General features: G+C 43.0%; 2 protein-coding genes across 2 annotated transcripts; one reads left to right on the top strand and one right to left on the bottom strand.

Moving 5' to 3' along the window:
• Positions 1–2,968: 2,968 nt before the first annotated feature.
• LOC147618920 (RHOMBOID-like protein 9, chloroplastic) lies at positions 2,969–6,719 on the bottom strand. The gene is made up of 7 exons (XM_086774054.1): positions 6,485–6,719; positions 5,838–6,350; positions 4,897–5,080; positions 4,553–4,718; positions 4,267–4,437; positions 3,997–4,151; positions 2,969–3,868 (listed from the first exon to the last, which is right to left on the bottom strand). The coding sequence occupies exons 1-7, from the start codon at positions 6,513–6,515 to the stop codon at positions 3,610–3,612; spliced, it is 1,479 nt and encodes a 492-aa protein (XP_086630180.1). The 5' UTR covers positions 6,516–6,719; the 3' UTR covers positions 2,969–3,609.
• A 33,070-nt stretch (positions 6,720–39,789) lies between these two features.
• LOC147618919 (inorganic phosphate transporter 2-1, chloroplastic-like) lies at positions 39,790–65,602 on the top strand. The gene is made up of 3 exons (XM_086774053.1): positions 39,790–41,212; positions 64,172–64,363; positions 64,449–65,602. The coding sequence occupies exons 1-3, from the start codon at positions 40,316–40,318 to the stop codon at positions 65,262–65,264; spliced, it is 1,905 nt and encodes a 634-aa protein (XP_086630179.1). The 5' UTR covers positions 39,790–40,315; the 3' UTR covers positions 65,265–65,602.
• The last annotated feature ends 6,487 nt before the right edge of the window (positions 65,603–72,089 follow it).

Raw genomic sequence — 72,089 nt, 5'->3', positions numbered from 1 at the left:
ATGATATTGTTGCCCTTGACAAATAATCATGCATTTCTTGTGCATACTCGCATATAAAGTAGCCTAGCCACATGAAAGGCTATGAATGATCAATAAAATTCTAATACATTATTAGCAAATGATCTCCATCTTCACACCAGCGCTCAATTCACCATCCATTCGACACCTCAATCGGTACCGTCGTATGGTGCAACACCTCAATTGATACCCTCGCACATCTCATTCCATACATACGACACCTCACAATCAGTATCCTCGTATAGTGCAACACCTAAATCGGTACCCTCGCACATCTCGGTACCTATACTCATAGACACAATCCACGTTAGTTAAACAATCAATTGAACACATCAATTAATCCCAAAGTTGTCATAAGATATAGGCAGCCATAATATCAAATTACATGGACCAGCAGGTACGGCACACATGGGCTTCCTCGATATAAAACAAGAAATATAATTCCCAATAAACAAGAGTAATTCTCATAACAATTAGCCTTTTGTGGTAGCATGGGCCTCAACCCATTTGGTACACCAGTTAATAGCAATGATAAATCATGCCTTGAGTACTTCGAGCATCTACTAATTGGTCCGAGAAAGTCAATACCCCATTCTCAAATGGGTATAGATACTAAAGGATGCAAGGGCATCTTGTCATGGTTGTGATAATTCCCAACAAACAAGAGTACTTCTCATAACAATTAGCCTTTTGTGGTAGCATGGGCCTCAACCCATTTGGTACGCCAGTTAACAGCAATGATATATATGCCTTGAGTACCTCGAGCATCTACTAATTGGTCAAAGAAAGTCAATACCCCATTCTCAAATGGTTATAGATACTAAAGGATGCAAGGGCATCTTGTCATGGTTGTGAACCACAATTAACATTCATCGTAGCCTTTTACAAATTCAACTACATCTCCAAAGAAAGGAGGCTGACCACAAGCTTGCTAATAAGACCTTCTTTGTGTGGTATCAACTGAGAAATGTCCTCTAGCCACGCCAAAGTGGGCTTGCTCAAGGACATCGACATATTCAAATTCCTGAGAACATTACCTCATGATTTCATCTTCACGTAGCTTGTTCAATTGTCTCTAATCAACTAGTAGGGGCTGCCTTTTTAACAAGGCGTTATGCTTTGCCTCTATTAAGGGGTTGCTCCTAGCAAAGACCGTTAGCAAATAATGGAAGATCTCTTAAGTCCATTCTATAACAATGCAAAGTTTGAATAGTGGGGCATCTGGTAATTCATCCTCCACTCTGATCGGCAGTTCACCATTAGGAATGTGCGACAAGTGGTCAACATGTACACGCTGTATCTTTGCGGGGATTCTCTCTCTCAAAAGGTGGTAAAAGAAGAAGCTTATGGAAGAGGAAAACCTACAAGCCTAATTCAAGCAAGCATCCATCTAGCATGCATGAATCCATCTTACTTACTTGTATACATAAATCCAATAGCATACAAGTAAACAAGAGTAGAGAAGATAAAAGCTCACGAGTATTCTATTGCAAGGGAATGATTGTGTATTGCTTATTGTCAAGAATGACTCATATATAAGTGACTAGTTTTTATACCAAGGCCCATTACACATCGCCATACCCCTACCTACCCATGCTAATGTGGTGGGAGTATCCACCGCCCATAATTCATGGACATGCCGCCCATACATGGGCGGTGGGGTATGCGCTCGAGTTTTTCTCAAAAAGGTGTTCTATTAAGGCAAGAATGAGGATTTTGAAACCCACCTCTTATTCAATCTCTTAACCTTACATTCATAATTTCATGACAACAAACATCAAAATTTAAGTATCATCATCATATTTGGTGATCCCTTTTAACTTGATGTTTCTAAACAAGACAAGCATGGTCATTGAAAACTTTTCAATCTACTACGTTATCTGTTAACATCCTCTTCCCTTCATATAAGTGTAAGGGCTACAATGTAGTCTATTGCATTCTCTATTAACATCCTCTTCCCTTCACATAAAGCACTATCATTATCATATTTAGTGATCCTTTTAAAGCAAGATTGCAAGATCAGCAAGAACATCGAAAACTTTTCAATCTATTGCATTATCTATTAACATCCTCTTCCCTTCATATAAGTGCAATGGCTACAATGCAGGTGAGTCTAGTGCAAGGGCTACAATGCAGTTGAGTCTATTGCATTATCTATTAACATCCTCTTCCCTTCATATTAGTGCAAGAGATACAATGCAATTCACTCTATTGCATTATCTATTGACATCCTCTTCCCTTCATATAAGAGCAAGGGCTACTATTCAATCACTTGCACTATCTATTGACATCCTCTTCCCTTCCATACACGAGAAAGCCCTAGTAGCCCAACATCGAGAGCTTTTAACCCCAAGAGAGGAAGTCCCAAGTTCAAATCCCGGGTTCCAACCGGTATCAAACCTCACAATTACAGAAGGATGTACTCATGGAATAAAAAGCCTTAAATTTTGCTTAGACCAGCTTATAAAATGTATAGCTTTCAGGCAAGGCCCATTAAAAGAGTGTATTATTTTCTTTCAAAATGAGAGACATGACCTGTTGAAGTACATGACCACCAACTGCCTAGCAGAGGCACATAACACTGAAGAATTGCTACCACTAAATACCTAGGAACGTTTAAACCTCATCCCACATGAAGAGAAGGCAAAGAAATAGATTCCAATCTCCATACTTTCAAGATAAAGTGCCACAACACACCACAGTTGGAACGGTGCTGCCAAGTTTTGCGTCCATCAAACATGCAGAACCGTTATACAAAGAAATGATGATTGCCTAAACCCAGATTTGGACTTGATAAGCACGAAAGGAAAATCAGAAAACAATGACAAGATAATCCCATACATCATATGATGATGTGCCATTAAAACTTATTGCATTCAGTCTGCTTCAAAGTTTAAATAAAGCTTGAGACGCACAAACATTCAAGACTGCATAAGTCACACTTGACAGACCTGTAATCACATTTTCATTTAACAAGATTATAGAAATTACCAACGAAGTGGACCTAATTCAATCCTCTTGCAGGAGGGTTGATAAAGTGATCACCTCTACATGGCTGGAAGTTCGTATAGAAGACTTGTGTATACTCATCCCTTCCATATGCTGACCACCTTGACTTCACTCCATTCAATGCCGAAGATAGTACCCAATACAGCAAAATTCTATTTACAAGTTTGCAAGCTTTTCTCTGCCATTTTTGTAACTGGGCAGTATCGAATTGATTCATATTTCCATGCATTTTTCTGTTAGATGGTAGTGTGCTCCAGCACTCTCTAAGAACTCTCGAGACCAATAGATCCACTGCTACCAAAGAGAGCACCACAGCATTTTCAGTCCAAGCATTGCCCCTACTTTCAGAACTGAAATTTCCCTCAAGAGTAAGTGCCTGGGTCTTATGTTGAGGCACCCTATACTAGTGTATGGCACCTTATACTGATCCTGACGTGATCGACTGAAAGCCTCTTCCAAGGGATTGTTTGGATACCTTAGGAGAGACTCAAAATACCATCATAGGAACCTACAAGTGATTTGTGTTTGTACATAAAATATACCCTTTTTTGCCTGCCTTGTAGACACGCTAAAGAACGGTGGTCAGAAGGAGATGTTCTTGAGGAGCTGAGACTCTGCTACCATAGGCGCAAACAGGTTAAATACACCAAAACACAGAGCTGTACAGATGACAAACGCTACAGTTAGACTCAGAATTGAAGGGCTATCATACATGGCATAGACCCCCTCTCTATTTTCTCTGTTCTTTGAATGTGTATCATTGGCATGCACTGCAACTTGCAGCAAAGGACATGATAAAGCACCAAACAAAGCTCCAGGGAAAATGGCTCCCAGATGGATCCTGCAGCATGCAATTCCATATCAAAAGTACATTTGGCATATGAGAAACTATCAAAAGTATCTAGCAATAGTAACAAATGCATGACCATGCTCTATAAAGGCGCTAATGTGATCAAATGGAGTACGCACCATTCATCTATCGGGAGTAGACAGCTCAAGCAAAGAATCAGCACACCCATTAGCGTGGTTGCTTTCATCCCATAATCTGCTAATTCCTCACCAAGCATCTTCCTATTTTGCCACAAATAAGCCACCCATGCACTGAAAAGTGCAAAGATAGGACCCTGCAATGACGACCAATTAAGCTTCAAGAAACATTGGCTAGCACAAACAAAAACCACAAGCAGTAAGGTTTCTCTCGTTAAGGAGTTGAAAGAACATTACTGGACAAAACCTCACCGTTCCACCGACGGTGGCAGCAGGTGTGTAGAAAAAGCTGCAGGTGTTTCCACAAAGCCCACCTAGAAAATATATCATGCAGAAGGCTAGTGGTCCAAAAACATTTTCTACATGTGGCCCAAAAAACAGCAGCGCCCAAGAGCTAAGTGCAACATGAAGAAATCCAGAGTGCTGCAAATTGCCACAAAAATACGTAGTCCCATAAGAATGCCAATAACTCATGACATAGATAAGCATTTCCTCAGGCAAGACCTTTGTATGGATACCTAGATGCAAGTTTACTTACAAGAAACATAGGGGTGATCAGCCTCCACCACTGGCCGTCTAGAATAAGCTCATTCACTTTAGCTCCATAAAGAAGAGGCAAAGTTGAGGTCCCCATCCCTGCTGTATCAACAGGACTTGCAAGACCAAAGAGGTACACAGCTATGTTAATGGCTGCAAGAACATACCTGTATAGAACAAATATTAGACTCACTTGAGACTCCAGTAACTTCAGAAGTCCACAGTTCTTCACCCTCGCGGCGACAAAACTTTGCTTCCAAGAGACCAAAACAAAACATTATGCTGTTCCAAAAACCATTGCCTTAGAAATGCCCAAGAGGCAAATCTACCCTTTTCAGTACTTACACAGCATAAGACTCTGAGCCGGCCGAGTCTGTGGGATCTTCAGATTCAAACTCAGAATCTCCATCCAATGCTTCTTGAAACGAAACCAAATGCAAACTCGGGCCAATCTCTTTGACCAAATTTTCAAGCTCGCTCTCAGACTCCTGAGCATCAGTCGGGCTGGATGGCTGCTTGATACTTGACCCTGATGAGCACAAAACAAGCTTCAACAACCGTATGAATACAAGCCCTAACAAAAAGAAAAGATACATGCACACCCATCTAAGAGAACTCTGATATGAACAGATGGAAGCTGCTGATGGCCCAACTTGAGAAGATGAAACAAAAGAGAAGGCTGCTGGTCCTACTACAGAAATGACATGCAAGCCGTAGCAGAAGAGTGAGCCTTGGTTGGTCATTCTAAGAGCAACTAGCTGCACATCATAGCAAAAGATGGGAAGTTATGGTAAACAACAGAGAACAACCTAACACAACATGCATACCCTACACGGTAAACGTCTTCAAGGACTATCCACAAGCCTGGTACAGATCATACTAAGAATACTGGACCAGCCTTAAAAGAGTGGTTGACACCTGATAACCTGGAATTACCTTGATCATGGCACTCTAACGGACAACCTTGGCCATGGCATCCTTGCTGATGACATTGACCATGGCATCCTCGTTGATGACCTTGACCATGGCATCTTTCCAGGTGATTTCAGTTATGAGTATCTTTGCAATGACATGAATCATGAAAAGAATCATCATAGCATCCTTGCCAATAATAGGGATCGTGACAAGAATCATTATACGTTGATATGAATCATTGAGAAAACCAGATTCTTTCTGATAATTTCAATCATGGCAAGAATCTTCATAACATCCCTTGAGGGGCGTAACACTGCTGGTGAAGCTGCATCAAAAGAAGGTTAGCGTGCATAGAACACAGAGAACCGTACCTTGAGCCAGTTTCTCCAGGTAGACTTCAATACTTCTCAGGTCATCTTCTGGTGTCCTTGACAAGCCATTGATCGTACTGCTGGCTTCAGCTGCAGAGAGAGCTTTGCTGCCTGAAACCTCCTCCTTAGAGTTTGCATTTAGTGAAACCTCCTGTTTCACTGGAGTTTTCCCTTGAAGCTTGTTGAAGTAAGCATCCAAGGCACTCAATTCACTGTTTACAAGACCCTGAGAGCCATTGGTTTCGAAGCTTGGAGATTCCGCGTCTACTGTCTCTCTAAACGCAGCACGACGGAAGAGGCCCTTGTTTTTCCTGATGTTAATACGGTGATTATGGTAGCTTCGCCTCTGATACAGACGGCCGTGAACCCTAACATCACAGTCAAAGCTTGCACCTAATGATGTCCTCCTACTGTCTAATGGAAGCTTTCCAAAGAGCTGAGAACAGCAGAAGAACGGTGTTGAGCTGCTCTGCAGATTAACCCCAGGCGAGACCCTGACGCAGAAGCGCCCACCTGCAGACAAACCAAGCAAACAAAGTTTAAGCCATTCCATATATGTCGTAATGTGCGGTGGATAAGCGGCAGAAACAGTAGCGGAAGCCAGAACCATGACAATGAGGAAATCTCAGGAATGAGAAGGGAAGAACCTGCAGGCATAAAGCCTAAATCTGAGCTCATTAGAGACCAATACAGAGAAGAAAGTGCGATCGGTTACAAGCAGGAGAGCGGCGAGGTCTGGAGAGAAAGCAAGGGATGGCTAGAGAAAGCCTTTCGCAGGACAAGGTCTGGCTATGGCGGGCGCAGATACTATGGATTGTGCCCTGATACCACACACAAACACGCGGGCGCGTAGTTGGGTAGGTTTTTACACCGGACAAGACTGCATAAGAATCTCTTTTTCCTAATCCTTTCATAATCCATTGTTAAGTTAATTAGCTTTACATCCGTGCCAAAAACGTGGGTGTTTCCCAATTGTGCCAAAAAAATGGGCACAATTTGGAAACCATTTTTTTTTCTCTACTCACATAAACTAGATGCCTATAATTAAATGCCACTAGGGAGAGGGGAGCCGAAGAGGGTAGGTATAGGGTTGTATTAATTAAATGCCACTTACATGGCATTTAATTAATACAACCCTATACCTACCCTCTTCGGCTCCCCTCTCCCTCTCGCTCTGCCTTACCCACGCCTCCTACTCCCATCTTCCTCTCCCCTCCACTCCTCCTCACCGTCTCCTCCGAGAGAGAGAGAGAGAGAGAGAGAGAGAGAGAGAGTAATTGAACGACAGTATTATGCACCTGCAACTACACTTTGACGGCATATTACGTCTCTAACCAACAGTAGCAGCCCCACTCAGCGAACCGGCGGCTCCATGTCTGCAAGTTCAATATGAGAGAGAGACCTGCATGTGTAATGGACGACTGCCAGAGAAAGAGAGAGAGATAGGGCGTCCCGGTGCTGATATTGGGGCGCCATCAAAGAATGTAGACGAGAAGAATTGTCAGAAAATGCTTTTTAAAGAAGATATCCAAATTGATTCCATCCCCACAAATTTTGGTGCCCTATTACAAAACCTTTTAACTCTTACTAATTAATTAATTAATATGCACCAAAAAAACGTTTTGGATGCATATTAGATGCGATCGCTTTGCAAAGGGGGAGATTTGACCTAGGGACTCTCAAACTCCTCCTTTACCCCACTGCACGAGAGTGCGCAATTGACACAATTGGGAAATCACTCACTAAGTGTGCCCTCGACTAGGGAGATGTGTGTTAAAGAGAGAGAGAGAGAGAGAGAGAGAGAGAGAGAGAGAGAGAGTGTGTGTGTGTGTTAGAAAGTGTTAGAGAGAGTAAGAGTGTGTGTGTGTGTGTGTGTGTGTGTGTTAGAAAGTGTTAGAGAGAGTAAGAGAGATTAATAGAGTTAAAGAGAGAGAGAGAGAGAGAGAGAGAGTGAGTGAGAGTTACAAAGAGTTAGAGAGAGAGAGAGAGAGAGAGAGAGAGAGAGAGAGAGAGTGAGGTATAGAGAAAGAAAGAGAGAGTTAGAGAAAGGTAAAGAAGTGAGTTAGAGAGAGAAAGAAAGAGAGGGAGTGTATGTAGCAGGAGAGAGTTGGCCATTTCGAGAGAAATAGAGAGAGTAAGAGAGATTGAGAGAGTTAAAGAGAGAGAGAGAGAGAGAGAGAGAGAGAGAGTTAGAGAGTGAGGTATAGAGAAAGATAGAAAGAGAGAGTTAGAGAAAGGTAAAGAAGTGAGTTAGAGAGAGAAAGAAAGAGAGGGAGTGTATGTAGCAGGAGAGAGTTGGCCATTTCGAGAGAAATAGAGAGAGTAAGAGAGATTGAGAGAGAGAGCTAGAGAGAGAGTTGGCCAGCTCATTGTTTTTTGGCTTTTTGTTATGTTTTATGTTGTTTGTGTTAATGTTTTGGTTAGATTTGTGTTTTTATTAGATGTAGGTGGATTTTTTAGTCGAAAGCTTCATTTTGGCTCTCTCTAAAGAAATGTACAATAAACTAGTTTTCTTTAATTAAGCTTCATTTTGGCTCTCTCTAAAGAAATTAAGCACCTACATTGCATTATTAGCAATGTAAGGAGCATATAATTATTTGATTAATCCAAATTTTTTAAAAATTATGCACTTACATTGCTTTATTAGCAAAATAAGGAGCATGTTGTTTCATTTAATTAGTTGTTCAAGATTTAATTTCCCCAGTGCTGCCGATAAAATGTTTGTAAACCACTCCGAACTCCCAATGTGATCACTTTCCAAGTTGAGATAGGGGATCTACATTGCAAAAGAAAAAGGTGAATTAGGAAGTGATGCGCGGATATATAGAAAGTGTACATACATTTGAATAGTGCATGCATCCAACTATTTGTTCTTTGGAATTTTCCCACTGTCGATAAAATGCCACTAAAGCATCGTTAAGCGTATAACCATCACTTATAGCAGCACTCAGGATAAAATCTTTTTTGCAACCCATGGTGGTGCCGCCTTCTTTTCAAAAGGTCTTTTCTCCTAAAATCCCCTCACTCCTTTGCACCATTAATCTCATCCCAAATCTAGCTCCCACACATGAGTGCTAGATTCTTTATCTTCTTTTACCCCTTCTCCTTGGTGATAACAACATAGTCCTTCACAACTACAAGCGCTCTTTGAAGCACTAATCAAATCATTAGTATTTTGACATTGTTCTAGCAGGTACTAAAATTTTCACGACTCTTGATTCCAGACTCGGAATCAAGAACCGAGACCACCATTGGAATCATGAGATGGAGCTCTACAATGTTATGGATTTAGTTTGAGGTAAATGGGCTATAAAAATAAAAATAAAAAATAAAAAAATCAATCAATTTTTAGATCCCTAATGAGGATTAGTGCAGTTTTAGCTTAAGCATTTGCATTATAGTTACATTCTCATTAAACTGTTATATTATGCATAGTTGTTAAGGGTAATAGAGTGTTCATTTCCTCTTAATTTTACTTAATGCTACCACTTGCTTGGAATTGGTCTTACTTTGCATGGTTGTGCGTTCCTTGCTCGTCATGTGCTACTATTGTTGGATCAATTTCTTCCTTTTTACATTCATGCATAATCGTTGGCCATTCCTTATTGACAATTGAGATTAAGTGTGAAGGTTGATTCGGCCAAGAGGATATGTCAGTGTGGTAAAAGGTAATAGAGAGGTAAATTTATTCTCCTCTTCATTACATCTTATTTAAGCAGTTAAGGTGGCTGAATGACCCTTTGGGAAAGTCAGCCCAATATGTGCATGGAAACATGTGGCATAATCTTTGAGCATACCTTTGTTATGATGGATTTTCCTAGGCCCATGAACTCTTATGTTATCCTAGGAAGGTTGTTCACAAGGCCATTGTCGATAATCCATGATTGGGAAGCCAACAACATTTGTCTCAAAAAGAACGAGTAGATGATTAAAGTCAATCTGGCTAATCACGGTGCTCATCCTGTGCAAGAAGGAGGCCCACTCATTACATGGAATAAACAACAAAGGTGTAGGTCACCATCCTAGAATATCATGAAGGGAGAAGCTCACCATGGATGCTTGTGCCATAGGCATCAAGGTAATGTGTATTCATAAAAGATATCAAAGATTGGTGTACAAACTATCCCATAAGTGACTTATATAGTCACTTACTCCTAGGACCATTCTCACATGGGCTACCCATAAACCTAAGTCCTATGCCCCATATTATGCGATTAGGCCCTCATCCCACATGTGCATGTGTAGTACAAGCAAGCACATAATTTCCTACATTATAAACCATCCCCTCTTACAATGATTTTGTCCTTGAAATCGAAGGGTGGTAGTGCAAAATAAACCAAAACCATGACCCACAACATGTGGAGTCATAGACCATAGTAAGTGTCAATATTCCATGATCATGTATAATAAGCTGAGTCACCACGCCAGCATCAAATGGAAACCCTCGAATGTCGATGCACAAACAACATCAACATCAAAAGGTCCTCGTAGCCTCCTGGACCGAATGGAAAACTCCATGGACCAACTCCCAAGTTATAGAACATAATGCCGCCCGGATTAAAAAAATGATGTAGCCATGCATCCTCAATCATCACACAATCTCATGGGTGAAATGGAAGTCAAGAACTAGTGGTCCATATGCACACATGCATAAACACATATATTGAAGGAAGCTCCATCCAATAATCTACCAAAATGATGATCCACATGACCACCGGGATCAAATGGAAAATGTAAATGGCCGTCATCTATGATGATGACTCTTTACATGACCACCAGGTGTTATGGTTCACCATAACCCCCCTTGAAACACATCCAACAAGAGATTACCTGGTGAACCGCAATTGTCGTGTGAGGATCTTTCCAATGGCCGAGCTCGTAACCCTTGAGGTCTCCAAGCTCTACAACTCCTTGAGAAGCAATTCCGTCGAACATTGTCACACCGTCGGGTTGCACTACATGTAGTCGTCCCTCCTCTCACCTCACTTCCCTCACACACACTCACTAGCATGAATTAGAGAGAGAGATTAGCAAGAGCAAGACTCTATTGCACAATGGGAGAGTTGTTTGTATTATGAGAGATTTTCACTTATATACATGGCCACCCATAAGTCTTCACACTCACTTAAACTGTGGCCGGCCGGGCACTTTAAGCTCATAAGAGGCCTATTGCAATTACAATGACTACTCTCATAATATATCAACGAAGTACATCACTTGGGACTTCATCCTAACTTACTACCACACGCTCTTGAAGTGGTAATCACCATAAATACTCCGTTAGACCATTAACGGGCGCTTGTCCAAGTTGTAGATTTGGACACCATTACTTCGTATCTTGAATGTATGACCTTTTGGTGTATCCACCTTGACTCCTTGATGTAAGATAATGGTGGTAACTCTTGTTAACCCTAAAATGGGTTAACATTCCCCCCTTCTTGATGCCGATCACATCCTCGTGATCGCGTAGAAGACCTTTGTATGGGGAGAGTTGATAAGCTTTGTTGATGGCTTCTGATGTTGATTGACGTTCAATGGTCCTTGATCCTCCGGAAGGAATAAGAAAGGGTAATAGTAAATGAAAAGGTTAGAGATTAGCAGGAATTTTGAACACGATGGGTGTGGTGGGTTTGTTTGCGAATGATTGCATTGTTATAATTTTGTGAGTATATTTTTTTTATTTTTTGGGTTTATATTTTTTACTCACTTTGTTTGTTGTGGCAATCATAAGCAGATTTACACATGGGATTTGTGTTAGATGGGAAACTAAGAGATGTTAATAATGGGAAAGAAGAGAAGAAAAGATCTAGAGGAACATAGACATAATCATTAGAACGAGATTGTGTTTCTCAGTTCCTTATCTGATTCATTGAAGTGACATTCAGGTACTTTTGATGTTTTTATGTATATTTAAGTGCTCTTATGAAGCAGATATACATGATGGACAAGAATTGAGTCACATAGACTCTTAACAAGATGTTGCTTTTTGTTGAAGTAGCCACTTATTAGCGAAACTTGAAAGAATTACGTCAACTTGCAAGGCTTAGATAGATATCTTCACGAAGGATTAGAGATCCATGTGTTGTGAAGATTTGTGTTTGGAGAGGTTTGCAATTTGAAGGAAAGTTCCAAGCGATGGGTTGTACCATTGACCAGGTACCATGGGCTTGTTGATGGTGAGGCTTTGGTGCAAATGTCCTCCAGTGCATGAGTATGGATATGTACTCATGGAGCAGCTGCTATATTAACTTAGCCAAAATAATAATAAGCTATAAGCTTAACAAAAATGTAATGGCTATTGAAAATCGTTGTGAGTTGCTTGTGATATTCTACCATTTTTAGGTAGGCCATTTGTGTGACTCCCTTATGTTTGTGTCTTTTTTTTTTTTTTCTTTTTGGGCTACCACCTTTTGCGAGCACATGTTCTTACGTCTACTCTCCTTTTTGAGAGAATAGGTTCTTATGTCTACCACGTAGCTTTTGCACTCATGCTTCTCATCCAAAGAGGGGTGACAAGAGCATTGTGAACTTGTCTTTGATATACTCATAAGTCTTCGTTTGTAGGCGTGGAAATTGAATCTTGAATTTGTGACTCAAGTGTTATCTAAGCGGTAGTTACAGCTTCTAGTTGGTTGCCATTGGGTTTGAATGAACATGCAAGCTCCTGTGTATTTGTTGAGTGGCTTGCTTGGTGTTGCTTGGGTTTCCATTCTTGTTGAACTTTAGGTGAAGCTATTGGGGCTTGCTTGGTGTTGCTTGGGTTTCCATTCTTGTTGAACTTTAGGTGAAGCTATTGGGGTTGAAGGTGTTGGCGAAGCTTTCCTTCCTTTGTTCGATCTTGGTAACCATATGATGGGATTACTATCATAGTATCCTTATTGTTGAAGCATGTGCACAGGCACCCATCTTTGATGAACATTATAAATTGGTGGTGGGCTGATGCTTTTGGTGAGGTTTCTTTCTTTGTGTAGGCTTAGGGGACTTTTTGATGTACCCATCATAGTATCCTTATTGTTGAAGCACATGCACATACACCTATCTTTGATGAACTTTATAAATTGGTGGCTAATGCTTTTGGTGCTGAGGTTTATTTCTTTGTGCCGACTTAAGGGACTTTTTGATGCGCTTTGGGAATCCAAGCTTTACCCTTGTGCTTGAAGTAATCTTTTTGGTACCCACACTTGTTGAGATGTTGGAGTTCTTTGAGGAACTCACATAGGCTTTTGTGGACGGTATTGTGGAGTACTTTTATTTTTCCTTGGCCTCTAAGTGATGTGTTGAGGAAGAGGCTTTGATGATCGAGGCAGCCAAATTGGATTGGTGCCTTCGTAGTAGCCTTGGGCTACAAGTAGCTGCTTTTCCACCCACATTTTGATACCATTAAGATACCTTGATTTTGGTTGTTTTGGTGGAGTTTTCTTTTTGGTTGCAGCAGTGAAAGATTTGGGACCCTCCGTCACGTTGGTTGGCACTGAGATTGTGGGTTTGAGACTCATGGGTGTTGTTGACAATAAGGCTTGAGTCTCTTATGGAGTGGTTGTTGAGAGATGTAATTGTGGTGTTGTGTGTATGTGGGAAAGCACCCTAGAGGTGCAAGATATTGTGGCAAGATAAGAATGACACATGTAATATTGTATGGTGTGTGAGTGTTGACCAAAAGAAGTGGAAAAGGAAGTGCCACATGGATGATGACATGTAAAGCGGGATAAGGCTAGAAAGACTACATCATTGCATGGTTCATTGGTGATATGCAATAGAATTGAGTGTTGAGTGTGCAATCCCTCTCTCTCTCTCTTATGGAGTTCTTAGTGTGGCTTAATCCACCTTAGTTATGTTGCTTAATCTATGTCTATCACCATGATCAATCCCATTTTATGATTGTTTAACCGTGGTGTTGGCTGATGATGTTGAGGCTTTTGAGCATGCAACCTTTTCCTGTGAGATGAGAGTTTTGGTTGAAGAGGTGTGGGATCCAGGGCTTTTCCTATGAGTTCTTTTTTAGAGGTAGATGGTTGCGCTCGGGGAACTTTTTCTGGAATAGCTGCTGATAACGAGGTTTTGGCATTGGACATAGAAGCTCTTTCTCTTGTTGGTGAAGATGGAGTCGGAGGAGTAGATGCTTTATCGGAGTCGGTCATTGATGCATATGGTAGGTCTTTGTGTAGAGGGGTTTCTGAGGAAGAGGCTTGTCACTTTTTGCATTCAACATCATAGAAATCCATTAGGGTTGGATCCTTTTCCGTGTAGTATGGTATTGTCAACTTTGTGTTGTTGACCATCATGATGACTCTATCACTAGCAAAGCACAATGGTGCTTGGGCAACAATCCCCAAGATCAAATCTGCCTCCAACACATACTCAACCACAAAAAACTTGCAAGTAAGGGGGTTAGTTTCAATATACATTGTATGTTCAAAGTACCCCAAACATGGCATGTCCAAGTCTTGTGTAAATGGAATTCTTTCAGGATGCACCATGAGTGTTGGTTGACCTAACAAATCCCATAACTCGAGGGTCATGAAATTCTACTCTCGTGTTGGATAAAGTTGTGCTTGAATTGTGGTGAGTCTATTGGAAAGTTCTAATCTAATCCAACCATAATTCTCAATAAGATATGTTGGAAGTTCCAGCTCCTCCAAGGTGTCTTCCTCCCATAAATAACACTTACACACTGCCTGCTAGAGTGTTCAAAGTGACTGTTTGCATGGAGTCATTAATTGAATACATTAAGTCACGTATCCAAGTTCCACCAAAAGGATAGCATCATACTCAAGAGAATCTGGGGTAACATGGAATCTAAATTCCACATTTCCACCGATTGATTGAGTAGCATAGCTAAAGTAACTTGGAACTTCAATGTTTTGTTTATTAGCACCTCTTGCATGACCATTGTCTCTAGGGATAATTTTAGGTTATCCCAATGACACCTAAGTCTCTATTGTCATGATGTTATGACTAGCTCAAGGGCTAATCAATGCGCGTTTGCGCTTAACATCATTGCCCATAGGGAAATCTAACCATACCATGATAGAATCTTCAAGAGGAACCATGGATGTTTCGGTTTTTGTTTCAGCTTCAGATCCCGTTTTCAGTTTCATATTCCCATTCACTTTCATCCTCTTTTTGGCTCTCAGCTTTACCCAATGTGTACAATGGCATACTCGGTCCTCTGATTCACAGTCCCGTTCTATATGTAGCTCTCAGCTTTTTTAAGAGTACCCAATGTGTACAATGGCACACTCGGTCCTCTGATTCACAGTCCTGTTCTATATGTAGCTCTTAATGTCTTGGTATAAGTCATGTTTAGCCTTTAAAGGTGCAAGTGCTGATGCTATGCAGGCTTCGCCCATGAGAGAAGAGCACTCCTCCAAATGAGAATTTGAGAGACTGCTTTAATTTTGTAAGGGATTCATCGAATTCCTCACGTGATTTTTCAATCACATAGTTCGTGCAATATGCCTCTAATGACTCTTCTATAGATGGTACATCTTCCTCTTGAAAGGGGATTCGATACTCCTCCGATTCTTGTATTTTGTTTACTTTTTTAGGTTTGACATTATGAGGTTCAATCATAACCGGTGATCCATTATGACACTCAACAATGTTAAGCATGCTCTCCTGAGCTTGCTTTTTGCATTCCGCATATGTCATGTGATCATGATTTTCAATTTGGGGTGGTTGGGCAGGGGGTTCTAGTTTGATTGGTCTATGAGGTGCACTGAGTGACGAATTAGAACTTGTTTCATCCTCACTTAGCGACATACTAGCGACATACTAGAACTTGTTTCATCTTAGCGACATACTAGAGCTTGTTTCATCTTTTGACTTTCTTTGGATCGTCAGGTTTTCATTACGTTTACCCATGCAACGAGAACGAATTTTCTTTCGGGCTTTTGTATCTTGTGTCGTACATATGGGTGTTGTGGTTTGTGTGGTAGCCTTGGAGGTGGATGCTTCCGCATCATGTGTAGCTTTTGGCTCTTTTGGGTTTATGTCCTCCACCACAGGCTCTTCTTCCCTGTCCTTTATTTCAGCTTTGGTTTTGATAGTTTGTTGCTCCTTGTTTTTCTTAGGTTTAGAAGGTTTTGCTTTCTCTTTTGGTTTCTTATTTAAAGCATGTTCTTCTACCCATTTTGAAGTTTTTTCTTTTGCATTCTTTTTTACTGTTTCTTATGCCTTGGCTTATAATCCTGTAAGCACATTCAAGGGTACCGTGGACAATTGCCCTTTTTGCACACTTAAGATGTTAAGAGTTGTATTTTGTGAGATAGGTTGAAGCAACTCGCCCCTTGGGCAATCTTGGAATAGGTGATCGATGCCACATCGTTCACATATGGGTTACAAGGTATCAGTGATAGTGGGCATGGAAGTATTCCAAACTGTGCATTCTGCCACCTCGTGCGGTCCACGATAATAGAAACACTAAAGTGTTTGCTTAACTGCCTCCTGAGCAGTTTTTACCCTTTGGATTGTTTTTTCTTGGGGCACGAAAGATGGAGGTTTTGAGTTAATTGTAGATGCATTGGGACATTGGGGTGTGTCGCGTGACTAAAGGTTTTGCAATATATGCAATACAGAAAAATAGGCACCGTGTATGCACAATGGGGATTGGGATGGACATAGTGATTGCACTGAACACAAGACATTTCGTCCATCACTTAGAGAGGCATTAAGGATGTTTGGTTTTGAAGGAACTCGTCCTCTCTTGGAGATTCTAGTTTAAGCCTTTTAAGCAAGGCTACATAGAACTCAGGGAATGACAATTCCGAGATTAAGTTTCCTTTAGCCATTGCTTCACTTGGTTTAGATGAGGAACATCTCCTATCGTGATCGTCTTCTATCATGGTATCATCTAAACGTATTGCTTCTTTACAGCATTGATCGAATGTTTCTGGATTGGATACAATGATCAAGTTGTGTAAGCTATTATTCTTTAAGTCCATCATGAAACATCTCTTCAATTGAGCATCATTTAGTTTCTCCCATGGCTCACATCGTGAGTCCAAGATTTATCCAAAGGATAAAATCTCTAATGGTTTCGTTTTGTTTCCCTCAATTGAATAGATTTCTTTCATTGCACTCCACCGATCCCCTTGTCTTGAAAAGCCGTGGATAAAGGCTATTTTCAAGGCCTTGAAGTTTGTTTTGATCGCCGGCATCAATGTGATAAACCATCGACTAGCCTTTCACACTAAGCATAGGTTCAACGCATGTACCTTGGTGGGGCAGTTTGGATTTCCAAAGGATTCGCATCATTGTTTAAACATTTGTATGAATTGAACAGGATCAGTCGTTCCATCGTATTTACCTATGATTTCGGAATCTATATGGTCGTATTTTTGTATGAGTCACTGAGGCCGTGTGTGAGTGCTCTTGTGGGTAGGGACTCATTGAGTCCTTGGGCAACCCCCCTTCCTAGACTAGACAATATATCTAAGGTGTGGGCATATAGGGGTTGCAAAGGGTTGGTACCCAACGTTTCTAAGGTTGAGGACTTGTAAAGTGCTAGGCAAGGGACCAAATCTCGGTGGGATTGAGGTGACAGGGGGTGTAAACCCGATGACACGCTTGTTGTCGGCATGGCAAATGGTATTGGGAGGTGCATTTGGGTCATGGATCTCAATGGCTCGAAGATGTCAGCCATTGGGTTCAGTGAGGGTATCAGCCCACGTAGTCCCTCTACATTGCCATGTCTTAACGTTGCCAATTTCTCCCTAATGAGCAAGCACACGTGTTTTTTTTTTGTTGCTTTTTATGTTTTATAATAGCATGGTACAACCAAGGAGGCCTGACGTACCCTTCGTTGGGTCAAATGAGTGTCCATTTGCCCTAATTAGCTTTGGCGCTACACGCATGTGAACGACCTCTTAGAGATATTTTTCTGCAAAAAGTGCATGCTAGGAGCATCCCAGATGAAAGAGAAGGTCTCAAAACCTATTTTCCATAACTATCTCAAGATGAATTTTTTTTTTGGAAGGATTTTCTTTGTTTCGCAACCTGTTTTTGAATGTGTTCTAAAAGGAATTTGAAAAAACTTTATATGAGAGTTGTAGTATTTTTGAAATACTACAACTTTGTTGCTTTAAGTTTTTCGTGATTTTGTCGTTTAGACACTCAAAAAGTAGCCCGAATATTGTTTATAGAAGGGCTATTTTTTGCCTCAATTTTTGGGTCGAATTTTGAGGCTGCTGGTCGGAGGGCCAAAACGATCGATTTTACCTTCGGACACTTAAGACCAATTTCGAAGAGCTTGATGTCAGCTTTCCAATGAGCACTAGAATGCATTATCGGACTCATGGTTTAGAAGATACGGGCTTCCGAATAGGGCTGATTTTCAGACTCTTTTTTTTTTGGGGCTGACGGACTCCCTTTCACGACGTGAAACAGTAGGGTGCAGTTCACGGCGTGAAATAGACTTCACGAAAAAAATATTATTTTAATTTGGTTAAAGATAATTACAACAATAATCAACCTTAAATCATGTATCTATCGACACCCAAAGTTGAGTCTCACAAAATATATTCCTGCCCACCACCACTCGCTTCCATTACCAGCATAGGAAAAAGATTTATGCATGCCGGAACACAATCGACACATGAGATAATGTCCAAAACTTCTCACATTTGAGTGTTAACCCTAAGGATACCCTCAATGAACTCATAAAGACCCACATAATCATAGTCCATGCAATGACCAAAAGGTTGAGTGAGTGGGTAACCTCTTTTATCATTTTTGATATCCAAATCTTTCAACATGAGTTGAAGCGTTCCATCCCCATTCAAGCATGAAGTATAGCCAAGAATGGATACTACCAACTCATTCATTTCCATCTTGCTTAGCTCAACAAACTTGCCCTTGTAATTGACCCTTTGGGTATGCATGTAGACAAGTCTCATCAAGACCAATGTCCTCATCAATTTGCACAATCCTTTGAGATCCTTGCATGAAGTATTTGTCTAATCTTTGTACAAAACCCTCTACCCTTTCCTTCTCTTTGATGTCGGGAACAAAGAAGGAAAGGTACCAATATCTCTCCATATATATAGATAAAAAGTCCTCATGTGAGAATACCATGCATCGATCTTTAAAGAACTTTTACTCTTGGGTGGTCACAAAGTATTGCACAACATCATATGCTAAATTATGCCAATCCCAATTATACTTGTGCATTTCCTTCAACCACCAAGATCTAGCTCTTCCCTTGAAATGAGAAGTCACTTTTTTCAATGTGTCAGGCTCGCCACAAGGAAAGGCATGAAAATAGGCATCCCAATTATGAATCCAATCCTTGAGTCCCATGCAAGTCACTCCCACACCATCGAATGCAAACAATCTTTGTGCAAATGGTTCTCCTCTTTTGAACCATAGACTACAAACTTGAGTAGACACCATATACTCAAGAAAATCTTGCACTTTCATTGGTTTCAAAAACCTTGTATGCATAAGTTCATACATCAAGGAATACCTTAATCTTGCTTTTACACCATTACCTTTTGAATCTGAACATTACCATCATAATGTTTCATAATCCTTATGTCTTCAAAAGCATATTGTCCTTTGTCTTGACTTTCAATTGATAAAGGGCTTTGATAGGCATTTCCATCCATTACCTTTGAAAATGAAAAGTCCCCAGTTGGGCTTGCTTGAGAGAAACCTTGTCCTTGTATACCAAATATGCTCAAAGGAGGTTGTTGGTAAAAACATTGCTTCTTGCTTACATGTCCTCAAAATTCTCTTCTCATCACTATCCTCATCAATTGAGTTTGTAAGATCACTCTCAATTGGGTTCCAATCACCATTGTTAAGAGTGACCTCATAGGAAGAAGGTTGCTTGGTAAAAACATTACTTCTTGCTTGCATGTTATTAAAATCCTCTTCTCGTCACTATCCTCATCAATTATCACTCTCAACTGGGTTCCCTAAGAGTGACCTCATAGGAAGAATTGTAGCCATATTGATTGAGTTGAGATTCAATCAATCAATTGGGTTCCCTAAGAGTGACCTCATAGGAAGAATTGTAGCCATCTTGATTGTGTTGAGATTCAACTTCACTTTCATGGATCCAATCATCATTTCCATGAGTGACCTCATATGAAGATCATAGCCAACTCGATTCTTGTAGGAAAAAGCATCAAAATCCACATCAAAATCCATACCTCTTGTCTGCCCTTGATGATCATACTCATAGTCTTCATCACATTGATCAATGTTAAATCTTCATGATTGTCTCGATCCCCATCGGAAGTATTCTCTTCAATGTAATATTCCCCATCCGTGGTACAACTTCCATTTCAAATATTGTCATCGGTACTATAATCATCTTCATCCCCATAATATCTTTCATCATCCTCATTCTCATAGTCATCCATGACTCCCAAATAGTGTACCAAACCCAAAATTGGTCAACTATGCCCCCGGTATAAGATTTGATCTAACTTGTGATTGCGAAATCCGATTGATGAGATTGAAAGCTTGTTGTGAAGCTTATGGGATAAGGATTGAAGCCCAATGATTGCTTTCAAAACAACCCTAAACCCTCTGAACTAAATTAGGGTTTAGCGCTCTGCTCAATGCGATAAAAAACTACCAAAACATCAAATAGGTTGTATTTTGCTCAAACGAACTCCAAATTTGATGATCTCTAGTTTGTCGCATCCGCAATGGAGAGAAGAAAGCGTATACCACCTTGGATCCCACTTTGGATATGCATTATACCTCTCTATTTTAAGATTTGTGCCGCATGTCAGTCTTCTACTACACCACTTGATTTGCACTATCTTTGGGTCATTAGAAAGCTCTTGATGAGTAGATGAAGGATGTGTGAAAACAGATCTGAAAAGTCAACTATCCCTGTTGACCAAAGTTTACCAGTGGAAAAGTCAACAACTTTGAGTTAATCGGTCAAATGGTCTCCGAACCGGGCTTTCTTGGGCTTTATGGAAAGCTCTTAATATGTACTTTCATGCTATATGATCAGTTTTCCACCAGCTCAAAGCATTTATGACCGAGCCAAGGTTTTGTACAATCTGCCAAAGTTCACTACCTTTGCAAATTCCAATTCAAAAGTTCTAAGGCTTGTTAGGAAGCAATTTAGTGAGGCTATCCAACACTCCAAATGCCTTCAAAACTCTCCACACCATTTGTGATTGAATTGCACTTCTTGAAGACCTGGTCACCGAACTCATGTCGGTAAAAATTCCTTCTCGATTGGAGCTTTTTAAGTGTTCATCTGAAGGTTGAATGGGATCTCCAAAATCTAGTATCCACCATATCTTCAAATGTGATGTGCATGTATCCTAGAAGACAACAAAGACGGTGGTAATAAAGCATGATCCCTCGATCTGATGGACCTTGGTTCATGTGTCGAACCTTAAGTTGTCTGCTTCATGACCGTCATAATGTTCCTTTGGTTGGTCTATGAGAGGACCACCACTAGCTTCAAAAATCTGACATTGGCTACAATGATAGGGTCGGGAATGCTACGCCACGCCTGGATCCATGTCAATAACTATTGTCTTTGTTCCTGTATGTGGCCAAAAGTTGCTGGTAAAGATTGGAAAATTGTAGCACACATGAGAGTCACGTCTTTTGGCTTCGTGAAACTCTAGCGGAGTCCATCTTCTTTTGATTGGCATATACAATGGATCGACCTGCAATGTGGGTGGTGCGGTCATGCACACCTGGTTGTATTTTGGAATCACAAGGTACTCCTTTCTCCATTCAGCTTGAAGTCCAAAATCCTCCAAGCGGGGATGCTCTTCAGTAGTGGTGATGGTAACGTAGCCACCTCTGGTGTGTAGTACAAGGTTTGCTTTTTGTCACCTACGAAAACAGTATCATAAAAGTGATTATTAGGATCTCTAGTAAGTCCGCTAATTGTGGGTTGGTGAGCTTTGTGTGCCTGGCCATATTTGCCCATAAAGTACCCTCTCCCGCCAATGGAAGCAGTTCCTCAAGATCAGGTCACGGTGCACGGAGAGGGTATGGTACATTATGTTGCCTTGTTGGAGTGACCTCTGAGTATGCTTCTGGCATGATCCGTCAGGTAGGCTCAAAAGGAATAATCTACATTAGTGCTTTGAACATCAGTTTGGGCTTCAAAAGCAGATTGCCTGCTTTGATAAGTCCCTCGTATTCTGCAGCCAGCTGTCAAATCATCCAAGACTGTGTCATCAGTAAATGGTTGAAGATTATCTTTTGGTGTAGTATGTCTTACCTCTTGAGCGTGCCATGGTGGAGATGGGGTAGTTGCCCGTACCTCCTCGGGAGCGAGAGTGTTAGTGGGAAAATCAGTCTCAGGAGGATAAAAAGATAAGAAGATGCATTCTGCCTGAGAGGTGTGTTGGTAGGTTGCAAGGTAGGAAAAGGGTTAAATAGTTTACTAGCGACATTAGCGTAGACAGGGTAAGTGGATTTAAAAAAAAACAGGTTTCTTCTTGACCCTGTTCTGTGCTAAGTAGTGGGTGACTAGGCTTATGAGTCTTGATAAATTCCCTTAAGTCTAGAAAAAATTCAATCTAATAGACCATTATTGTGATAAGGATTTGAATGTTATGATCTGAGTGAATTGTTATTTGATGATAAGTTTTATACAAGGGATCTTTATCCCAGGTTGTGTTGGGTTCACCATACTATAAGGAACCCCAGAATCAGTTGGATCTTAAAGAAAAGAGTATGTTGCAAGATGAGGACATCTCGTGTTTTTTAAGTGGGGTAGGATGTAAGATTCCTCCCTCCATCTTTTGTGAAGAAGGATTTTATAGAACAGTATGAGCGCTCACTTTTTCCTCACTTGGGAACTTCTGTAGCTCAGACCAAATGGCGGACCTATCAAGACATAACTAGGGTAACACCCTGGGGTCAGCAGCACTTTCGTAACAATGTCCGCTTAAGAATCGAGTTATGGGCCATGAACGTGATTGAAGACAAAGACAATAGTGACAAACCAAATTAAGAGGGTACTCCAAATCATGACTTCTATGACTAGCAAGGTAAGCCTAAAACTCATTCTTATACATTGTTCAATATGTTAAGAAATTAGAGTCCATAGGTGACCTTTTTTGCCAAATAAGAGGGAAAATTTTCTTCTAGGGTATGTTTATTGATTTTCTAAATAGTCAAAGAATAGTGCCTAGTTTCAATGGACTGATATGTACTTTCCAAATGCCAAAGAAATATATTAGACCATTCATTATTAAGATCTCAATGAACTAACAATGATGCACATATGTTTTTTGATTGATCACTCACCAAAGGATATAAATCACTTATTGTCATGATATATACAAATAGAAAACAAAAGTTCTTTTATGATTTTTGGGCCATGAAGGAAAACCTTTTGAGATCAAATGAAGAAGGTTTAGAGTGGATGTAGAAAGCTAAGAAAAGCATAGCTATGCTATGTATATAGGGTGCCCAAAAACCCAAAACATGCCCAAAAGGTATGTAAGCTTGAACCATCAAGGAAGAATTGAGGGTGCCAAAGAGCCTATGAAAAAAAATAAAAATAAAATGAAGTAAGAAGAATCCAAGGAACCTAGGAAATGCTTGAAAGAAGCATGTGTGGGTATATACAAATAGAAAACAAAAGTTCTTTTATGATTTTTGGGCCATGAAGGAAAACCTTTTGAGATCAAACTTTTGGCTCAAACTTTGGCCATAAAAAGCTTCTTTGAAGAAGGTTTACACAAATCACCTTGAGAACCAATATTGCTATAACCTTATTTATAGAAAAAAACAATCTCAATCAAACACTAAATATACCTAGGTCCTAGGTAGTACGAGATGCTGGTTTATTATTGGCATTATTACAAATTTATATCTTTCTAAGAGAAAAAAAGAAAATCTCTAAAAGATATACATACCTAGGTAAAATAATGACACACACATCTAAGCATGATATGGCTTCTATGGGTATGCGTTTTGTGATGACGCGATGCACAATATGCAGATGATGATCATGAGAATGATAATCGTAAGGATGAGGTGGTGTAGTACCTGCCTTTTGGCCGCATCCTTCTCTTTTTGTTGATGTTCCCTTTACTTTGCAGCCCAATACTGGCTAATTTTCTCAGTGCCTTCCTGACTAACAATAACCCTACCTCCCTTTGCTTGCGCTTCTACATTGTACAAAAACTGATCTTGTCCCATTTATGCCCATCAGTATTCATCCTAAAATGAGGTGAAAGTACTATTGGACCATTCTGACCCTGACCAACCATACTCTGCAAGTTTCATCGACCTGAAAACATTAGGAGAGCACCAGGAGATAAGTGGAGGGAGACACACTTTGTGTGTGTGTAGTAGAGAAAAACAAAGAGGAAATTACTAAACATTGCGTTGCAGGAACATTCTCTCTCTCTCTCTCTCTCTCTCTGGAGATCTATGGAGATGACAGGTGAGCTCTTGTTTCTCTTGTGCTCGGCTTCTTCATTTCTATCCTTGTGGTTCACAAGAGCTGTGCTACATTCATGAGCTCTTTCTATCTCTCTACTACACACACACAAAGTGTGTCTCCCTCCACTTATCTCCTGGTGCTCTTCTCACAGAGGTTTAGATGTTGGTGAGTATTATAGACCTCTAACCAGTTGTTGCTGCTGTGAGAGTTATGACCCCCACTGGTAACTTTGTGTTATGACTTCGTAGTTGGCGGGTGTCTCTGGGATGTCATTTGGGACAAACAAGTCTAATTTTTTGACACTGTTGTCCAGTATTTCTTAGGTATGGAGCACGCGACACCAACTACAAAGGTTTAAAACGATAGGGTGGAGGGGATAGAAAAAGATATCTTGAGGGTTAGTCAATACTAAGTCACCTCTCAAAACTCCCATGATTATTATGGGGTTAGCATCTCTCGATTTCGCTGAACCCCTTCAAGTGTCAGTTTTGGGTCAAGCATGGTGTGATATTGGGATACATTATCTCAAAGCATGGTATATCCACTGACGAAAGTAAGGTCAAACTAATATTGGAGCTACCACCACCTACCAATTAAAAAGGAGTGCAAAGGTTTATGGGTCATGTGGGGTATTATCGACACTTCATAATTTTTTATGCTGAAATAGCTAAACCTTTATAAATTCTAAATGGGGAACCAACACTGGTGTTGATGATGATCTTCCTGATGCTTATTTATTTAAGTTAGACATGGTACCCGAATGGAGTGAAGAAATCTCGGAGTATCTAGCTTATGGGTTTCCGCAAGAAATACCCTTGAATAAAGACAAAATGCAGCGGCTTATCAAGCTTGTTGCACCTTATCATCACAACTAATTGTAGGAGAGCTATATAAGCTAGGAAAAGATAACGTACTCAGAAGATGCATTAGAGAGGATGAGTTCATCCACCATATTGGAAGAAGCTCATTCAGGGATAGCTGGCGGGCATTTTGCTGGAGAAATCACAGCTCAAAAAGTACTTCAAGCAGGACTATGGTGGTCTACGTTATTCAGAGACGCCATAGAATTTGTTAAAAGATGCGAAGAATGTCAATGTTTCGCTATCCCACAACAAAGGAATGCCACTAACCCCCTTCATTTGTAAGACAACCATTTGAGAAATGGGGGATAGATTTTGTGGGACCTATTAGTCCAGTGGTACATCCATATCGTAGTAGCCACTGACTATTTCACAAAATGGGTAGAAGCCAGAGCCTCTAAGAGAGCTGATGCTTGCATGAACAACAGCGAGATTTATATACGAGCAAATCATCTCGAGGTTCGGATGTCCGTTAGAATTAGAACAGTTCCTATTTCCTTCTTCTCAGCTCTTGATCTACGAGTGTCGAGCTCTTATTTTCCTTAAGCTCAACTCTTGTAGTTGTCATTCCACCTCACTTCGTTTGAGGTCTAACTCTACTTCCTCAGTACTGGGGAAGAATATTTGACCCGTCCTAGCCGCACTTTCCATGTCTCGTCTTATTCGAGGGGTGCTGATATTCGACAGCCTATAATTCGATAGTTGGAATGGCACTCCTTGTCGTGGACCGAGTCTAGCGCTGGTTGACGGACCCATGCCCACAGATTGCACTTCTTCCTCATGGTTGGATTCACTCACAATCAAACTCACACATTCCTTGCATGCATCACACATGTCACAGGGCAGACTCACTCACAACCAACTTGGGTCACCCTCTAAAGAATTAATCAGACTCGCTCTTAATTCTTATACCACACATGTCACAGGGCAGACTCACTCACTCAATCAAACTCACACATTCCTTGCATGCATCACACATGTCATAGGGCAGACTCACTCACTCACAACCAACTTGGGTCACCCTCTAAAGAATTAATCAGACTCGCTCTTAATTCTTATACCACACTTGGGTCACCCTCTCAAGAATTAATCAGATTCACACTTACAACTTATTCTTAAACCACACTTGGGTCACCTAAGATAAATAGTCAATTTTATTATTCGTAAGAAAGAAAAACAATGAGCTAATTTTGCAAAACATGAAAAAGCAGGACGTGTAAAGAGAGGTGGGCAGATATTTGAATAAACAAGAGAAAAGGGGGATTTTTGCCCACCCCAAAGCAGTCTCTCTATTGCTGCCCTTATCTTCTTCTCCTTAGCCATGGCTATGGTGAGGAGGCCCTACACAAGCCTGGCCCAAGGATGGGATGTTATAGAGCATACCTGGCTTTTTCAATGGAGCTGTGTAATAGATCTGGAATCAGGGTCGATGACTAGAGTGCTACTAATAGGAGGGTTGACGACAATGATGCTTTAATCTCTCTGTGAGAAGGAGTCGGTGAAGATTATGCGAGGAAGAAGAGGTGGAGAAGAAGAGTGATGCATAAGAGGTGGAGAAGAAGAGTGATAATATTTTTAGAAGATGAGTGAATGTTAGGTTTTCATACATTTCATTGAGGTAAAAATCATGTAGGAATTTCTCTAATCTATTAGAATATGCTCAGAGCAAAAAATAATTATTTTTTGGTTGTTCGTCAGAATCTAATATATTCAAATATTCTAGATTTGCTAGTGATCTGGACATTTATTAAGATGGCCCGATTGTTTAAAAATATTTGATTTCTTTGAGGAGCGTTCTTTATTCATAGTAATTATTCGAAGTACCTAAGAATTACGTATATTGTGAATGATTTAAAGGACGTTCAGTATTGTAAATAATTTAAAGGACGTCCTTTAAAATTATTCTTTTTAGTGTTTTTTATTAATAAAGTAGATGAAAATGACTACGACTTTAATATGAGGAAAAAAATATTGACAACTCATCACGGATTTAGAGATATTACGTATTATGGTAATTTTTAAATTGTCATGTATCATAGGCTATAAAAGATATGGCCGTTAATGGTTATTCCTAGATGACAATATTCCCCTTCCATTCATTAATTAAAATTTCATGTGTGGCATAATGATGAAATTGTCTACATTCAATGCATTACTAAATTATTTTAAAGATACTAAAATTAAATAATTTTGGATTTCTAGATTACACATTGGAATACTCTCTGATTCTTTAGCTTGTCTAAGCATTATGCTCTTTTCATTTCATTGTGGGTGCCTTAGCTTGTCTAAGCATTATGCTCTTTTCATTTCATTGTGGGTGCCTTTCTTTCTTCTACTCTTTCCTCTATTGCCAGGTAAAATGACTATGGGTATCACCATCTCAAAAATGGTAGTCACACGTGATTCAAGATACTAAGAGGTTTCCAAGCAAGATATTCTTTATCTCTTTGGCTTGGAAGGGCAGAGAATTGTCTTTCGTCCACTAACATTGGGGTGTGAGGGAGTGAAGGTTGAAGTGTAGATTCTCTCGTGGGGACTAGGGAGTGAAGGTTGAAGTGTAGATTCTTTCTAGTGGGGACTAGGGTTTCATATTGGATTCTCACATGAATACATGAATACATGAATACAAGGTTTGTTTTGAGGAAGGGAGAAATGCATGTCCATTTGTTGTTGTGAGAGACGAGATTGAAGATAGTAAGAGCAAGTTGTGTAGTTTCATTGACATTATTAAAAGCCTTCCCTTGAACAATAGTCTACACATAGCTCTAGCAAATAACACACAATAAAGGTTGCTAAGCTGCCTATGACATATGATGGTTATGTTGCTTTCAAACTTCCTCCTTGTAAAGGAGAACCCATAATAGCGAGAATGGAGCACAAGAGGGCCAAGTATGGGTAGACTATGTAACTTGCTTCTCATATTGTTTTCCAAGAATAGTACGTCTGAGTAGAGATGTGGTGGACATTTAGGATGTTATAATCTTGAATGCCCTTACTTTGGTTGTGTATCCTTGGTTAGCGAGAAGCAATGGATTGGAATACTAAGGAAGCAATGGATTGGTTAGCGAGAAGCAATGGATTGGAATACTAAGGAAGCAACCACCTGTTGCAAGGAGTAATTGGTTTTAAAATGAGAACCATCTATTGTAGGAGTAATTGGTTTTAAAATGGGAACCCTTTTGTGCATGCATTGCAAACAAACACCAGAGTGTGTGACTCCATGCCTAGCAGTTATGTATTATTGCATTCCACGAGACCACAACTCCACTACTACTAGATGTGTGGAGCTATGATCACCTTGTTGGAGAGGGAACATGTAGGGAAGCCAAAAGAATGGTGGAGGATAAGATAATGTCTCATGCTAGAGCTACACCCTTTGCAACACCAAAATAGGTTGAGGTGTCGTGGCCTAGGAGATGGTAAACATGCTACTTAAAGAATCAAAGAAATATGACTAACTTTGGAGACTTGGAGATATTGGATCTTCTATAGTTATTCACGCCCTTTTCTAATAGAAGAAGAAGAATCCAGAGATGTATAGAGGAGGCAAGAGATTTCCACAATATAGTGCAAAAGGTCTAGAGGCCATTTTAGATCTAAAGAATAAATTGAAATACCCATTTGTTCATAGTATACTTCAGGTGGAGGTTAAGCATCAACTTCATGTGTTTAAGATGTTTGTTTTGGGACCCAGAAGTGGTTTAGATTTAGTGAACAAGATGAGGCCGAAAGGAGAGTGGGAGAGAATGTGGGTCCACTTTGATCATAAGCATAGAGTGCCTGGTTGATCGACTATATGGGTGCTCATGTGTATGACCCTTTCATTAGAGAGCTATTGACTATAGCAACCTGTGAGTTTAAAGTTAAAGATAGATATGGATAGATGGAGTTTTAGATGATGATTAATTCTGTTGTTATGCAATATGCGCAAGGCTGCCAGAGTTTTGTGGTTTCATGCCAAATGAGGCTAGTGCTGATTGGCGTGTAGTCCAGAAAGTCTATAATAAAGGGAAGCCAATGCCTAAAAAAGAATGATCTTGTGCTAGCATAGTATGATTAAGCACATAAAGAAATTTATACGAGCTCCATATCATGAAGAGCACAAGGTTTTGTGGTAGACAGTGGAAAGATGCACTAACAGATATGTCAGCAGAAGCTAAACATCATAGGAAAGAATTACAACAATGGTGGAGAAAGGGACATCCTTTTTTAGATGAGATACCACTCCTTGAGACATGGCTTGCATGGTGGGATGTGTGCGCATCACATTGGGGTGCTTGGGTCTATGAAGCACAAGTCTCATTGCAACAACTCTGAAGTAGTCAAGCCAACACGTGAAGAAGCTTCTATCAACATATCTACATGTAGAGCAGCAAGTGCGCGGCATCTAATTGTAGCTTGCACATAGAGCATCTCATTTATCAACGTCGCAACACTTGCTCGCAAGAGGTGGTGATATTACTAATTTGAGTAATACCTCACTTAAAGGGTCACCACAACTTCTAAGGTTAAATTACATCATGCACATAGAGCATCTCGTTCATTGGCATCCCCAGCTTACTGGCAAAAGGTGGTGATATTACTTATTTAAGTAATACCTTACTTAAAGGGTCACCACAACATTTAGTTCTAAGGTTGAACAATAAAATTAAAAAATATATAAAAAATGGGAGAAAAACTAAGGTTGCTTTGTATGCACTAAAATTGGTTGTCAAAAGGGCATCCATCAATAGATTCATACGATCAATTGGTGTGAAGAGGACTTGTACTTTGCAAATGGCTAGGAGAAGGATGACAAAGTCAGCATCTTCATGTGAATCAACTAACATTAAGTACAAAACAAAAATCAAACAATCAAAACTTTCCCACTATTACTTAAAAGCAAAAAGCTTCAGTTTCTCAGAATTTTTTAAGTAAAAATCCTCATTTATACGCGAAAGGAAGTTTTTAGGCTAGATCAATAGTGGGTGGCATTCACATTTATCATCATACTCTCCTTATACAAGACCTAATTTATAAAGGGTTCTTCTTTAACGTCACACAAGCACTATGGGTGGTTTCTTTGATAAAGCTAATAGGTTTGATGGATCCAAGTACCACACTTGGGCTATTAAAATGCAATGGCACTAGTTGATTATTGGGAACTATGAGCATTGTAATTAGAGAAAATAACCTTCAAGTATAAATCTAGAATTGAGGAGTAAGTGGGAGACAAGTGACTCAAAAGCACTTTGTTACATAATCAGTGATCTTAGTGATAACCAAATTCATCAAGTAAGTTCCTCGTCTAGTTCAAATGAAGCATGGATTTGTCTCAAAGCAATTTTTGGTCAAACAAATTCAGCCACACAATTGTTTCTAGGGTAAAAAATTATACAGGTTAGAAAAAGATGAGAAGACACCTATAGCTTCTCATATAAATGATGTTAAGTGCTCAATTGACCAACTTAGTGGAGCAAGAGTCATTATTTTGGAAGAGGAAGCAGCCTTTGTTCTTCTTTGTAGTATGCCTACATCATTTTAAAAGTGTGTGTATGTCATCATTTTAAAAGTGTGTGTATGTCATCTGAAACCAACCAAGTCTAACTCTTGTGTCAGTTGTGCCCTATCCCTTATTTTGGAAGAAACAAGATTAGAAGCAGCAAAGTCTTCCACTCTAGTAGCCACTTCTCCAGCACCACCAACACCACATCTAAGTGAACAAGCCCTTGTCATGGTGCAGAAGAAGAAGACCAAGACTCCAAGGTCTTACTACTATTGTAAAAAGAAGGGACACTACATCAAGGAAAACGGAACAAGGATGAAGAAGAGAAGGTGAAATCCAACAAAGATGACTCTTCTTCTAAACATGAAGCAAAGAGAGATGAAATATTATTTCAGTAACAATCAACAAGCGTTTGTGGCTCACTGTAACTTTGTGGCTTCTAGGCGACTATGCAAATTTGTTTTGTGCTTTATGACAATACTCTGATCTACACACCATGTTGGTATGTATGTAGATCAAGAAAGGTTGTTGAAAATGTGATCTATATGAGTTTTATGGTCACATAAATCTTTTGTGGTAGGTTACATCAAAATCTAGGCTAAAGTCTAAGGTTTAAATTTCTATGGTCACTTCGTGGTACCATGGTTAGTTAGGTTAACGCTAGCATTGGTGACACCTCTTTAGGGTAGAGGGAACATGGCCAAGTGGGTTTTGGTGACTCATTCATAAGAGCCTGTATAATTGAGGTACTCACACTACATTGGGCATGTGTGAGAACTCTAGCTTTTGTAATCTCTCTTTGTGAGCAATAATAAGTGGTCTTTTATGGAGATCTTAGTGTTTGCATTGTGATTAGCTTTGAGTATTTCTTTGTGTAATGCTTAGTATTAATCATTTGCTTTTGCTTGATTATACAAGTCCTTTAGTAGATGTATCTCATTAACAAAGTTTATCAAAGATTGTTAAATGACTCAAGATAAATATATGATTGAGTCATCTAACATATGTTAATCTTGGTGATTTTATTTTAATACAAAGTGCATGATAGAGGGGCCAAGAGAGATTCAAACTGAAGAAGCTGAAGGAAGAAGTGGCCTAGCACAAGGAATTGTGACTACAGATTATAGGCCTACAAGAGGAAAATAAAAGAATGGAAAATAGAAGTCAACGAGTTGAAAGGTATTGTGTCCAAACAAGAGAAAGAAGGTTTGAAGATGAAACATGATCTAAACATATCCCTTCTCCGACTAGAAAGTGCATAGAGGCCAAAACGAACGAGATTATCAAGGAACATCATGAAGTTATATAGAAAAACTGTGCAGTAGAGAGCACACGGAGACAAAGTGGAGTTAATGAAATCTGAAGCATGATTGATGATACTAGATGTAGAAAAGTGCCCAAAAGTATTTGAGCCGACGAATGCTGAGAAGATGGATCAACGGGAGGAACAAACTATTAACGAGCTACAAGGGGGTGTGGGAAGAGTATCTATAGAGGTTGAAAGTTTTCATGGAGCTAAGTAGTCCCCCCATAGAAAAGGGGACCAAAATGTGGACGGAGGGAAGGAATAATAAGGGATAATTTCCAAAACAAGAAATATGGCCTAAGGGTAGGAAAAGAACGAGACTGGATTGGAAGGGCGATGGTAGTAGTGGAAGTGCTAGAAAGGGAGCTCCAAACATAGAATGTAAAGTTGATATAGGCGTTGGAAGCTTAGAAAAAGAAATTTGCAAAAATTGAAAGTTGAAGGGAAGAAAGCAATAATAGAGCTAGAACCAGTAAAGCGTGGGAAGGAAATACTCCTATGGACCAGCTCCACCATAGACAACACTAAATGAGCTCAAGGAACATGTGCTCACTACCACCAAGCAACTTGAAGAAGAGAAAGTAAATAATGAATTTGCACTTAAGGTGCAAGTGGAGGAGCTAGAAGGGCTGGTTCAAGAATTCAAAGAACAACAGAAATAGGATGGAAAAATAATACAAGCACTAAAGAAGGAGCTGCAACAAGCATGCACAATTTTGAGGAAGATGTGGAAGGCTACTCTACCCCATTTGGACTAAACTCTTAACTATCCCTAGCTCATGCAGACCAGTGTTGGGCATGATTTTGCCCACTTTTGGTGTTAGGCATAGTCGTACAACTCGGCTTGAAGAGGAAGATCTGGCTAGGTGGTCTGGAACCACTGAAACATATTGGTCTAGATCAGACAACATCGACAATATTCTTATCTCAAAGTTGGTGCGAATGTAACTTGTGCTTTAATGCAACATAGTAAGATAAGCGATGACCATAAATATGTCCTTAGGTGGAATGTCAAGTTGGTGAGTTGATGGGCAATGGTCATTATGCACTTAATTTCCTTGTGCAGGCTGTAAGGAGCACCACAATTGCATTAATAAAAGTTATAGGCATGACTTAGATTAGATTAATATTCAAAGAACAACAGAAATAGGATGGAAAAATAATACAAGCACTAAAGAAGGAGCTGCAACAAGCATGCACAATTCTGAGGAAGATGTGGAAGGCTACTCTACCCCATTTGGACTAAACTCTTAACTATCCCTAGCTCATGCAGACCAGTGTTGGGCATGATTTTGCCCACTTATGGTGTTAGGCATAGTTGTACAACTCGGCTTGAAGAGGAAGATCTGGCTAGGTGGTCTGGAACCACTGAAACATATTGGTCTAGATCAGACATCATCGACAATATTCTTATCTCAAAGTTGGTGCGAATGTAACTTGTGCTTTAATGCAACATAGTAAGATAAGCGATGACCATAAATATGTCCTTAGGTGGAATGTCAAGTTGGTGAGTTGATGGTGGGCAGTGGTCATTATGCACTTAATTTCCTTGTGCAGGCTGTAAGGAGCACCACAATTGCATTAATAAAAGTTATAGGCATGACTTAGATTAGATTAATATTCAAAGAACAACAGAAATAGGATGGAAAAATAATACAAGCACTAAAGAAGGAGCTGCAACAAGCATGCACAATTCTGAGGAAGATGTGGAAGGCTACTCTACCCCATTTGGACTAAACTCTTAACTATCCCTAGCTCATGCAGACCAGTGTTGGGCATGATTTTGCCCACTTATGGTGTTAGGCATAGTCGTACAACTCGGCTTGAAGAGGAAGATCTGGCTAGGTGGTCTGGAACCACTGAAACATATTGGTCTAGATCAGACAACATCGACAATATTCTTATCTCAAAGTTGGTGCGAATGTAACTTGTGCTTTAATGCAACATAGTAAGATAAGCGATGACCATACATATGTCCTTAGGTGGAATGTCAAGTTGGTGAGTTGATGGGCAGTGGTCATTATGCACTTAATTTCCTTGTGCAGGCTGTAAGGAGCACCACAATTGTATTAATAAAAGTTATAGGCATGACTTAGATTAGATTAATATTCAAAGAACAACGGAAATAGGATGGAAAAATAATACAAGCACTAAAGAAGGAGCTGCAACAAGCATGCACAATTCTGAGGAAGATGTGGAAGGCTACTCTACCCCATTTGGACTAAACTCTTAACTATCCCTAGCTCATGCAGGCCAGTGTTGGGCATGATTTTGCCCACTTATGGTGTTAGGCATAGTCGTACAACTCGGCTTGAAGAGGAAGATCTGGCTAGGTGGTCTGGAACCACTGAAACATATTGGTCTAGATCAGACAACATCGACAATATTCTTATCTCAAAGTTGGTGCGAATGTAACTTGTGCTTTAATGCAACATAGTAAGATAAGCGATGACCATAAATATGTCCTTAGGTGGAATGTCAAGTTGGTGAGTTGATGGGCAATGGTCATTATGCACTTAATTTCCTTGTGCAGGCTGTAAGGAGCACCACAATTGCATTAATAAAAGTTATAGGCATGACTTAGATTAGATTAATATTCATATCTCCAAAAAATGATGAATCATCACTTAATTGAGAGTCACAAAAACATCTTATCAAAATAACTTGCTGATATCTAACCAATGAACTAATTGACTTTGCCTTGTTGATGTTCATAACCAGGGTCCTTTAATGCTCAAGGCTTGAATGGAACGATGAGGGTCCTTTAATGGTAAAAATTAAGGCTTGAATGGAACACCATTAGTGGGTTAGTAAGCCATAATTCATACCAATTAGAAGGACACGACATTAAAGCTCAAGCTCAACTAAAGTCTCATTTGCCTCCAATTCGCAAGGAACTTGATGGACCATACTTTAGCACAAACTTGAGCTTCAATTAACACCAGTTTCAATTGTGATCTTTTCCCATTTGTTAATTATGATCTTGATCAACCAATTAACACTTAATGAAGGTCTTAATTAATAACTAACTTTAAGTTCACTTATCAATTAGCACTCAATTTAGGTTCTAATTAATAGATGAATTTAGGTTCAATCAGCATTCAATTTAAGTTCTAATTATTAACATATGAGTTTAGTTTCAATCATAAGGGTATTATGGGTCTAGTTTCTATTTTGTTCTATTTGATTTTATGCCTTAAATAGGGCTAAATATCAGAGGCACAATTTGGGATTAATTTTGGAATCATAGCTAAAAAATGAATCTTTTCTCCAAGTATTTACTTAAGCTTTGAATTTCAAATAAACAAGGGTGCACACATTAAATCAACACACTATAGTATATCGTAACATAAGAAAATACTCAATAACACATGAACAAGAGCATTGGGTGCAATCTCCCCCCTGACATGTGTGGCTCCTTCTCCCACACACACGGTATTTATGTCATATTCATATTTTTAGCCCTTGGAGCCAATAATAACACCTTCTCCTTCTCCCACACATAGTATTTATGTCATATTCATATTTTTAGCCCTTGGAGCTAGTAATAATACATTTTTCACTTTTGGGCTTTTTATTTACTTATAAATGATCTTGCTAAAAGTTTCAAAGGTTTACACATGCTAAAACTTTTGCCCAATAATAAATCAAATGGACTTATTATACATACACAACTACTTGTGTGCACACATATTAAATAATCTTGTGCACATACACACATAAAATAATCTTGTACACATATGCACATAAACTCTAGCCACATGATAGGCTACAAATGATTAATTATCACTCTAAGAATTCTAATAGATACTAATAGCATCATTGTCTGCATATCTTATTATTCTTGAAATTCTAACAATTACACTTCTAATGGTATTCTTGTTTTTCTATTTGATGGATAATCACAATCTAAGTTTCTTATTGTAGTCTTATGTCGCTTCATAAAGTCATCTATGTCTCTTTATAGCAACACTAACAATGAATTGTCGTCATGTTAGTGTTGTGTGAACATGGATTGATTAATGAAAGCTTCTACAATTCCCATTCCCAAACGTAATAAACACCAAAGCCTTATTTCTTTAATATGTGATTTTTTTGAATGTGCTATCCATGTTGCTAAACATGTTAATGTACTCTCAAATCTTAGCATCTCCCTTCCACTAATGTACATGAGAAACCAAGCATTCTAGTTTACATAATCATTATTGATCAGTGGTGTTCAAAAGGACTCTCAAATATTAGCAATTTAAAATGTACATGAGAAACTGAGCTCATCCCTTCTTCTTAAGAAGGGAGATTCCACTACCTATGAGAGTGGCCCCTAATTATTAGAGTCTTTACACACTCTTGGGAAAGGGGGCATAAGGGGGAGACTCTTGGAAAAAAGGGGCGATCTCCCCTCAACACTATATGGCACTGGGTCTTTAAGACCCCTGTCAGATAAGATCAATGGTCCCATTTTTGCATTGGATTAAAAATTAAACTAGGGAGGACGACTACCACCATCCACCATCTTTCGGTGTCTCTAGTTTACTTTTTAAACCTTAGTTTACTTCTCTTTCCTAATTTATTTTTAACCTTAGTTTACTTCTTTTCTATCTTAGTCTATTTCTTTCTTAACTTAGTTTACTTCTTTGTCTACTTTACCTAGAAGTTGGGCCTAAAAAAATTCTAATCCGACATCTCAAAAAACCAACAAGCTTACTTTTGGTAGATGCAGCTTGAGATTGAACCCAAGACCTCTAGCTTACAGAGCTAAGCTTTAACGAACACACTATTATCACCACTATGTCAACCCTCTTTTTTTATTTTAACACATTCTAGTTTAAATCCCAGGACTGTAGTTTACTTCCCTAGTTTACCCTCTCCTCCTTTGTTTATTTCCCTAGTTTTCCCTAGTTTTCCCTAGTTTACCCTCTCCTCCCTAGTTTAATTTCCTAGTCTTCCCTAGTTTACCCTCTCCTCCCTAGTTTAATTTCCTAGTCTTCCCTAGTTTACTCTCTCCTACCTAGTTTCCTTCTTGGGTTTACCCTCTCCCTAGTTTACTCTCAGCCCCAAGTTTACTTGCACGTAAGGCCTAGTTTACTCAAGTGTCCTTTTCCTAGTTGACTTTAAATGCCATTCCTAGTTTACTTCAAATGCTATTCTTAGTTTGCTTCAAATGCCATTCCTGGTTTACATTCCATCCCTAGTTTACTTTCACGTAAATGTTATCATTTGGTCCTAATCTACCATTTGATTTGTATATTATCTAAAGTACTATCTTAATTGTTGAGAAGCATGGATCAAGTCTCCTAATGACAATAAACTTTCTAATGAGATACTAATCTTACTCTAATCTAAGTGAATTCAAGATGATGAGTGTGTGCTAATTAAATTGCACTCAAGTTAATTAGAATCTAGGATAGATTAACTTGGACACATAGAGAAACTTGAGATAAGTGCAAGTGATATGTTCATTGCTTGAAATGGCCCCCTTTTATATGAGGAGGTATACCCTTGGGCTTATACATTAATGTGGGATAATTCCCTTTACTCATGTGCTTCATGCTAGACTTTTCTCTTGCTTGGCTACTCATTCTCACTCCTTATCTTTTCCTTGTGCTTAATGGCACCACATTTCTCAACACCCCCCTTTGGTGCCATTTTCTTAAGCTACTACAAGGTAGTCAGATGTAAGTTTTACATCATATTTTCACCCTTCCTCATTTCTAACTTAGTTGGGGAACTCAGAGGCTCTTTGATTTGGTTACTCTCTAGCTTAGATATTATTTTAGAGATGGTCGGATTGATTTTCACTCCCCTAAGGTGCTACTTTGGCTACTCTCTGGTGGTCCAGTTTTTTACATTTGCATCACTTCCCCTAGGTGCTATGAGCAACTTTGGTTCATGTGCTACTTTGGCACTTCCCCCCCTTAATGCTACTTTGGCTCTAGGTGAGAGATGAATTTTTAGCTTGGGTATATCATTGGTCCCAGAGGCTAGTTACAAGCATTTTTTATAGGAAGTAGGATTTTTTACAACAAATTTTTATTTAAGAAATGGGTAGTGAGATGAATTTTTGATGATGCGAGGCTTTTGCTGCTTCTCTTTCTTCTTCATTTTTTCTTGTAGCCTTCATGTTTGTTGCCACTTATGTTTTTCTTTTTCACACCTACGCTTGCATACTCGTTTGGTTGTTGCAACATTTTTACAAAGATTGTACTCTTCTTTATCACACACAAGTACTGGCGTGCTCATTTGGCCACACTGATCACAAACATCTTTGACTCATGGTTAGACACAAAAAATTTGGTGGCATTTGGTGATGCCCAAGTTGATTCATAGTTTAACCATGTGAACAACCCCTTAAGTTGGGGCTAGGTGTGAAGAGGTAGATAAAAACCTTATCTCTAGAACCTTAGCACTTTGGCGTTTTTGTGGCAAATGTTGTCAACCTCTATGCCACCTTTTACTTCTCACCGGCTATACTGGCTGATTGTGCAGGGGCTTGTTATTAGCAATATTGATAATGGAAGGTTAGCACTGTTGTTGTGAAGGGAAGCCATGGTGGAACTTGCAGAAGCAAACATCGTGTAGCGGGATTTGAAGACAATGAAGATGCTCGCAAAACAAAGGAGAAGGCAGCTTGTAGGCAGAGGCTAATCTTCTTTAGTTTGCTAGCTAATGCACCACACACGGGCACACGTGAAAAAGAGGTTGCTTTTGGCATCAACACAAACCAGAAGTAAAGAAGTCCGGCAAGAGGGAGGCAGTCATTCCCTGGTTACTAATGATAAACCTTAATGATGCAAGAAGAATAAAGAAAGAATGCCCTAATTCTATTTTAATGACCTAATGACAATAAGAAGAAGAAAGAAAGAATGCCCAAATTCTATTTTAATAATCGAGCTCTAATAATGACAATCAACTTTCTAATGAGAAACTAATCTTACTCTAATGACAACATGACTAATCTAAGGTAGGTGATACCTAAGTGAACTCATGATGATGTGCGCTAGTTAAATTGCACTCGAGTTAATTAGACTCCAAGATAGATTAACTTGGAGACATAGAGAAACTTGAGATAAGTGCAAGTGATGTGTTCATTGCTTGAAATGGCCCCCTTTTATATGAGGAGATACACCCTTTGCTCATGTGGCTTCATACACCCTTGTGGCTTCATGCTAGACTTTGCTCTCTCATTGTCACTCCCTACCTTTTCCTTGTGCTCAATGGCACCGCATTTCTCAACATTAATAACCTCATATAACCTCTCTTCTTAATTCAAATAATCCTTGAAAAGAGAGCTTGTGAAATCTTAGTTTCTAGATCCAATGTTAGTTTACTTATGTATGAAAAGAGACGTCGAAAAACTTTATCAGCAGCTCCTAGTCTTCTTTCCTAGTTTACTTTTTCTAGTTTACTTTTAGATCCGACGGCTTTAAAACGACAGCGAGACATGACTCTCTCCTAATCATTGATCCCACTTGAATGGGGTCTTAAAGACCCCGTGTGATATAGTGCTGAGGTTTGCCCATTAGAGAAGAGAATCCCTGGGTAGGGGAGATCTCCCTTGGACATTGGAGAATCCCGACAAAAGGGGAAAATCTCCAATTCTCATGGATGGACAGTCTTCCCGGTCCATCTCCTCCTCCACCTTAGCGGGGAAAAATTTTTATGTAAACTCCCTTATCTATTCCATCTATTAACTGAAGGTTCCAAGTGACTGAGAAGCTAACACGTGATAGGAGGAGGAGCCGGAATTTTGAAATTTCAAGAGGAGAAGCTAACATACCATTGCAGTTACTTTATGTGTGTAAAAACACATAAATTGAATACGGCATATATGCCATTCCAAACAATACCGCAACATCGGGTCCCGTACTAGTTTATAATTTAAGGAAAACAAGAAAAAAGAAATTATCAAGAGAAAAAAAGAAGTGGGAAGGAAGAATGTTGTCTCCATTCATCATTCATTCGATTTTCTTAAACTACCTTCTATTTCTCCATCTGCCATAGCCAACAAACCTCACCTGACTTCTCAAGCTCTCTTTTAGGCTGCGTAATTGTGCAGACTACGATCACGAAAACATTTGTCCACTTCACATTATGCAGGGCGCCCATCCTGTGGCCTGGTCTATGCAGACAAACCCGATTCAGGTTGGCCCTTTTGTTTCTGGGAAAATCCTTTTAAAAGCCTGAAAATTATAGCACTTTCCGATTTGGGTTTCAGATCTCTAAGCAGGGTGGTTATGCACAAGGGCGCTGTCATTATTTTGAATGAATTTCTGACCAATCAGATCATTTCAAGTAAATTTTTTTGAGCATTTTCCTGGGCTTGGAGCATACCAGGTAGATGCAATGGGTTTTTATCCAGAAAAAAAAAAACTCACTTTTCAGTAAAATTTTGAGTTGATTTTTGCCCCTGAACAGAAGCAGTAGGGGTGCATGCAGAAGGGTGCCCTTTCATTTTCAGTAGGAATCCATCAGAGTACATATTTTTTTTTTGGAAAGAAAAGAAGGGTGCCCACTGACACAGGCATGTCAAGTGGGATTATTACTGGAAAGCTTAGATTTTCACCTCCCATTTTCCATGGACAGAAAAAGGCACACCATCATCATCCAACCTCAAGGGCCGATGCTGCAAGTAAGATTCTCGGAGGTTTCGATGTTGCTTCCAAGTCCTTTAAAGCTGAGAAATATGTAGCTTTGGGAATCTTAGGAAAACCCTTTTATGATGCACGGGCTCGGCATGGCAGCAAGTATTCTGGAAGGCTGCCCTTGCATGCCTCGCTTTCCTCCTATGCGAATTCCGGGGAAGAGGACAATGTTGACTCACAAGCCAGGTTTTTTGTTTCACACAAGGATGGCAAGTTCCAAACAAAGGCCCAAACGACTGAGGTGAGCTCAGCAAATGGTGGAATGAAGGGCATGGCGGACGCATTCGGCATCTCCTCTCAAACTGCTTATGGCATAACAACTGTGATTTCTCTATCAGCTTTGGTCTTACCTCTATTCATGCAGTCACTTGGCGCAGGCTCGGCCTTAAAAACCAAGATATTGTCCTATATCACACTGCTTTTTGGATTTTATATGGCCTGGAACATCGGTGCAAATGATGTTGCCAATGCAATGGGAACTTCAGTTGGGTCAGGAGCACTCACGCTTCGGCAGGCGGTGATGGCAGCGGCTATTCTAGAGTTTGCTGGTGCTTTCTTAATAGGCTCACATGTGAGTCACACAATGCAGAAGGGTATACTGGTTGCAGATGTCTTTAAAGGCAAAAGCTCGTTGCTGTTTTCTGGCATGCTGTCATCCCTTGCTGCTGCTGGTACCTGGTTACAGGTAACTTAATGTCAGTGTTTTAGTGTTTGTCTTGGACTAGGCAATTTTTAAAAGGTGTTTGACCTCAAGTATTAGATTAATGTGTGCAATGAGTAGTATACATACACTCAGTCTGGTTGCAAGCACTTAATACCAACTTGGCATGCAAGAATACATACTTCTTTTTTTCCAGCTAGCCTTAGGCCCAAGATTCACCCGTAGTTACCATTTATCACCGCCCGTTGGCGCTTTTTTATCTGCCTGCAGGCGATGCCGCTGAGGAAGTACCTAGTGGGGTTTTGAACCCAGGACCTCCTGGTCCTAGGCAAACACCTTCACCACTTGTGCTATCACCTCATTGGCTTTTTTATCTGCAGGCGATGCCGCTGAGGAAGTACCTAGTGGGGTTTTGAACCCAGGACCTCCTGGTCCTAGGCCAACACCTTCACCACTTGTGCTATCACCTCATTGGCTTGCAAACATACACACTTGTCCGCCTTATGCTGTTTGTTGTGCTTGGAGCTAATGCTCACGATGGAACCCTGTGTTTTGGGGTCCCCACCATAGTCAATGCTCATGGAGGTCATCATCTTAATATAATGCATATGCACATGGGCTGAAGTGTTGAGCAAGGTCTTCAAGTGATCCTTTTACAGAGGGAAAGGGTGGAGAAGGGTACAGAAGCTGTAGTAAGCAATCTTCAATTGTTAGTGCGTGAAGACTGTTTTTAGTCTTGGCTATTTAATTAGACATGATCAAGAACTAATGCTAAAATTAAACAAGTGGAGAGTGGAAATTGTTGTTTTTCTTGCATTGATGCCAAAGGCCTCTTTTGAATGGTCAGTGAAACGATACAATTTAGGAGGCATGCCTCTTGGAAGAGGTACAACTATTGAATGAATAGTTGTGTCTTTTAATGGTGAGAAGTCATTTCCCATTGGTTTGAGGCACAACTCTTCATCTGGAAGAAATGTGGCTTTTTGAATAGTCATGATCTCTTTATGGAAAGTCATGACCTTTCATTGTATCTCGTCATGAAAGGGGTGCATTTCTTCTTCAAAGGGCGTGGCTTTTAGTGAAAGGGTGTGATTGTTCATGATAGAGCCCAAAGGGTCACATCTCTTGGATGAATGGACTTTAATGGTTAATGAAGAGGATCAAGTCACAAATCATGACATTCTGTCCCTAAAATAAGATTTTGCTTCATCGTTGTCTTGTCTTCTTGCTTGGAATGTCAAATCTCAAGCGGGAGCACTGTTTCTCTTCTTGCTTTTCAAATGAACCTGTCTTTTGAAACTTGGTGCTAGCTCGTGTTTTTGTTATAGGTGTTGGATATTACTAAGGGTAAATGCAAAGCTCAAGATGTGTGGATAGGGCTACTAGAAATAGCATTGATTAGATAGTATAGTTTGATACTCAAGGCAAGGCAAATATAGAGCTAGGAGAGTCATGCATGCAAAGATGAGAAAGTTGAGGAGAGAGAGACCTTTGTATATATGGATGTATACACCTTTCATTCAACAATAGAATACACTTTCTTGTGTATTGTGTTCTCTCCGACTTTCTTGTGTATTGTGTTCTGGATTTTATTGGTTTTATTTTGGATTTTGTGGGTCTTGCTGCTGGCCGACAGCCCCTTGCCTGGCCGACCAGCAGCCCCACTCACTATATATGTCATGTGCACACACATTTACATGCTACTCACAGAGGCTAACCCTAAGGAGGCAACAAGATAAAGAAGAGAAGATCAGAACTGAATCAGAATTTAGGAGCATGTTATGCTGTCTTGGCAGGAGGATATCTGATGGAAGAGGTGGTTTTGCTGTCGGCCAGCATAAGAATAGACTAATGAACCTGTCGGCTGCATATCACATGATTTATTGGACTTGAACCTGGCTGACCAGCAGTCGGCCAGTCCATCAGTGATTTTCCAGCCTATAAATAGGCATGTTTGCTCATTGTTGTATTCATTCACTCCACTAGGGAGTGGGTCCAGCATTAGGATGATTTTGGGTGTTTACACCTTTTCAGGAAGGCAGCCCATGGCTGTAGATCTAGAGTACCTTTTTGTACTATATGAATATACTGAATTTCCAGCTATCTCTCTCTCTCTACTCTCCCTTCTGTCTGCGTTTTTGCATCAGCATGTTCTAAGTGGTGTTTAGGGCTGAAAGAAGACCCCTAGAGCTTCCGCGTGTTACATTGGTATCAGAGCATCAAGCTCAGCAAAGCTAAGCACTGATTCAGTCCCATATGATGGTGTACAGGTCCAATGTAAACCGGCCTTCAGAAAGCAAAGGGCGGTGGAACAAACATTTGCACATAAAACAGTTCAACACCATTGAGGACCTAGAAAAGGAAAACAAACAGGGGGAGCTAGAGTGCTCCTGCAAAAAGTACACGGACACCGATTGGCCCCAAATCGCAGTGGCGCCCCTTGCGGTATTTCTTTAATTGAATATAAGAGCTTTGATTACAATATAAGGCTGGTAATTCAGCCGTCCCAGTAGAACTCCTGAAGCCTGCAAAGAACCTGCATCTGGCTTCTTGTCCACACGGCATCCACAAACAAGTCCAGCCATTGTTCATATCAAAAGATCCTTCACATTGAGTCTGCATACAGAAGCTTTCTCCCATGATCAAGGCTGCCACATCCATCCATAGCCTCTCACACTATGAACAGCATCACACCCTGACCATCCAGTGCTTCTGCATCACAACACAGACTCCCAAACTGTCTCTCAAAAGAGTACTCGCATCACAGCACAGCATACCATACAGTTGACACACCTGTACAAACCCTCTCTACCTTCCAAGGGTACTATCCATCTCTGTCATGGATTCCCTGACCCCTGTCTTGTCAGTAGCAAGGCTGTACCAAACATGTGTCCACTCCTGTACCTTCTGCCTGCATGTGACCTATCTCCTGGAGAAACCCAAAAACATGTTTCCTCGCCAACAACGGGACACATCTAGTTACCTGTTCCCTCATGAAACATCTGGCAACATAGAGATGCACATAGCTGTAGTTCCCACTGTTCCTTTCTAGCAAGAGAAAACAATCTGCTCCATGAGCACGCAGCCATGCGAGCTTGCTTCACTCCCATGCCAAGAAACATAACCACATGACCTGTACTTGTAGCCAAAAACCCAAGCACATTGCTGAATTTGCAGCCACACAAAAACAGCCCATAAACTGTCCCAAAACAGTCCCGAATCAAAGCATAGAAAGGCTGAAAGTTCCATCTGATGAACGCCATCGACATGATGTCTATGTTCATGAAAAACCAGCCCCTCCTTTCTGTAGAAACACGGCGTCCTCCAAAAAGCACACACATGGCCTAGCTTTCTATGTGCCGCCTGTATCCTGGTGATGCGCCGCCTGCAACAGTACTCAACCTGCAGCCACCTGTACGAAAAAGTGTGAAGTTGCCACCTGAATTCAGCTGTCGTACAGCCTCCGTACTGGACTGTACCTGCTGTCCGTGCAGGCCTGCCGTTACTGTTCCAGCCGCCAACCCAAGACCTGCACAGTAGGCGCCAGAATCTGCACAACCAAATCTGCAACATGGACAGTACCTGCAGACAGCCGCCTGACCTGCCACGTGGACTGTACCTGCACAGCAGCCGTACACTGCCACGTGGACTGTACCTGCAGTCCAGCCCTTCCATGCGCAGCCAGCATCTTCTCTTTCCAAAGAGCTCATACGTGGGTATGCTGCAGTTGACTCTTAGCCAGATAGAGAGAAAGCCCACGTGCTGTTCATCCCCATGCTTCCTTGCAGCCCACCTCTTCCAGAAAGCACACCACCCCACCAGAGTTAGGCGCCTCCTGCTTTTTCTGCCCAAAAAGCACACGTGGCCCCAAATATAGCATAAGGGCCACGTTTCTTTAATAAAGGGCTTAATAAATGATTTTAAAGGTTTTTAAACCTTCAAAGCTAAAATTCCTTTGCCCCCTTTCACACATGGGGTTATCCACACATGGGCCTCCATCTTCACTCCCACCTGATGCCATTCACACTGTCCACCATGTCCCCGTGCACATCTGCATCTTGTCCAGAGAAAAACACAGGTTCATGACATACCCCCCTCTTGAAAAATGGCAAGCGTCCTCGATTGCACTCAATGGCACAGTAAAGCATCTCATGAGCAAAGATACCCCATATGGCAAAAACAATGGCCTTCCAATGCATCTGGGTGATAAAATAATCATCCTGCACAATAAGCCACACTGTCCTCTTGCTTGTTCCTTCAGAACCTACAGCAAAAGTCTAAAACCAAATGGAAACACGCTAACTGTGTTAGCCAAAAACAAAACCATGCATCATTCTACATATGACAAACATATGCATGACACATACATGCATTCGCAAACAATATGCTCCTCAAAATGCTCTACCTACTCCAAAGTAACAGTCTAAGGGCTGCTCGCAAGCCTTACGCCCATGGGCATCCCGCAGGACCCACGACTGAAGGTAAAACATGAGCATATGAAAGCACTCAATGCATCCAAACACTACATCTACCAAGTACTTTCCCACATATGTTTCATGGCCATCCCGCAGGAGTTACACCCAGTGGTGCATCCATGAACATAATAAAGCACTTGATGTATCATACCAACATACATGCAGCACATGGCACAATGCAGAGTATTTCCCAATGTATTCTCAATGGTACCAGGATCCAATGGCACCAGAATACAAAAATACCTCTACCTCAAAAAGTGTATGCATACATGCACAAACAGAGTTCGATCCATATTTCCATGAACCAAACCAACTCTAGGACTGCTCGCAAGACTTATGTCCTCCATAGAGTTATCCATAGTTGCAGTTAGAGTTCCAGGTGCGCGCGACTGTGAACCATACTCAACCACCATCTCCTGTGACTAGTACACAATATCATAGAAGTCCCATAAGCAGATGTACTGTCAGCCTCAGTACCTTCGGGTGAATACAAAGATGTCACCAAGCGACTCCTAGATGACAACTCAGCCTGTCTGTAACAAGGGAGCGGAGGTGCTACCCCCCTCTTGAGCATCAGGCAATGCTCCAGACCTATGCTCTGTTGAACCTGAATGAGCCGTAACAAGAGTCGACTCCAACTCATAGGCATCAAGATAAAGCTGCAACTCCTCAGGTGAATCTGCTAAGTCACCCTCCTCCATCCACTTCGCATCCATCAGTGAACTTCCTCCATCCACTTCGTATCCATCAGTGAACAGCTCTTGAACTTCACAGGATTGCGACGGAAAACCTTACCCTGTACCTTTCTTTCCTTATGTGCCAGTATATGCTCAGGAATAAGAACCTCGTCAAGTTCCTCCACTTCCATCTGAGCCTCATCTGATACATCCTCAGGCACCCAAAACCTGCTTGCACTCCACCCAAGTGGTAAGCACAAGTCCTCGATGAAGCATAGTAGATCACCACTAACATAGAAAGAAACTGTCTTCCGAACCCATGAAGCCTCTATGAAGATACCAGCGGTGACAAACTGTCGAAAGCCACAGCCTTCAACGCATCTCTTGCACCATAACACTTCAACTGCTTCTTGTTCCTGGCCGACTTCTTCTTGTCCTTGGTGTCTTTTCTCCTGAGCTTCATCTTCAGCTCTTGCTCTTCACCTCATATAGGCAAAGACACACAATCCTGCACTGTGTCCTGCACTTCCTTTTCACTTTCCTCATGTTGAAGCTTTTGATGTGACTCTCATGAGACAACCACGAGCTCGCCCCCTTAGGACAGTTGGCGATTGTCCCGACCAAAGCAACCACGGACTCGCCTCCTTAAGAAAGTCGACGATGTGTCCTGGCGACGGAACCTTGTAAACCGGCCTTCAGAAAGCAAAGGGCGGTGGAACAAACATTTGCACATAAAACACTTCAACACCATTGAGGACCTAGAAAAGGAAAACAAACAGGCACAGCATACCATACAGTTGACACACCTGTACAAACCCTCTCTACCTTCCAAGGGTACTATCCATCTCTGTCATGGATTCCCTGACCCCTGTCTTGTCAGTAGCAAGGCTGTACCAAACATGTGTCCACTCCTGTACCTTCTGCCTGCATGTGACCTATCTCCTGGAGAAACCCAAAAACATGTTTCCTCGCCAACAACGGCACACATCTAGTTACCTGTTCCCTCATGAAACATCTGGCAACATAGAGATGCCCATAGCTGTAGTTCCCACTGTTCCTTTCTAGCAAGAGAAAACAATCTGCTCCATGAGCACGCAGCCATGCGAGCTTGCTTCACTCCCATGCCAAGAAACATAACCACATGACCTGTACTTGCAGCCAAAAACCCAAGCACATTGCTGAATTTGCAGCCACACAAAAACAGCCCATAAACTGTCCCAAAACAGTCCCGAATCAAAGCATAGAAAGGCTGAAAGTTCCATCTGATGAACGCCATCGACATGATGTCTATGTTCATGAAAAACCAGCCCCTCCTTTCTGTAGAAACACGGCGTCCTCCAAAAAGCACACACATGGCCTAGCTTTCTATGCGCCGCCTGTATCCTGGTGATGCGCCGCCTGCAACAGTACTCAACCTGCAGCCACCTGTACGAAAAAGTGTGAAGTTGCCACCTGAATTCAGCTGTCGTACAGCCTCCGTACTGGACTGTACCTGCTGTCCGTGCAGGCCTGCAGTTACTGTTCCAGCCGCCAGCCCAAGACCTGCACAGTAGGCGCCAGAATCTGCACAACCAAATCTGCAACATGGACAGTACCTGCAGATAGCCGCCTGACCTGCCACGTGGACTGTACCTGCACAGCAGCCGTACACTGCCACGTGGACTGTACCTGCAGTCCAGCCCTTCCATGCGCAGCCAGCATCTTCTCTTTCCAAAGAGCTCATACGTGGGTATGCTGCAGTCGACTCTTAGCCAGATAGAGAGAAAGCCCACGTGCTGTTCATCCCCATGCTTCCTTGCAGCCCACCTCTTCCAGAAAGCACACCACCCCACCAGAGTTAGGCGCCTCCTGCTTTTTCTGCCCAAAAAGCACACGTGGCCCCAAATATAGCATAAGGGCCACGTTTCTTTAATAAAGGGCTTAATAAATGATTTTAAAGGTTTTTAAACCTTCAAAGCTAAAATTCCTTTGCCCCCTTTCACACATGGGGTTATCCACACATGGGCCTCCATCTTCACTCCCACCTGATGCCATTCACACTGTCCACCATGTCCCCGTGCACATCTGCATCTTGTCCAGAGAAAAACACAGGTTCATGACATACCCCCCTCTTGAAAAATGGCAAGCGTCCTCGATTGCACTCAATGGCACAGTAAAGCATCTCATGAGCAAAGATACCCCATATGGCAAAAACAATGGCCTTCCAATGCATCTGGGTGATAAAATAATCATCCTGCACAATAAGCCACACTGTCCTCTTGCTTGTTCCTTCAGAACCTACAGCAAAAGTCTAAAACCAAATGGAAACACGCTAACTGTGTTAGCCAAAAACAAAACCATGCATCATTCTACATATGACAAACATATGCATGACACATACATGCATTCGCAAACAATATGCTCCTCAAAATGCTCTACCTACTCCAAAGTAACAGTCTAAGGGCTGCTCGCAAGCCTTACGCCCATGGGCATCCCGCAGGACCCACGACTGAAGGTAAAACATGAGCATATGAAAGCACTCAATGCATCCAAACACTACATCTACCAAGTACTTTCCCACATATGTTTCATGGCCATCCCGCAGGAGTTACACCCAGTGGTGCATCCATGAACATAATAAAGCACTTGATGTATCATACCAACATACATGCAGCACATGGCACAATGCAGAGTATTTCCCAATGTATTCTCAATGGTACCAGGATCCAATGGCACCAGAATACAAAAATACCTCTACCTCAAAAAGTGTATGCATACATGCACAAACAGAGTTCGATCCATATTTCCATGAACCAAACCAACTCTAGGACTGCTCGCAAGACTTATGTCCTCCATAGAGTTATCCATAGTTGCAGTTAGAGTTCCAGGTGCGCGCGACTGTGAACCATACTCAACCACCATCTCCTGTGACTAGTACACAATATCATAGAAGTCCCATAAGCAGATGTACTGTCAGCCTCAGTACCTTCGGGTGAATACAAAGATGTCACCAAGCGACTCCTAGATGACAACTCAGCCTGTCTGTAACAAGGGAGCGGAGGTGCTACCCCCCTCTTGAGCATCAGGCAATGCTCCAGACCTATGCTCTGTTGAACCTGAATGAGCCGTAACAAGAGTCGACTCCAACTCATAGGCATCAAGATAAAGCTGCAACTCCTCAGGTGAATCTGCTAAGTCACCCTCCTCCATCCACTTCGCATCCATCAGTGAACTTCCTCCATCCACTTCGTATCCATCAGTGAACAGCTCTTGAACTTCACAGGATTGCGACGGAAAACCTTACCCTGTACCTTTCTTTCCTTATGTGCCAGTATATGCTCAGGAATAAGAACCTCGTCAAGTTCCTCCACTTCCATCTGAGCCTCATCTGATACATCCTCAGGCACCCAAAACCTGCTTGCACTCCACCCAAGTGGTAAGCACAAGTCCTCGATGAAGCATAGTAGATCACCACTAACATAGAAAGAAACTGTCTTCCGAACCCATGAAGCCTCTATGAAGATACCAGCGGTGACAAACTGTCGAAAGCCACAGCCTTCAACGCATCTCTTGCACCATAACACTTCAACTGCTTCTTGTTCCTGGCCGACTTCTTCTTGTCCTTGGTGTCTTTTCTCCTGAGCTTCATCTTCAGCTCTTGCTCTTCACCTCATATAGGCAAAGACACACAATCCTGCACTGTGTCCTGCACTTCCTTTTCACTTTCCTCATGTTGAAGCTTTTGATGTGACTCTCATGAGACAACCACGAGCTCGCCCCCTTAGGACAGTTGGCGATTGTCCCGACCAAAGCAACCACGGACTCGCCTCCTTAAGAAAGTCGACGATGTGTCCTGGCGACGGAACCTTGTAAACCGGCCTTCAGAAAGCAAAGGGCGGTGGAACAAACATTTGCACATAAAACACTTCAACACCATTGAGGACCTAGAAAAGGAAAACAAACAGGCACAGCATACCATACAGTTGACACACCTGTACAAACCCTCTCTACCTTCCAAGGGTACTATCCATCTCTGTCATGGATTCCCTGACCCCTGTCTTGTCAGTAGCAAGGCTGTACCAAACATGTGTCCACTCCTGTACCTTCTGCCTGCATGTGACCTATCTCCTGGAGAAACCCAAAAACATGTTTCCTCGCCAACAACGGCACACATCTAGTTACCTGTTCCCTCATGAAACATCTGGCAACATAGAGATGCCCATAGCTGTAGTTCCCACTGTTCCTTTCTAGCAAGAGAAAACAATCTGCTCCATGAGCACGCAGCCATGCGAGCTTGCTTCACTCCCATGCCAAGAAACATAACCACATGACCTGTACTTGCAGCCAAAAACCCAAGCACATTGCTGAATTTGCAGCCACACAAAAACAGCCCATAAACTGTCCCAAAACAGTCCCGAATCAAAGCATAGAAAGGCTGAAAGTTCCATCTGATGAACGCCATCGACATGATGTCTATGTTCATGAAAAACCAGCCCCTCCTTTCTGTAGAAACACGGCGTCCTCCAAAAAGCACACACATGGCCTAGCTTTCTATGCGCCGCCTGTATCCTGGTGATGCGCCGCCTGCAACAGTACTCAACCTGCAGCCACCTGTACGAAAAAGTGTGAAGTTGCCACCTGAATTCAGCTGTCGTACAGCCTCCGTACTGGACTGTACCTGCTGTCCGTGCAGGCCTGCAGTTACTGTTCCAGCCGCCAGCCCAAGACCTGCACAGTAGGCTCCAGAATCTGCACAACCAAATCTGCAACATGGACAGTACCTGCAGATAGCCGCCTGACCTGCCACGTGGACTGTACCTGCACAGCAGCCGTACACTGCCACGTGGACTGTACCTGCAGTCCAGCCCTTCCATGCGCAGCCAGCATCTTCTCTTTCCAAAGAGCTCATACGTGGGTATGCTGCAGTCGACTCTTAGCCAGATAGAGAGAAAGCCCACGTGCTGTTCATCCCCATGCTTCCTTGCAGCCCACCTCTTCCAGAAAGCACACCACCCCACCAGAGTTAGGCGCCTCCTGCTTTTTCTGCCCAAAAAGCACACGTGGCCCCAAATATAGCATAAGGGCCACGTTTCTTTAATAAAGGGCTTAATAAATGATTTTAAAGGTTTTTAAACCTTCAAAGCTAAAATTCCTTTGCCCCCTTTCACACATGGGGTTATCCACACATGGGCCTCCATCTTCACTCCCACCTGATGCCATTCACATTGTCCACCATGTCCCCGTGCACATCTGCATCTTGTCCAGAGAAAAACACAGGTTCATGACATACCCCCCTCTTGAAAAATGGCAAGCGTCCTCGATTGCACTCAATGGCACAGTAAAGCATCTCATGAGCAAAGATACCCCATATGGCAAAAACAATGGCCTTCCAATGCATCTGGGTGATAAAATAATCATCCTGCACAATAAGCCACACTGTCCTCTTGCTTGTTCCTTCAGAACCTACAGCAAAAGTCTAAAACCAAATGGAAACACGCTAACTGTGTTAGCCAAAAACAAAACCATGCATCATTCTACATATGACAAACATATGCATGACACATACATGCATTCGCAAACAATATGCTCCTCAAAATGCTCTACCTACTCCAAAGTAACAGTCTAAGGGCTGCTCGCAAGCCTTACGCCCATGGGCATCCCGCAGGACCCACGACTGAAGGTAAAACATGAGCATATGAAAGCACTCAATGCATCCAAACACTACATCTACCAAGTACTTTCCCACATATGTTTCATGGCCATCCCGCAGGAGTTACACCCAGTGGTGCATCCATGAACATAATAAAGCACTTGATGTATCATACCAACATACATGCAGCACATGGCACAATGCAGAGTATTTCCCAATGTATTCTCAATGGTACCAGGATCCAATGGCACCAGAATACAAAAATACCTCTACCTCAAAAAGTGTATGCATACATGCACAAACAGAGTTCGATCCATATTTCCATGAACCAAACCAACTCTAGGACTGCTCGCAAGACTTATGTCCTCCATAGAGTTATCCATAGTTGCAGTTAGAGTTCCAGGTGCGCGCGACTGTGAACCATACTCAACCACCATCTCCTGTGACTAGTACACAATATCATAGAAGTCCCATAAGCAGATGTACTGTCAGCCTCAGTACCTTCGGGTGAATACAAAGATGTCACCAAGCGACTCCTAGATGACAACTCAGCCTGTCTGTAACAAGGGAGCGGAGGTGCTACCCCCCTCTTGAGCATCAGGCAATGCTCCAGACCTATGCTCTGTTGAACCTGAATGAGCCGTCACAAGAGTCGACTCCAACTCATAGGCATCAAGATAAAGCTGCAACTCCTCAGGTGAATCTGCTAAGTCACCCTCCTCCATCCACTTCGCATCCATCAGTGAACTTCCTCCATCCACTTCGTATCCATCAGTGAACAGCTCTTGAACTTCACAGGATTGCGACGGGAAACCTTACCCTGTACCTTTCTTTCCTTATGTGCTAGTATATGCTCAGGAATAAGAACCTCGTCAAGTTCCTCCACTTCCATCTGAGCCTCATCTGATACATCCTCAGGCACCCAAAACCTGCTTGCACTCCACCCAAGTGGTAAGCACAAGTCCTCGATGAAGCATAGTAGATCACCACTAACATAGAAAGAAACTGTCTTCCGAACCCATGAAGCCTCTATGAAGATACCAGCGGTGACAAACTGTCGAAAGCCACAGCCTTCAACGCATCTCTTGCACCATAACACTTCAACTGCTTCTTGTTCCTGGCCGACTTCTTCTTGTCCTTGGTGTCTTTTCTCCTGAGCTTCATCTTCAGCTCTTGCTCTTCACCTCATATAGGCAAAGACACACAATCCTGCACTGTGTCCTGCACTTCCTTTTCACTTTCCTCATGTTGAAGCTTTTGATGTGACTCTCATGAGACAACCACGAGCTCGCCCCCTTAGGACAGTTGGCGATTGTCCCGACCAAAGCAACCACGGACTCGCCTCCTTAAGAAAGTCGACGATGTGTCCTGGCGACGGAACCTTGTAAACCGGCCTTCAGAAAGCAAAGGGCGGTGGAACAAACATTTGCACATAAAACACTTCAACACCATTGAGGACCTAGAAAAGGAAAACAAACAGGCACAGCATACCATACAGTTGACACACCTGTACAAACCCTCTCTACCTTCCAAGGGTACTATCCATCTCTGTCATGGATTCCCTGACCCCTGTCTTGTCAGTAGCAAGGCTGTACCAAACATGTGTCCACTCCTGTACCTTCTGCCTGCATGTGACCTATCTCCTGGAGAAACCCAAAAACATGTTTCCTCGCCAACAACGGCACACATCTAGTTACCTGTTCCCTCATGAAACATCTGGCAACATAGAGATGCCCATAGCTGTAGTTCCCACTGTTCCTTTCTAGCAAGAGAAAACAATCTGCTCCATGAGCACGCAGCCATGCGAGCTTGCTTCACTCCCATGCCAAGAAACATAACCACATGACCTGTACTTGCAGCCAAAAACCCAAGCACATTGCTGAATTTGCAGCCACACAAAAACAGCCCATAAACTGTCCCAAAACAGTCCCGAATCAAAGCATAGAAAGGCTGAAAGTTCCATCTGATGAACGCCATCGACATGATGTCTATGTTCATGAAAAACCAGCCCCTCCTTTCTGTAGAAACACGGCGTCCTCCAAAAAGCACACACATGGCCTAGCTTTCTATGCGCCGCCTGTATCCTGGTGATGCGCCGCCTGCAACAGTACTCAACCTGCAGCCACCTGTACGAAAAAGTGTGAAGTTGCCACCTGAATTCAGCTGTCGTACAGCCTCCGTACTGGACTGTACCTGCTGTCCGTGCAGGCCTGCAGTTACTGTTCCAGCCGCCAGCCCAAGACCTGCACAGTAGGCGCCAGAATCTGCACAACCAAATCTGCAACATGGACAGTACCTGCAGATAGCCGCCTGACCTGCCACGTGGACTGTACTTGCACAGCAGCCGTACACTGCCACGTGGACTGTACCTGCAGTCCAGCCCTTCCATGCGCAGCCAGCATCTTCTCTTTCCAAAGAGCTCATACGTGGGTATGCTGCAGTCGACTCTTAGCCAGATAGAGAGAAAGCCCACGTGCTGTTCATCCCCATGCTTCCTTGCAGCCCACCTCTTCCAGAAAGCACACCACCCCACCAGAGTTAGGCGCCTCCTGCTTTTTCTGCCCAAAAAGCACACGTGGCCCCAAATATAGCATAAGGGCCACGTTTCTTTAATAAAGGGCTTAATAAATGATTTTAAAGGTTTTTAAACCTTCAAAGCTAAAATTCCTTTGCCCCCTTTCACACATGGGGTTATCCACACATGGGCCTCCATCTTCACTCCCACCTGATGCCATTCACACTGTCCACCATGTCCCCGTGCACATCTGCATCTTGTCCAGAGAAAAACACAGGTTCATGACATACCCCCCTCTTGAAAAATGGCAAGCGTCCTCGATTGCACTCAATGGCACAGTAAAGCATCTCATGAGCAAAGATACCCCATATGGCAAAAACAATGGCCTTCCAATGCATCTGGGTGATAAAATAATCATCCTGCACAATAAGCCACACTGTCCTCTTGCTTGTTCCTTCAGAACCTACAGCAAAAGTCTAAAACCAAATGGAAACACGCTAACTGTGTTAGCCAAAAACAAAACCATGCATCATTCTACATATGACAAACATATGCATGACACATACATGCATTCGCAAACAATATGCTCCTCAAAATGCTCTACCTACTCCAAAGTAACAGTCTAAGGGCTGCTCGCAAGCCTTACGCCCATGGGCATCCCGCAGGACCCACGACTGAAGGTAAAACATGAGCATATGAAAGCACTCAATGCATCCAAACACTACATCTACCAAGTACTTTCCCACATATGTTTCATGGCCATCCCGCAGGAGTTACACCCAGTGGTGCATCCATGAACATAATAAAGCACTTGATGTATCATACCAACATACATGCAGCACATGGCACAATGCAGAGTATTTCCCAATGTATTCTCAATGGTACCAGGATCCAATGGCACCAGAATACAAAAATACCTCTACCTCAAAAAGTGTATGCATACATGCACAAACAGAGTTCGATCCATATTTCCATGAACCAAACCAACTCTAGGACTGCTCGCAAGACTTATGTCCTCCATAGAGTTATCCATAGTTGCAGTTAGAGTTCCAGGTGCGCGCGACTGTGAACCATACTCAACCACCATCTCCTGTGACTAGTACACAATATCATAGAAGTCCCATAAGCAGATGTACTGTCAGCCTCAGTACCTTCGGGTGAATACAAAGATGTCACCAAGCGACTCCTAGATGACAACTCAGCCTGTCTGTAACAAGGGAGCGGAGGTGCTACCCCCCTCTTGAGCATCAGGCAATGCTCCAGACCTATGCTCTGTTGAACCTGAATGAGCCGTAACAAGAGTCGACTCCAACTCATAGGCATCAAGATAAAGCTGCAACTCCTCAGGTGAATCTGCTAAGTCACCCTCCTCCATCCACTTCGCATCCATCAGTGAACTTCCTCCATCCACTTCGTATCCATCAGTGAACAGCTCTTGAACTTCACAGGATTGCGACGGGAAACCTTACCCTGTACCTTTCTTTCCTTATGTGCCAGTATATGCTCAGGAATAAGAACCTCGTCAAGTTCCTCCACTTCCATCTGAGCCTCATCTGATACATCCTCAGGCACCCAAAACCTGCTTGCACTCCACCCAAGTGGTAAGCACAAGTCCTCGATGAAGCATAGTAGATCACCACTAACATAGAAAGAAACTGTCTTCCGAACCCATGAAGCCTCTATGAAGATACCACCGGTGACAAACTGTCGAAAGCCACAGCCTTCAACGCATCTCTTGCACCATAACACTTCAACTGCTTCTTGTTCCTGGCCGACTTCTTCTTGTCCTTGGTGTCTTTTCTCCTGAGCTTCATCTTCAGCTCTTGCTCTTCACCTCATATAGGCAAAGACACACAATCCTGCACTGTGTCCTGCACTTCCTTTTCACTTTCCTCATGTTGAAGCTTTTGATGTGACTCTCATGAGACAACCACGAGCTCGCCCCCTTAGGACAGTTGGCGATTGTCCCGACCAAAGCAACCACGGACTCGCCTCCTTAAGAAAGTCGACGATGTGTCCTGGCGACGGAACCTTGTAAACCGGCCTTCAGAAAGCAAAGGGCGGTGGAACAAACATTTGCACATAAAACACTTCAACACCATTGAGGACCTAGAAAAGGAAAACAAACAGGCACAGCATACCATACAGTTGACACACCTGTACAAACCCTCTCTACCTTCCAAGGGTACTATCCATCTCTGTCATGGATTCCCTGACCCCTGTCTTGTCAGTAGCAAGGCTGTACCAAACATGTGTCCACTCCTGTACCTTCTGCCTGCATGTGACCTATCTCCTGGAGAAACCCAAAAACATGTTTCCTTGCCAACAACGGCACACATCTAGTTACCTGTTCCCTCATGAAACATCTGGCAACATAGAGATGCCCATAGCTGTAGTTCCCACTGTTCCTTTCTAGCAAGAGAAAACAATCTGCTCCATGAGCACGCAGCCATGCGAGCTTGCTTCACTCCCATGCCAAGAAACATAACCACATGACCTGTACTTGCAGCCAAAAACCCAAGCACATTGCTGAATTTGCAGCCACACAAAAACAGCCCATAAACTGTCCCAAAACAGTCCCGAATCAAAGCATAGAAAGGCTGAAAGTTCCATCTGATGAACGCCATCGACATGATGTCTATGTTCATGAAAAACCAGCCCCTCCTTTCTGTAGAAACACGGCGTCCTCCAAAAAGCACACACATGGCCTAGCTTTCTATGCGCCGCCTGTATCCTGGTGATGCGCCGCCTGCAACAGTACTCAACCTGCAGCCACCTGTACGAAAAAGTGTGAAGTTGCCACCTGAATTCAGCTGTCGTACAGCCTCCGTACTGGACTGTACCTGCTGTCCGTGCAGGCCTGCAGTTACTGTTCCAGCCGCCAGCCCAAGACCTGCACAGTAGGCGCCAAAATCTGCACAACCAAATCTGCAACATGGACAGTACCTGCAGATAGCCGCCTGACCTGCCACGTGGACTGTACCTGCACAGCAGCCGTACACTGCCACGTGGACTGTACCTGCAGTCCAGCCCTTCCATGCGCAGCCAGCATCTTCTCTTTCCAAAGAGCTCATACGTGGGTATGCTGCAGTCGACTCTTAGCCAGATAGAGAGAAAGCCCACGTGCTGTTCATCCCCATGCTTCCTTGCAGCCCACCTCTTCCAAAAAGCACACCACCCCACCAGAGTTAGGCGCCTCTTGCTTTTTCTGCCCAAAAAGCACACGTGGCCCCAAATATAGCATAAGGGCCACGTTTCTTTAATAAAGGGCTTAATAAATGATTTTAAAGGTTTTTAAACCTTCAAAGCTAAAATTCCTTTGCCCCCTTTCACACATGGGGTTATCCACACATGGGCCTCCATCTTCACTCCCACCTGATGCCATTCACACTGTCCACCATGTCCCCGTGCACATCTGCATCTTGTCCAGAGAAAAACACAGGTTCATGACATCCAAGGTACAAGAAAGTGCATGGATACGAAGCCCAAGGCAAGGAACACATGTCAGAATACGCAGCGGAGATGATGACCAGATCTGGGAACACGAGAGCAAAATGCAGTGCAGAAAATCAGAGCACAAGAGAGAGAGAGATAGAGGTGTGTAACTCTGCTCTATATACACAAGAAGATCTCGAGTATGATACAAAAGTGGTGGGGAGCATGGGGCCTATTTATATGCCCCATGCATGTAGTCGGCCTGCTCTAGAGGCTCTCCACGACTGCAGAAAGCAGTCGGCCAGCAGTAAATGCCTCCACGACTGCATGAAGCAATCGGCCAGCAGAGAAAACTACACGACTACTGATTAGGCAGTCGGCCAGCCACACGATTGTTGAATGGGCAGTCGGCCAGCCACCAGAGACTCCTGCCAACATCTGGCATCCATCCACACCACGGAAAAATGGGGAAAAATAGGGAAAAAATGCGGGGAGTGAGGAAAAATGATAAAACACCTCATAAGGGCGGGCACACCCACAACAAAGGCCCTGGTGTATAAAAATAGATAGGAGATGACTTCTAACACCCCCTCTCAGCTCCTGGCTGTGAAACCAACCACAGGGAGCTGGGGTGCCGCCTGAGCAAAACCTGAGAGAGCGACTTCGTGAAGAGGTCCACCGTACTGTCCTCCGTCGAACAGAACTCTAGCAAGATGTCATCAGCAACGATCTGTTCACGAACAAAGTGCCTTTGGATGACCATGGGTTCCTCCAGTGGAAGCCCAATCCTGTAATGCAACCTCTGCATCCTCACCACCTCACAAGCAGCATCACAAGCAGCCCGGTACTCTGCCTCTGTCATCGACAAGGCAAAAGATGACTGCCTCTTACTGCTCCGTAAAACTGCTTTTGGGCCTGAAGTAGATCTCCTCGTGTCCGGATCTCCTCCCCAAAGTGAGTCACTCCAACCGTGGAGTCGGACTCCATCCAGCAATCCCCCTCCTGTGTACAAGAGTCCATGATCCTTCGCATGCCGCAGAAACCACAGGAAACGCAATCCTGCCTCCCAAAGAGTCATCCGCAACCATGAGCTCAACTGCCTCATCAGGAAGCTCCCGTCCAACCTGGTGTCCATCAACCAGATCAATGAACCATTCTGCTTCTGAGTCAAAGAGGCATCACACTGCTCACAAGGATCAACACCTGTTACGGTGCAAAAACAAGTCCTGGAAACCTGCTGAAGACCACGCAAGGCCTTCTAAAACCTGTCAACCACCCCCTCTGAATCCGGAACCACAAAGCCTGGAGTATGCACCTCCTTCTGCAAGTAATCAACTGCCACCTGCCTGGCTTTCCGAAAGGTCCCCGTGGAAAGAACATCCTCATCTACTGGAGGTTCTTTGTCCTGAATACTATGAGACATCAGAGCATAAGTTACCTGTTCAGTTTCCTCTGACTGACGAACACAAGAACGTTCTTGCCAACTGCTGCCATCTACTGGCAAGCTATCCACCATCTGGTCTCGGAAAGCCTGCACCTGCAGCGTATCCACACACAAGTGGCCATTACCAGAGTGCCACTCATCACAAACCTGAGGACCTGGGAGAGAGAGTGCTGAAAGCTTGTAAACTCCATTCTCCACTCCGCCTTCCCAAATCACTTGGCCTGTTGCTTTGTCCCGGAGAGCAACAAAATGCTCATCAAACTCCACCCGTACGCCAGTCTTGCAAACCTGATGCACTGACAACAGATGAAAACCAAGTGACGGAACATACAACACCTGGGAGGAATGCTTCCCCCCTCTGCCATCGGGAACTATCTCCATCCTGCCCTCACTGTGAACTGGGATAGTGGATGTATCCCAGTAAGAATGTGACCAGAAAGCCTGCAGAGATCCTGTAAACCGGAACGGGAAGGAGTCATGTGCTTGGAAGCACCACTATCTAGAATCCACTCCTGAGTATCCGTTGCGGAGAGTCCTCCAATCTCCTCCTTGCTTGAAGAAAATGAAACATCAGTGTCCACCACCTCCAGATGCACAAAAGCCGGAGTCTTCATGATTGCTACCGAGGAATCTTCACCCTTCTCGGTCTTTCGCTTCGGACACTGTCTCCAATAGTGGCCTTGCTCGCCACAATCATTACAGGTCCTCTCTGCCTTTAGTTTCTCGCGGTTAGTAACGGACTTCTTCTCAAAAGACTTCTCCGACGAAGCCTTCCCTTTGCCCGTGTTCCGGCCTTTCGACTGTTGGCTAGTTAAGGCCTCCGAACCTCCACCCTGAGGAGGGTTCGTGAATCGTTCCTCCTGGTCCAGGACCATGGGCACAAGCTCCTCCCAAGTGATGGTGCTGAGCCTGCCACTGGTAATCAAAGACGAGTAAAATGCTGAGTACTGAGAGGGCAAGTGCGACAGCAACATTATGGCCATGTCCTCTGACAATATCTCCTTCCCAGCTTGAAGAACTTCCTGCTGAAGAGCCTGCAGCTTGTTAATATGCTCCCGCATCGTCGACGACTTTGCAAGGCTCATAACCCGCATCTGTACTTCCAAGGAAATCCTCTTCATGGGCGATACTCTGTTGTAAAGAGAGGCCAAATGCTGCCATATACCTCTGGCCAGCGTCATATGCTTTACATGATTGATTACCTGTGGTGTGCAGTTGAGGAAAATAAACGAACGGACCCTAGCGTTGACACGATCCCACATCTGTTTGAGCCTCCCGGTCCTTTCGGATCGACGGTAACTCCCCTTCCTCTACTTCCGGCCATGGAACCCCAACAACGACGAAATCAGCGAGGTCGTAAGACTCCAGAACAGATTCCATCACAACCTTCCATATGCCGTAGTTGCTCCCGTCCAACTGACGGTCCACCGGGAACGTGGGGAGTGTCGGGATCTTCACATGCCTCTCGGCCATCTCAAATAGATCTGCCATTGCGGGGATGTACTCTGAAAAGGGTGGGGGTAGGAACAAAGAAGAACTAATACCTGCAAGTGGCTGTCCAGTAAATCAGCCCGCCGTCCTCTTGCTTCTCCTCTTCCCGAACAGTCCCAAACAGTCCACCAATCAGCAACACAACAGTCCCCCTCTTGCTCACACAAATCCCAAGAACTATCTAGAGCCTAGGCTCTGATACCATGTCAGAATACGCAGCGGAGATGATGACCAGATCTGGGAACACGAGCAAAACGCAGTGCAGAAAATCACAGCACAAGAGAGAGAGAGATAGAGGCGTGTACCTCTGCTCTATATACACAAGAAGATCCCGAGTATGATACAAAAGTGGTGGGGAGCATGGGGCCTATTTATATGCCCCATGCAAGTTGGCCTGCTCTAGAGGCTCTCCACGACTGCATAAAGCAGTCGGCCAGCAGTAAATGCCTCCACGACTGCATGAAGCAATCGGCCAGCAGAGAAAACTCCACGACTACTGATTAGGCAGTCGGCCAGCCACACGACTGCTGAATGGGCAGTCAGCCAGCCACCAGAGACTCCTGCCAACATCTGGCATCCATCCACACCACGGAAAAATGGGGAAAAATAGGGGAAAAATGCGGGGAGTGAGGAAAAATGATAAAACACCTCATAAGGGGCACACCCACAACAAAGGCCCTGGTGTATAAAAATAGACAGGAGATGACTTCTAACAACACAAGATTGGGAAGAGCTCCCCTGTCGGCTGCATATCACATGATTTATTGGACTTGAACCTGGCCGACTAGCAGTCGGCCAGTCCATCAGTGATTTTCCAGCCTATAAATAGGCATGTTTGCTCATTATTGTATTCATTCACTCCACTAGGGAGTGGGTCCAGCATTAGGATGATTTTGGGTGTTTACACCTTTTCAGGAAGGCAGCCCATGGCTGTAGATCTAGAGTACCTTTTTGTACTATATGAATATACTGAATTTCCAGCTACTCCCTTCTATCTATGTTTTTGCATCAGCATGTTCTAAGTGGTGTTTAGGGCTGAAAGAAGACCCCCAAAGCTTCCGCGTGTTACAATATACAGGAGAGCCTCATCATTCAGCACATTGTACCACTTCATAGACCACATCAGGTACCACATCTGCTGCTATTGCTGCTGCCTGGGCTTGCACTACATCTGCTTCATCATCTTTGGCTCTCTGCCCCAGCACACCAGCGTTTCACATCAGCTCATGGGACAGCAGCCCTCTCTGCTAGATAGAGCACACCAGCGTTTTACCTAAGCTCATGGGACAGCAGCCCTCTCTACTACATAGAGCACACCAGCGTTTTACATCAGCTCACACCTTGGGACAGCACCCACTCTCTGCTATAGTAGAACACATCATCGTTTTATCATCAGTACATGTCTTGGGACAGCAGCCCACTCTCTGCTACAGTACATCAGCGTTTTTCTTCTTGCAGCACCCTCGTCACCAGAGCCTGCACCACTTGGGATGGCAGCGCAACACCCTTGTCACTAGAGTCTGCATCACTTCACCTTCCGCTGCCCACTACCACCTCGGAGTGCCTCTACATCTAGCAACGCGAGCCTTTGGCACTCACCACCTCTCGGAGTGCCTTTGCCTCACATCGACGCGAGCCTTCGTCATCACTGACCGTGCTTCAGCTCTGACATTGTCTTTGCTTTTGCACTGGTCTTCTTCACAGTCTCCTCACATCAGAGGACCTCTTGTACATATTTTCACTCACCATCATATATACACTTACTCACCCATTTCATTGTTTTGCTCTGATCTCTCGTACATCTAGTCCTTTCGTTCTAGATATGGGCCTCTTGGGCTTTTGCCAGGTAATCTTCAATTGCTTCCAACACCTCTTGGTGGGACTTGTTTTATTAGTCATGCGTGAGACCATCCTCATCATAAGCAACTAGAGGCGTTCTAATGCCGCCTCATATAGAGTCTTGTCAATGGAAGAAGGAAAATAATAATTTAGTAGAACTTAAAACCAAAGGTAAATAAAGTTTCTAGTTGTCTTGTTGGTTGTTGACATAACATTTGAGGTCAATTGATCATAAATCTCTATGTAGCCATTTGTTTGTGGTTGAAAGGTTCTATAAAAATAAAGCTTAGTAGGAAAATTTGAAACTATGCACGCTAAAAATGAGTGGTAAAATTTACATTTTTGCCTAATATAATTGGCAATCAGATACCAAAATTATATAAATAGTCAAACAACATCTTTGGCAATAACATTAGACCAACATGGGTACACATCACAAATTTACTGAACCTTCCTATAATGATCAAACATGCGGTGTTTCGAACTTTCTTGGGATATACTAAATCATTTCGCCAAATTGCTAGAAAATTTAACTCCAATGATGTTGGCGATTGCTCCACTAGGCATTCGGCATTGTTTGAGCCAACAAAGCAGCTGATCCGTGTGAACAAAGTTGTGCCCATAAAGAAAGTGCTTTTAATGTTTAAGGGCATGGATTACTGCCAGGAGTGGTGATTCATCCATTATAGATTGAGTAATTACACCCAGCAGAGTTCAGCTTACAACTCATGCAAGCGACATAATGACTCTCTTTCTATAATACTGCACCAATAGCATAGTGACTAGCATCGATGATCACCATGAATGGATCATCTCACGAGGCAAGTTTCAAATGGGGAGCCTTAGCAAGGGCTTGCTTGATCAAGTTTGCAACCCAACAGGGGTCATTTGAAGGTGTTGCATCTTTGTTTTGACACCTTTCAGTAGATCCATGAGAGCTGCCGAGAGTTCAGACATCTTGTCATTGTGGGTTTGGTAAGCGTGACAGATCTCCATGAAGGAACGGATGTCATAGGTGGTGACAAGGATCTTCCAATTGAGTAATACATCACGCTTATATTACTCTTTTGTAGCTGAGAAGATGACTGTCGTTTAAAAAAATGAGGACACTTGCCTAACAAGGGCTTGGAAATCCGCATCATCATCTGATTGAACGTAGCTGGTGCGTTTGTCAACCTGAAGGGCATGGCAAGTATTTATAGTGAGCCAGTTTGGTGTGGATAGCTGACTTGGGGATGCTCCATCCACTAGCATGCACACATTGGATTGAGGTCTGATGTTTGAAAACTTCTAGAGGTGTTCATCACGGCTTTTCTTGAAATGTTTGTTGAAATTTTGAATAAAATTTTTCCTAGATGGGTCAGGCAGGCTGGCATGTGTTTGAAGATCGGGTATCTTTGTCGTGATCAGGCCTACTTTCGCTACTGGATATATATTTGTGTTGCTAGGTATTCAAATGGTTGGTTTGTGTTTCTCAGGTGGCATCATATTATGGTTGGCCTGTATCTACAACCCACTGTATAATCGGAGCCATGGTTGGCTTTGGCCTGGTTTTTGGAGGTTTTGAAGCTGTTTTTTGGAAATCCCTTGCAAGAGTGGTATCTTCATGGGTGATATCTCCTTTTATTGGTGCAGCAGTTGCCTTCATGGTTTACAAGTGCATCCGAGTGGTAAGACTAGTAACTGTGCATCGTTAAGCTCAGAATTTAAGTTGGTAGAACCTCCAAGAAGCAACTGACATAAACATTGGAACAGTTTGTCTACAGTGCTGCAAATCCTGGCCGTGCTGCTGCTACTGCCGCACCTATCTTAGTGTTTCTTGGCTTAACCAGTCTTGTCTATGCGGCCTTCCCTCTAAGCAGCAGCCCTCTTTTAGCTGCCGTAGAGGCACTGAGCTGTGGTGTTGTGGGGGCCCTATCTGTGAGTTTCATTATCCATAGGCAACTTGGCAGACTCCTTGAGGACTCCACATCACACGCTTCTCCTGAGTCCAATCCTCCGTTGAGGCTCAACCTGATGTCAAAGGTGGAGGGTCCCACGGGTGCAAATCTGACAATTGTCTACACAGTTTTCGGCTACTTGCAAGTCCTTTCAGCCTGCTTCATGTCCTTCGCACATGGAGCTAATGATGTGGCAAATGCTATAGGCCCTATCTCAGCTGCTCTGGCCATTCTTCAAGGAATAAGCCTAAGTGGTGACGTGGCCATGCCTGTGGATGTTCTTGCTTGGGGTGGTTTTGGAATTGTTGCTGGCTTGCTTGTATGGGGCTATAGAGTGATTGCAACCATTGGCAAGAAGATTACGGAGTTAACCCCAACAAGGGGTTTTGCAGCAGAATTTGCTGCAGCAACAGTTGTTGTCTTGGCATCGAGATTAGGGCTTCCAATTTCTGCTACTCACACACTTGTCGGTGCAGTAATGGGAGTTGGATTTGCAAGGGGTTTTAACAGTGTTCACGGAGATACAGTAAGAGAGATTGTTGCATCGTGGATTGTGACGATCCCTGTGGGAGCTGTTTTATCTGTGGCTTTTACTGCAGTTTTGAGAGTATTAATCCCATCAATAGCCTGACCACAGCATACCTTTGAAAGTAAAGCAGTTTTGAACATGTATGTGTTGAGAAATGGATGGGAAGGGGATGAGTACCTCCTGCCCATGGAAGATAGCCTGTGGAGGATCAACATTTGTAGAGTTCTGTATTGAAGGCCACGCTTGTTTTTGTCATAATAGATTTGAGCTCTTTTTAGCATTGTTGTCAAGGCTATGATTTCTATCCTTTGGAATTTGTAAGCCTGTTGTAGATGGACATAATGTCCCGGCGTACTTTTGACAGAAAACAAGTTTTGAATGTGTATTTATGTTGAGAAATGTATGGAACAGGGGTGAGTACCTCCTGCTTACGGAAGATAGCCCAAAGAGAGAGAGAGACAGAGAGAGAGAGAGAGAGAGATAGACCCCTGCACCTGCTGCCCACCCCATTGGCCGGTCTCTTCGCCGCCGTTCCCCCAGCAACCCCCCCCCCCTTCCTACGTGTTTCTTTCTTCTAGCCATCCCCTCCTGCCGGTGCCCTGCCAGCCCTCTTGGCTGCCTCTCCGCCTTCTCCTTCTCCCGCCCTTGCTCGGGGTATGAAAGCTGCCCATCCCCACCCCCCCCCCCCCCCCCCCCCCCCCCCCCCCCCCCCCCCGGGCCGCTGCCCGTGTGCAGCAGAGATTCCCTGGTTTCTCGCTTCATTTGCCACCCTGCTGCTGGCGCAACCTGCTCGCCATGCATCTGCACCTCCAGGTTGGCTGCTAAGTGATGCTTATGGATCATGTGTTATTGTGCCTGGTGTACCTACCATGTGGCAACACAACTAGCCATGTCCCATCATTCGCCTAGCCCTGCTGTTTGATGTGCAGGCTAAGCATAGCCCTAATGTTATCTTACATGGCTAGGGTTCCAATATTAAAACACATCGACCAGGGTAACAAAAGTTCCCAAAAAATTATGCACATCCTCTACACGCATGGATCTTGCATATTCCCCCACTCTTAGAAAACCATGCAACTAAACATATCAGCAGAACCCTAAAAAGCATAAACTTTTTTCTTGATTAGGCATGGCATAAAGAAATACCTTCAATGAGGATACATCAAGTCAACCTTAGCACAAAAGCGTAGAGAATACGTGGATCTTGTGAATCCATGAAAAGTAAAATGGAAAAGCTTACTGAGATCTTCTCTTGTGCATCATGATACCTTCTGCGTTTAGGCCGCTTTAATACCAAGTGTTACAACCCCTTGGATCTCCTAATTGCAAAATAATAGTGATTAGTGCAAAACCCTCCATGAGGGGTGTAGGCTAGCTCACTAACTGTTGGTTCTTCGCTTCGAACCACTCCCGAGCCAAGGGCTAAGGTCTGACTCCCAAAGATCCATGCTAGTCCTTTGGAATGCTGACCTATGCTACACATGTAGGTGGAGTCTTGATCGAACTTTGACCAATAGTGAGGTTATGACATGTTTCACTTATATAGTGCCCACTACTAAATAGCTAGTACTCATGGATTTATTATAGTGCCCATTGCTACTATAAATAACGAAATTGTTATAAATAGCCAGAACACATGGATTTATTAATAATAACCTTAAATTTCTGTATTAGCTTGCTTTCTCCTAATCCTAGGGCTCTCCCAACTGTGCTAGATTAGGCAACTAATCTTGAGGATTACCACTAGGTACATAACACCCATTTCACTCAAGGTGTGGAGAACTCTACCCCCTTGGTGAGTGTTACATATGGCACTGGATGGGACATCAAGCATGCACGTCCTTGTCGCGTCGGACGGACCATTGCAGATCGGACTTCTCACCCCCAGACGTCAGCAACTCTCGTATAGTGGAGCTTCGTTTGAGCCTTGATGTTGAGAGTCCCCACCACCCTTGGGAGCTCCACTTGATCCTCGGCTCCAACAGCCTCCACCCCTAGGTTGACCCTCCACTGCCGCCACAGTAGGTAGCGGAGGAGAGCCTATGGATGGCTCTACCCCTCCACCGATGGAGAACGCCCCTGTATAGCCACCTGCGGGTGACGTGACAAGGAGCATCAATAGGTGTTGCTGCCTATCAGTGTGAGCGTAAGGGAGTGCGGATGGGAGCGCGGATGGGAGCCCTAGGCCCTTGGAGAGAAGGGGGACCCACCCCAGGAGCCTCATCCGTAGACACCTCATCATGGTTCCTCCTCGTAAGGGGGAATTGTTTCCAAGGTATTGGTTCCCGCAGGCAAATTGTTATGAGCCTTACTTTTGGAGGTGACTGGGCCGCCACCAACCTCACCTCTGATTGCAATAGGAACCCAGAGGAACCCCCCCTTGGTGCACCCCACCTTGCACCATCCGTAGGCTCACCCCCTGATCTTGTGGAGATCCCGTCAAAGCCATGATCCTATATGACATATGCTCCCTCTCCCCCTCCACCTCGTCCGTGGCAAGCCTTGAGAGCTTCCTTCTCCCCCGACACGTTGGAGAGACTACTGCCCCCCCTCTCAAGGCGCCTCCTCCCCTAGCCTCTCAAAGGAATACCACCTTGTCACGTAGTCTGTAATGAATACATATCGGGATGGAGCTCGACCGGTTGACGAGCTCGCATGTGGGGGCGCAAGCTGCGAGTGCTACTGAGGTTCAGGGGTGAGGGTGCCCAGGGTAGAGTCTCATGGGTGGCTGGGCATATGTGGGCACATAGGCCCCTATATATCCTGTCAATGAGGATAGCTTTCCTCAATCCCTCTCAAGCTAGGTGGTGAACTCCTCCGGACGCATCGTAGCTATGTCGGTTCTAACGTTGGTATCAAAGTGGAGGTTCTTCGTGTGGACCGAGGCCGGGCCCACATTAAGGTTATTTTTTTAAACATTTTAATTGAAGAAAGCCTTATTACATTATCCTTCTCTTTGTCGAGTTGGAAAAATAGAAATTGTGTGGAGGAGAGGGGTTGCACCATAGCTCTGTGTGAAGGACAAGCTTGAAGCTTGTAGTGGTTTTTGAGCACATATAGTGTGTGTTAACTGTGTGGTCGCAAAGGAGCAGCCATCGCAACAAAGAAGGGGATGAAATAACAGTAGCAAGCAAGCAAGCGTCAAATGTGGTGGGTGTGTGGAGGAGAAGGGGACGAGGAGAGGAGAGGTAGAGGGCCATATCGAGCAGGGGGAACACCATCACATCTCTCTCTCTCTCTCTCTCTGTCTTGCTCGCCCGTTCGTTTTGTATGTGCAACAGCCACCAATGAAGCAACTCCCATAGCCGCCACTTCTCTTTCTCTTTAACAATGTGTAACAACCAATGAAGCAACTCCCATAGCTACCAAGGAAGCAACTCCCTTCTTCGTTTTGCTTGCGTGGGAAGCAGTCTCTCTCTCTCTCTCTCTCTCTCTCTCTCTCTCTCTCTCTCGTAGTATCGGCCAGCCAGCTCGACCAAGGCAGCCAGCGGCCAGGCAGCTAGCCTGACCAGGCCAATCAAAGCCAGCCAAGCCAAACCAGCTAGACAAGGGGCCAGCTAGGCGCATAACAACATCAACCAGGCGGCTAGCCGACACAAAAAAAGCTAGGATCGTCTGTGTGGGCATCCACACATCTCGAGGAGCCTTCTGACGATTTTCTAGGCGTTCGCACGAGGCCCATGTCGGTGGGCATAACAAGTCGTGAACGTAGTTTCGACAAGTCATCGACTTGGCTAGCACACCTAGGGACCAGGTAGCTAGTTCCAATTCTCGCCCTTGCATTTATTTATTTATTCATCTTTGCTTTAAATATCTATTTTCATATATTCAAAATTCAAAAAAAGTAAATTATATATTAAAAAAAACCTAAAAAGGACATCTAGTGGGGGTAGTTGGTCGGATAGGGACTTCGGGTGGATTTTCTAGGCTCCTGTCTCCTATTTTTGGCCTCTTGCAGGTCGAGCTTGGGGTATGCGCCAATCCGCAGTAGCCCGCTAGATTGATGCTTGTCCATAGCGATGGATGACACAACGTTAGACTATGACTAGTCTACAGAGGTTGGTGAGGATGATGACGACCCCACCCAAGATGATCTCCTTGATGATGAGAAGTATGGAGATGATGCTCTCCGTATAGGCATGGATGTGGATGATTCTGAGATGGAGATCAGGATTCCCTTGCCAACTTATTTGCTAGGACCAATGCCTTAGAGAAAAATCAAGGTGAGATCTAAGCCATGCTTAGGAGCATTCACACTCACTTGGATGCTGCCCCAGCCATGCCCATGGGTAGCACTATTGTGCAAAAACTCGTGCAGAGGAGGGTGCAATTTTGTTCTCAAGAGGACGTAGGGTCTCGTGCGGGTAAGCCAGCCGCAATGCTTGCGAAGCAGCCCGTAGTGTCTACTAATTTCCTCAAGGACCTAAAGACACCGACCTTTGGGGGGGAGGAGAAAGAGCGCAACAAGGACGCAGTGAATATATTCCTACAGAGGTAGTCCGATGTTCATAACCTCAGGGAGTTGTCAGATGAGGTGAGACCCCTAGAGGCCAACTTGTTGTTGACAAGTAAGGTATACAAGTGGTGGATGAGCTTGGCGAATAGTGCTACACGTCCTCGTACTTGGGCAGATTGAAACATTGTCTTGAAAGGAATTCTCGCCAGTGAACGAACCTCAAAGATCGTTGGCGGGAGTGGGACAAGTGCTCAATGCAGGCCATCTCTCTCACCCAATACATCTCTAACTACCGCGCAATTGTATTGAAGTCGAAGGGAATCCATGAGTTTCAAACTTTACGCAGATTCATGAGGGGTTTATCTCATGATTATGAGGCTTATGTCAAGCCTAAGCAGCCCAAATATTTCAATGAAGCAATTAAGTATGCCCAGATTTATGACAACATTTTACGTCGATTCAAATCCGGTCTTGGTATGACAGTTGGCGAGAAGGGTAGGGTGGTAATTTTAAAAGAAAGTCATTTCGGAGTGACAAGGGATAGGGGAGTCAGAGTGATCAAAGGGGACATGGTGGGCGTTGCTCGAAGAAACCACGCCATATTAGAGAGAAAAACCAAGAAAAGATCCAAAAGCAACAGCAGTACGAAAAAGCCAGGAAGGAAAATCTGTGCTTTAGCTGCTTTGAGACGGGGCATAGCAAGGAGCATGTCCTAAGCTGGGCAGTGGAGAGAGTTTTAGTGATGCCAAAAAGGATGGAAAATCCTTGAGGTTGGTTCATACTAGCCAACGATTACCTCTTAGTTCTGCAAAGTTTAGAGAGGTCATTGGCTTATTATACGGATAGTGCCCATGCCTGTTGCGTGACACAGTCTATGTGGCAACCATTATTCAGACCACATGATTTGGTTTGATTATATGGCAGGATAGGTGGCCATAGAGTCACCGTCATGATTGACGATGGTGTCACACACAACTTCCTTAACTACGCATTGGTTAAGAAGTTGCGATGCCATGAATTGTTTTCTGCACTTTCATGTGTTTAGCTATCGTATCGACAGATTGATGTTTTGGAGTGTAATTTTCCTATCCAAATGATCCAGAATGGTTGTGCTACAATTGGTATCAGAGCAGGTTCTCTTGGCTCTGGCTTCCATAGTTTGCTCTCATCACATCACTTCCTAGAGCTACTCTTACGATTATCTTAGATAACAAAAAAAACAAAGTGTCACCTTTGCTAGCTGCTCACCGTAGCAAGATTGGTGATAAAAAACAACAAAATTGAATGTCAAACTGAGTGTAGCTTTCCTCTAGGTTCTCCCAAGTACTCACCCACACTTTCAACACACGATTTTCTGCAATTCCTCCTCTACCACTCAAACCTTATCTACATAGTTTCTTCACATTGCACCTTCCAAATGCAAAGGCAATGGTGAATCTTGCATAGTGGAAGCTAAAGCTCTAAGAGGGTGGAAGAAACAAAGGTGTTTCCCCAGCAGCAGCGCCAAAAATGTTTTGGGCTATCGCACTTCCCAAGAGGGAACTCCACACAACCGCAAAACAAGAGAAGTAATAGACACACAATCCTTGGGTACTTACCAATGATTCGAGCTCATGTCCCTTAAGACTCCCCAAGCTCGCCTTGGAAGCTCCACTCCTCCGATCTCCACCTCCAGCTATCACCGCGAAGTTATTCACACCACAATGCAAGGCAATCTACCTCACTCTCTTACACACATGCATGAAAGAGGAACATGCACTAGAGTACTCTCTCTCTCTCTCTCTCTCTCTCTCTCTCTCTCTCTCTCTCTCGTTCGTGACAAGACAAGAGCTCTCATAGTTAAAACAGGTGTCGCGGCTATGGCCACATTGAGTTTTATCAAGGATCCTCCCAACAAATAGTATTGTCCTTTGTCCTTAGCTGATCAGTTAAGGGGACTACGATCTTCGTGTAGTCCTTGATATACTGTAGGTAAAACCCCGACAAGCCTAGAAAAATTTACAATTCTTATAGGTTCTTTGGTTCCGGCCATTTAAGAATGGATTCTGCCTTCTCAGGGTCTATCCACATTCCCTCTGTGAATATAATATGATCCAAATATTGAATTTTCTTAGCGAAAAATGTGCATTTTCTTTCCTTTGTAAATAGGTTATTTTTCCTAAGCAATTAGAACACCAAGCAGGCGCAAATGTTATAAGTGTTCCTTTCTCTGGACTTACTGTAAACCGGTATGTCATCTAAGAAAACTACTATGAATTTTCCTAAATATGAACGTTACACATTGTCCATCAATGTCATAAATATTGCTAGCGCATTCTTCAAGCTAAACAGCATGACTAGGAACTTATAATGTCCAAAACGAGTCCTCATGCGGTCTTAGGAATATCATGTTCCCTTATCTTAACTTGGTGATACCTCGATCTAAGATCAATCTTAGAAAAGTATTGCACACCATTAAATTAGTCAAACAA

Source organism: Cibotium barometz, chromosome 34 (genome assembly GCF_041138505.1).
Source record: "Cibotium barometz isolate CiBa-2024 chromosome 34, ASM4113850v1, whole genome shotgun sequence".
Classification (NCBI taxonomy): domain Eukaryota; kingdom Viridiplantae; phylum Streptophyta; class Polypodiopsida; order Cyatheales; family Cibotiaceae; genus Cibotium; species Cibotium barometz.
This window is presented reverse-complemented; position numbering and strand designations above follow the sequence as displayed.

Bases quoted from the DNA above. Each gene is read 5' to 3' on its own strand.
- LOC147618920 (XM_086774054.1), bottom strand. From the start codon at position 6,515: ATGAGCTCAGATTTAGGCTTTATGCCTGCAG. The intron at 6,351-6,484 runs GTTCTTCCCTTC...GTTTGTCTGCAG, and splicing joins TTTAGGCTTTATGCCTGCAG to GTGGGCGCTTCTGCGTCAGG. The intron at 3,869-3,996 runs GTGCGTACTCCA...TGCATGCTGCAG, and splicing joins CTACTCCCGATAGATGAATG to GATCCATCTGGGAGCCATTT.
- LOC147618919 (XM_086774053.1), top strand. From the start codon at position 40,316: ATGCAGAAGGGTGCCCTTTCATTTTCAGTAGGAATCCATCAGAGTACA. The intron at 41,213-64,171 runs GTAACTTAATGT...TGTGTTTCTCAG, and splicing joins CTGCTGGTACCTGGTTACAG to GTGGCATCATATTATGGTTG. The intron at 64,364-64,448 runs GTAAGACTAGTA...ACATTGGAACAG, and splicing joins TTTACAAGTGCATCCGAGTG to TTTGTCTACAGTGCTGCAAA.